Source organism: Apodemus sylvaticus, chromosome 21 (genome assembly GCF_947179515.1).
Source record: "Apodemus sylvaticus chromosome 21, mApoSyl1.1, whole genome shotgun sequence".
Taxonomy (NCBI): Eukaryota; Metazoa; Chordata; class Mammalia; order Rodentia; family Muridae; genus Apodemus; species Apodemus sylvaticus.
The window spans coordinates 4,734,698-4,798,033 of record NC_067492.1 but is presented as its reverse complement, the minus strand read 5'-3'; the positions used below and the strand labels follow the sequence as shown (position 1 = coordinate 4,798,033).

Below are 63,336 nucleotides of genomic sequence, written 5' to 3'. Positions count from 1 at the left end.
TCCCCGAAACAGCTCCCTTCTTACTTTTCCTTGGTTTTCCTGTGAGTCATTTTTATTCAGACAGGTTTAAAGTTGAAGTTACACATTTCCTTCCCCAGCTTCAACATGCACACTAAAAACCCATCTCCCATGCGGCTTCCTGCTTTCTGGTATGAGACCCTTAAGGAGGAGGCCAGGCCGTCACTCTGGGACCTGCACCCGCCATCCCCTCCGGCACACGGCCACTTTTCAAGCCGATTTCAGTGACCACACACACGGCAGCTGATTGTGAAGAAATAATTCTGCTGTGGAGGCAGTTGTTCAAAATCAGTGCGTGTTGCTGCCTCCCCCACCCCCACCCCGGGGCCTGCAGGTCCTCACTACTGCCCGTGGCTCAAGCTGTTCTCTGTTGGGAGGACCATGGAGTCGGCTAAGCCTGGGAGGAGGGGGTGTGGGGGGGGGGGCAGGGGAGCCGCCCATGCCGAGAACCGCAGGTCTGTGTGAGCAGGACTTGGGTTGGCTTCTAGCCCAGTCACAAGGCAGAGCTCAGCTTGTGCTGTGTCCCACCAGGGCACCAACACCAGGTAGATCAGCAGGACAGCGCAGGCCGGGCTCAAGCCCTCTAACAGGAGTGGGGAGCAGCCAGCTCTACCAGATCTACTCATGACGGAGCCTAGCTGCTAGACTCCAGGGGCGGTGGCCTCCAGTACGGACTCGCCCTACTGTTTGCTCTGTACAGGACCAGTCCCTTACAGAGTCTGGATATCCGGTCACTACTGTGATCTCCTACTGACTCCTGGGATGTCAGCCTGATGGAATTTAGAGTCATCCAAGAAACATGGCCCTGGGCATGCCTGGGGGGGTGGGGGGGGCAGTGTTTCTAGGTGGGGCTAAGTGATGTGGGGGGCCCATCTTCAGGGTTGACAGCAGCAGCCCATGGGCTAAGAAAATGAGCTGAGCACCAGCCTCAGCTCCCCTCCCCCAGTGTGTGTGTGAGTGTGTGTGTGTGTGTGTGTGTGTGTGTGTGTGTTCACTGGAAATGACCAGCTGTCTTGTGCCCCACCCCCACACTCCCCGCACCACTCAGACACTACCTGGACCCTTGCCTTGCTTTGTCTGCAGTTTTGAAACAGCAAAGGGAAGTTCACTCCCCCTCCTCCTGGACCGCTCGTAGCATCCCTGTAAGCCCATAGGCTAAGGAGAGTGAGGAGTTGGCTTCTAGTTAACCACAGTACATAGGTCACCCACTATGCTGCCTGGCACAAGCAGGGCATGGATGGACTAGCTGGATTGCCACACCCACAGGGTAAAGTGCCATTGTGGTGTTGAAAGCCAGAGAGGGCTGGGCAGTCATGGCGCACGCCTGTAATCCCAGCACTCTGGGAGGCAGAGGCAGGCAGATTTCTGAGTTCGAGGCCAGGTTGGTCTACAGAGTGAGTTCCAGAACAGCCAGGGCTATACAGAGAAACCCTGTCTTGGAAAAAACCAAATCCAAAAAAAAAAAAGAAGGAGGAGGAGGAAGAGGAAGAAGAAGGAGGAGGAGGAGGAAGAAGAGGAAGAAAAAAGAAAGAAAGAAGAGAAAAGAAACAGAAAGCCAGAGAGGAGTGTTCAGGAGGGAGCAGGACTAGGGTGGGAGAGCCGAGCCTCGGGGTGGACCTCGGTCACAGGAGCGCACTCTGCGCTCCACCTGTCCTTACAGGACCCGGTGCTCTCAACTCCAAGCTTCAGAACAACCCCTACTATGAGGTTAGGCTGTGCTCATGCAGAGTCAAAACTCCAGCTTATGCCAGAGAGGTGACCCCATGTTTTAGCACAGGATTTCCCACTGTCTATAGGTCCTACTGGTACTCTCTGGCCTTGTCCCGTGGCTAACACTACACCGCTCACCTGCTTCCCAGTTTGTACACGGAGGAGGCAGACGCTCGCGCACGCGTGTACATACACACACACACACACACAGGCACACACACTCACACATGCACACGCCACTACCTCAGCCTGTCTTGCTCCTTCCAACTTAGTCCCAGATCTGGAAAGTGCGAGTTTAATCTCAAGGGGGGACAGGTAGAGGAGCGAAGGAAGCCCCCTCCGTCCAGGTCCTCTCTCAGTGCTACTTGGTGACGGCCTCTCCTCCACCATGTAGCTGGCACACACTGGCCTCCCTGTCAAGAGCTTCGGGAACATTGCTCCAGCCTGTCATCTAAACTAAGCATGTCTGGCATGTCTGTCCTGCCCTTAATGCCGTGGTTTTATCACTGAAAGACAATTCTCAGCAAAGTAAGGAATGTGTTTTCAAACCACGGTGCCAGGGATAAGGAATCGTAAGGCACTGCAGGACTCTGGAGGCCGTGGTCCCACGCTCAGTAAGCTAATTTCAAAGCCAAGCTAAGGGGACAACGTGCATTTTAATGTTAAAACCCAATTTCTGTTCTCAGATAAAAAGGGGAAGCTTTTTGGTTTCACAGTCATTTGGTCCAAATTTTTTCCAGAATGGCAGCCTGTGCAGAGTGCCAGCCCCTGGCTCTCACCCCAGTGGCCAAACAAACCCACAGCCTAGGAGGCCAGCTCTGCTACTCATCATTTATTCTGTCAGCACAGTCCCCAAGGAGACGGCCTCTGCCTTGCTAGGAGTGTTGGGAAACCAGGGGCGACAGCGCTGATCTTAGCCCAGGGTGGCTCTTCCGTGCTGGCCTTGTTTCCAAGGCTAGACCCAAGGCCTCACACCACACTCTGGGGGTTATCCACTCTGCCCAGAAAGTGCAGTGCGCCTGAGTCCCGCTCATAGATGGCGAACAGGAAGGGGCTGTTCAGGGTCACATCCAGGGCTTCGGGTGAGCCAGGCTGCTGGGCAGACCCGGTTGGCTGCTCTTCCTCTCCCGCTTTGAGTTCAAGGAGGATGCCATTGAGAACCTGCAAAGCAGAGACATCTCTCCTTCAGGAGGGATTACAGGCCAGGGACTGGGCTCGACTGCCCTGAGTGGGGACACTGTCCAGCCTGCCGGAAGGAGGTGTGGACACACCTGTCCTCTAAGTGGGGACTGGGCACCCAACACCCAGATCCCACAGAGGCCCCTGCTCAGCATACCCTCATCTCCACCCGCCATCTTGGTACTCTCTGATATTTGGCTAAATGTCACAGTGGGATCATGTCCTCTACAGTGACTCCCCTCCGTTTCCCAGAATCCTTGGCAATGCCAACAGCATCCAGGCACATCCTCCGTTTTACATAGTTCTCTGTCTACTGTTTGAGATGCTCCCCACAGAAACTGCAGATCAGGTCACCGGGCCATTCCCCCATCCTAAGATACACTACAGCATCATGGAGGATGCAAGGCTGAACTGAGCAGGAACACAGATGGTTCTGGAACTAGAGACACCGAGAGAGCTGAGGGAGACCGCCGTTCCCCACCTCACTGGGAGCTGGACAGCACTGGCATTGCCTACTGGGCCTGTCCTTCCCTCCTGCCCTGCCGGCCATGGGCACAGCTTCCTCCACACGGCCACCCTCCCTCCCCTGCGACACCTCCAGAGCAGCGCTCACCTCTCCCACTCGGGGGTTGGTGTCACCAATCTTGCCCAGATTTGCCTCAGCACCCAAAAGGGTAGACAGCTTGGCCTGGGCCAGCAGGTCCTGCAGGTTGTAGGATCCTCGGATTTCCAGCTGGGGCAGGGTCAGGCGGATGGCCCTGTGGAGATAATGTCTTTAGTGGGGCCCCGGAACTCCCAGCCACTGACAGAAGAGACCGAGAAAGCACTCCGCCAACCAGGGTGGTGTAGCTACATCCTGGGTTGAAGCAGTCCCTGTGGGAAGGAGGTGCACAGCTGGAGAAAGATGTGGCAAGACTCTCAGGCTCCTCCCAGCGTTTGTATAAACCGGAAATAATTGCTGGGGGAAGGAGACTGGTAGGGCTGCCTCCAGGTTGTGCAGGGACTCTGCTTCCGTGGGTGGTCACCCACGCTGCCCAGTGAAGTAACCGCAGTGAATGGTCCGAATGAGTGAATTCTACTCGGAGGGGATTGATTCTCCGGTCTGAAGTCGGTTCAGGGTGAATACATATTTGCTTGCGTCTCCCCGGGAAGGTTCATGCAATCCAGGATATTGTCACACCCAAGAACTTCTCAGAAATAAACACAACAAAACCTCCTGAAACAGGAGGAGGGTCTGGAGCACCCACTGTGGAGGGCGTGGCGGCTCTCTGCCCTCTGCCCTCAGCCTGGTGCATGAGCACCTTCCCTGGAGGAGCCAAAGGTGCTTTTGAATATCAGGCTATTAGCCAGACAGAGCGCCTCATCCCTATCATCCTGGCACAGAGGCAGGGGAATTACCACAAACTCTAGGCCCTCTCCAAAAACCAAAATGCTGGACTGAGAGATGGCTCAGCAGTTAAGAGCACTGACTGTTCTTCCAGAGGTCCCGAGTTCAATTCCCAGCAACCACATGGTGGCTCACAACCATCTGTAATGGGATCCGATGCCCTCTTCTGGTGCGTCTGAGGATATCAACAGTGTACCTATATACCCACCACATACATGAAATGAATAAATAAATCTTATAAAAGGAAAAAACAAAAATGCTTATAAGAAAATGGCCCCTGTGCTGGATAGTTTTATGTAACTTGACACACACTAGAGTCTCAACTAAAAAAAATGCTTCCATAAGACCAGGCAAGCCTGTAGGGCATCTTCTAAATTAGTGATTGATGGAGGCAGGCCCTGCCCGTTGTGGGTGGTACCACCCTGGGGTGGTTGCCCTGGTTCTATAATAAAGCAGGCTGGGCAAGCCAGGAGGAGCAAGCCAGTGAGCAGCACCCCTCCCTGACCTCTGCATCAGCTCCTGCCCCTAGGTCCCTGCCCTGTTGAGTTCCTGTCCTGTCTTCCTTCAGTGATGGACAGTGATCTGGAAGTATAAACCAAATAAACCCTTTCCTTCCCAACTTGCTTTTTGGTCACAGTGTTTCGTTACAGCAATAGTAACCCTAAAACAGCCCCAGCTGGCTCACTGCCTCCCTGTGGAGGAAGGGAGTATCGTAGCCTCACAGATAACAAGCCATACCCACAAGCACACTGCCCGCAATGGCAGGGTGGGGGAAGGGAGCGGTAACGGGACGTGCTGTTTACGTGGACAGACCTTGACAGGCTGATGTGTGAGCGTGCAGCAGATGACACTCATGCAACTCTACGCCCTAAGGGTCCCCGCACACTTCCTACCGAGGAGGCGGGTTCTTTATCCGGGTCAGGAGATCGTGCTGGAAGACGAGTGCCTCCACCCGGTCGAGATCTGAGATGCAGTGGGGCTGGATCAGCAGCAGGGCGGCGCTCTCACCCAGGGGCACGCGCGTCATGGAGAAGTTGTTCTGGGCGTCACTCCAGTGCTGGAAGTCGCCAGTGCCCGAGAGCATGGGCACAGACACGGAGCTGCTATTGTCCACCCAGAATTCATGGAGTCCAGCAAGCTGGGAGAAGCCTCTCATCTTTCCTGAAAGCAGGAAAGCCAAAGGAGAGCTCAACGGGGGTGGGGAGGCGGAGAGGCGGGAGGTGGGGAGGTGGGGAGGCGGGGCCGGGACTCCACCCTGGCTCCTCCTTCAGCTTCCTCATCAGCACTGTCCTGGAGACTGCACCCTCCGGAGCTCTCTGCCACTTTTTGCAAACTGCAGCCTCTCGAGTTCCCCACAGAGACCCCAAGAGCAGCAGAAGACACAGCCCGTGACAGTGTGGAGCCCGAGGTCTCACATCTGACACCTGAGGGACCTGGTCTGCTCCTCCCTGACAGGGCAAGCTCAACCCAGACCGGTTCTGGTTTGCAAACTCACTTTTTAAAAGTAGACATTACGATCTGGAGACATTACGATCTGGAGAGAAGGCTCCATGGATGACTCCTTGCTCCATGGCCCTGATGACCTGAACCTAGGGCCCCAGTCCCTTGTAACAGCCAGACATGGCTGTGCAGGTCCATACTGCCAGCACTGGGGATGGGGAGATAGAAGGGCCACTGGCCAGTCTAGTAGAAATGGCAAGCCCCAGGTTTGGTAAGAAATGCTGTCTCAAATAAATAAATAAATAAATAAATAAATAAATAAATAAATAAATAAATAAATAAATAAGAAACGCTGTCTCAAAGAAACAAACAAACAAGGAGAAAAATAATAGAAGACAACCAAGCTGTTCCTCTATGCATAGGTGTATAGGGCATGCACACGCACACACCACACATGTACACCCCACCCGCCAAAAAAAGTAGATGTTTTTAGAGCAGCACTCAATTCCCAGCAACCCTGGGCAGCCTGGCCTTCTCCACCTGCTCCAACCCACTCCCTTCTACCTCCCTGCAGTGCCGCTCCCTGCAGTGCTGCCCTTGGGGTGGGGGTCCTCCGCACTTGCTGGTGTTTAATCAGAAACCTGGAGGGTCAGGATCTCCTGCCCCTCAGAGAGCCCTGCCCAGTCTTACAAGGAGGAGTTCATCGAATGCATGAGCAGCTTCCTGGGCGGGGCCATGTGGGCGGCTCCCATGTGAGCAGGTAAGCTGGGGGTTCCTGTGTCTCAGGGGCATGACCCAGCCCAGAAGGGCAGTTGGGTAAGGAGGCAGAGCCATCTTGGGCCAGGTTTGCTTTTTTAGCCTCCAGAGCTTCACCAGTAAGAGAGGCAGAAGCCTGTCACCTCTGTCCATCTCACCCATGAACCATGGGAATGCCATGGAAACCCGGTGCCACCTCTGGTCCAAGCCAGAGCCGGCGAGTCAAGCGCTTGCCTCACCTTGGAAGTGAATGTAGGTGTTGAAAAGGAGGGTGCTGTGTGCGCTGACCCCCTCCAGGGGCAAGTTCATCTTCCACCCGGTCACGGCCTGCACGAACCTGTTGATTTTCCCAGTGGCAAGAGCTGGGTCGGTGGATAAGTCCAGAGAGCGTGGGAAGACGGCAGGGGCAAAGGGAGCCAGGCTCTGGACGAATGGTTGCTTGAGGCGCAGGCCTGGGGCAGTGAACAGGCCCACCACGGTGGACAGTAGCAGGGGTGTCTGGCTGCTGCCCGCACCCTGGGTGACCAGCAAGCCCTGAACGGCCTGCAGGGCAGCAAGGACCTTGTGTCCATCCAGTCGGGAGGTGCAGTCTCCCTCCTTCACAGGGACTCCCAGCAGCGCCTGCAGCTGGCTGGCTGTGGGATCCAAAGATCCAAGGTAGAAAGAGACCAGTGTGCCAAAGAGAGCCGGTGGGGAGAGGATGGCGCCCCTGGCCCCGCCTCCTGCCTCACTCAGCACCTTGTACATGCGGAAGCCCATGAAGTTGGCGATCATCGCGACCTGGGCAGCCCGCTGCCGCTCCTCAGGCTCTAGCTTCTCAGTGGCCAGCACGAGCTGGTCGCGCAGGGTCTTCTCATCCACAGGGGAGGTCTTGGCCTGAATGGGCACAGGCTCAAAGGTTGGCTCTGGGACTGTCTCCACGTCGGGGTTCTCCAGCTGGGCGCAGGTGCTCTTGCTGTAGTAGAGGAGATAGAAGGGGTGGATGTACACGCGGTCTCCAGCCGTCAGGCTGACCCAGGTCAGGATGCAGAAGAGGGTGGCCTTCAGGCCTGCCCCGGTGGGGAGTCATCTCTGATCGGTGTGCTTGCCTCTGTGTGCCCTGGAATAACATTTTGTGAGAGTGACAAGTGGTTATTTGGAGCCCTGAAACCAAACCTTTAGTTGCCCTAGTATTCCCAGTGGCTATAATGGACATCCTATGACTAGACAGCCATGTGCTATTCCCACTCTCTGAGCTACTGACTTTGGAAGTAGGGCTGACTCGCCCCAACCACCCCTACCCCCCCCCCCCCACTATTCCAGAGTGTGCAAGCATGCTCGTACAATTGTCTCTGCTGGGGATCTTGAGAGCCTGACAAGATGTTTGCTGCTGCCTCCATCCACCCTTGCTTCTGCTTTTGTTTGCTATGTACCTAATAACACACTCAAGGCCAAAAGCTCGGCTGCTGTAGAGGGCTCAGGAGAAGGAGGCACCTACGGTGGGGGCCGGTCAGGAGGAGCGCAGTCGGAGAGTCATGGGAACCCAGGATGATCCGTGTGGAAAGCACACCACTGAGTTGCTCCAGCTCTACATGCTCACGTTCCCACCCACAGGACCCTGGCGTGTCACCGTTTGGGGGTGGGATACAGGGCTTCTGGAGTCGCTAGGTATGTGTTGTACCATTACAGCCCACCCAGACAAGGTTTCATGCAGCCCCAGCTGCTTTTGAACTCACTATGTATAGGTTAGGATGGCTTGGAAGTTCTGAGCCTCCTGCCTCCGCCTCCGCATCACAGGCACACCCCACCACTTGTAGTTTCTAAGGGGGCTAGGGTCAACCCAGGCTCCCACAACATGCTCAGAAAGCATTCTGCCAATGAGCTACGCCTCTAGCCCTCTTTTGACTTTTTATGTTAAGACGAGGGCCAATAAGTCGCCCTGGCTGCAGGTCACTTGGTGACGTGCTGCTATTGCAAGCTTGAGATCCCCAGAACACATGTAAAAACACTAGGTGCAGTAACATACACATGTAACCTCCGTGCTCAGGCACTGGACACAGGCAGATTCCTGGGGTTTGACTCCCTTGGGTTCTCTGTCAAATTAATCTAGCCTAACAGGTGAGCTCTAAGCCAATCAGAGACCCTGTCTCAAAGGAGATGAACGCCATTTTGACATGACACAGAACATTGTCATCCAATCTCTATATACATGTGAATATGCTTGTGCATGCATACACAGATACACACCTACACATGCACACACGATCACATGCACATGCACACACATATATACACATCTACACACATACATATACATATATATGTATGCACACATATACACACATGTATACATGCACACATATACACACATGTACACATGCACACATGTGCATGTACACATGTACACACACATGAGGCTATCAGGACATAGGAACAGAGAAATCTATTAGTGTAACAGGGAGAGGAGGGCATCTGCAAGCCAAAGGCAGAAAGCAGCCTCAGGAGAACTTGGCTCTGATCATGGCTTGCTTTGGGTTTCTGGAGGTCTTGTTGTTATCGCACCAGGCTGTGGCACAGTCCTGGTAGAACCAGGCATGCAAGTGACAAACCCTATGAGTTCATCCCCAGGGAAGGACATAAGGACCTCCCACTGGCCTTTGTGGAGCCCTTGTGCCCACATGGGTGTGGGGGTGCCCTAGGAGTGATTTTAGTGTCCATGAAATTCTAGCCTGCAGCCAGAATTGGGAGCCAAAAGACTTGCCCACACCCAGGTCCTTCATTCCTGTCATATGCTCCAGGCAGGCTGGATCCCACACAGTGGCTAAAGAAGACTCCATAACTGGCCTGCCTGCCCAGCCTGCTCACCCAAGGTTGGCTTCACTGGTCTATGGTAGGCCAGGAATTGAAGGGCTTGGGACTCTGGCCAGTCATGGACCAGGGGATGAGGGGCCCACTGAGCTGGATAGCCTTTCCCCTTGAACCTCAGCTCCAGCCTCAGCTACCGTACACAGTACATAGAATTAGCCTGGGCTCTCAGAGGAAGGCTCCTGAGCTGACTCTGTAAAACCTACCTCTTACTCCCCTGAGGAGTAAGAGTCCTGTGCGGAGGTGAGTTCTAGCTCCCTTCAGTTCTGACTCTGTGGACCATGTGTGTTTGCTCCTATAGAAGAACCAGCCTGACATGGGTTTTCCTACCACTCACCCCACCGTGGCCACCACTGCTGGGCCTTGGCACCTCAACCCCGACTGGAGGTCACCTTGACCCTTCCTTCCCACTGCATCACCTTCTCAGGTACAGCTTGCGCCTTACATTGTGCTCAACAAACCACCCACAAGGTCCATATGTGGAAATCTTAACACCCAACATTACTCCGTTGAAGGTGCTGTGGATATTCAGGGTGTAGGTCCTTGTGGGGGGCCCCGAGGCCACTGGGGGTAGGCCATTAAGAGGGAATGCAGGACCCATGTCTTTCCTTCTTCGTTGGCTTTGTTTCCTAGCTGCATGGAAGCGGCTTGTTTGGCCAAACACCGTTGCCACTGATGGCCGACACCCCAGCAGGTCCCCAGCAACAGCTGACACCCCAGCAGGTCCCCAGGAACAAGTCTGTCTGAATTTGAGCTGCGACTCCAGCACCACGAGCCAAGACAAACCTTTCTCTTTCTAAGTTAATGATCTCAGAATGTCACTGTGGTGTTGCAAAGCTCTGAGGTCACCCTGGCCCCTCACACCCCAGGTCATGGTGATTGCCTGGGCTACACATAGGAGATCTTCCCCAGACAGGCAGGGCACTCTGCTCTGCCCTGGTCGTCCCACTGGTCAGAGGACCTTTGGCTTCTGACCGTCTAGTACTTCATCCTGGCTCCACCCATCATTCCCAAAGAAAGTTCAGTGGTTTGGAAAGGCAGAGTAGAGAACTCTGCTGTACCCACTGGACCTTCCTATGCAGAGGAGCGATGGTATCCTGCCCACTTGTGCTTTATAAACCAAGGCACGGCAGGGTCAGCACCTGCCTCAGGGGCCCATGCGGCAGGGAGTGTGAGCCGTGGAGGTGGATGCAATGCTTCCCATATCGCTGTTCCTGTGAGTGGCCTCTGTCCCAGGAAGCGCGTCACCACCGTCCTTAGGCACTAGTGACGATTTACTCTCAGCTGTAAACTGCTGCCAGTCAGGTTCCCCCTAAGTGAGACTGCAGCAGGAAAACAGAGATCTCTTGCCCTTCCTTTCCCTCACAACCAGCCGCTTCTCTGTGTCCCTATCTTGTGGCTCCTCAGGGCCATGTTGCCTGTCCTGTCATCCCTCCCTCACCTTCCCCGTCCGTACCTAGCAGCCCCCAGAAGCACCCCGTACCCTGTAGCAGTGTATTTACTATGTGCCCCACTGGTCTGCGTCCCACAGGGACCTGAGTGCCACAGGTTAGCCCACTTTCCTGAGCTCATCCTGGGGCAGCCGTGGGGTAGAGTCATCAGTGCCGTTTGTAGAGGAACAGACAAGTCTTGTGACCTACACCAGGTCACACAGCTGGGGCTCAGACCTGACACTTGATTCCATGAGTGGCATCTAGACACACGCACACTGCCTCTTGAAAGAAATAAGGAACTGAGGAGCCTGAGGCACGTAAGAGTGCTTTGTTGCACAAATATGAAAATCTGGATTCTTGTCCCATGGCTCCCTGTGAAAAACCAGTCACACCCACATAGTCCTGTAACTCCAGAGATGTGGAGGAGGAAGACAGGATCATCTCCAGGGCTTCATGGCTGCCAGGCTAGCCTAGCCCTGGCATCAGTAAGGGGCCCTGCCTCAAGGGACTGAGGGGTCCTCCTCTGGTATCCACCTGTGTTCATGGCTCCTGTGTCTCCATGCTCCCACACACACACTTCACATATACACACATACATACAAACACATACACACATAGGCCACATTCATATAAATACACATATATCTTGGGCTGGGCATAGTGATATAATCAAGAGGCAGAGGCAGACAGAATTTTGTGAGTTCCAGGATAACCAGAGCTGCACAGTAAGACCCTATCTCCAAAAAAAAAAAGAAGCCTTTAATCCCAACACTCAGGAGGCAGATCTCTGAGGTCAGCATGCTCTACAGAGTGAGTTCTAGGACAGCAAAGGCTACAAGAGAAAAACTATGTCTTGAAAAACAAAAATAAATAAATAAATAAATAAATAAATAAATAATATGCACACACAGAGATACCACATATACACACATAAACACACACATGCACACACACACACACACACACTCTACCTTTTTGCTTAACTTGCTGTTATCAAAGTACTTCCATGTTACTGGGTGCTCCTAACTTATCCCCAGCCCTAGAGAACCTTAGGACCGTGAGGAAGCCTGTCGCATTGAGTGCGGATACAGATATTACTTGAGATGACCGCGGGACTTGTCCCTCCTTGCTGCTTGCAGTCTGAACAATGAAGCCTTGTTCTCCCTTCAAGCTGGAATAGATCCAGTGGACTTGGCCACCCTAGCGCTGATTCTATGAAAGCCCCTCTGCCTTTGAGGACTCATCCGGACTCACACGAAGCAGAAGTCCTGGCTATCCCCTAACGAAAGACAAGCAATTCCCAGTGCTCCCAGAGTGGTTACCAGTAGGGGACAGCATACCTGGACATCTAGTCTTTCGGGAGAGGAGAAGCAGTCAGTGGTCAGGTCTCCTGAAGCACCTGCTACCACAGACTTCTGGTTCCTCACTCCAGAACAAATGCCATTTCGTCCTTTCCAGTATCTCTGCCCAGCCCCTGCCTCCTCTTCCCACCCACAGCTCAACTCCTGCCCAGCCAGATCCTGTGAAGGACCAGAAAGGAACCAAGAGGTCTCCGCTTACCTTCAGCTCCAGCCTCGACAACCACAGCTATGCCCCAGCGAGCCAAGCAGGCTTCTTTATACTCGAGGGGTGGAGATGGATCTACTCCCAGGCTACTCAGTACAGAGGCTGGGGGAGGACCCAGGTCGGAGGACCATGGGAATCCAGGCTTGGCCAAAATGGAGCAAAGCCAGGGTGATGTTCCTCTGGGCCCCTTCCCGGAAGCCCGAGTGGCAGATGAGCTTCATGCAAAATGGGCTGGAGTTGAGTTACACATTTACCCCAGTGTGGAGCCGGGACCACAGTCACAGGACCGGCTTGGTTGTGACAGCCTGAAGCCAGCCATTGCAGGGCTTGGGACATAAGCCCCTCGTGATGCATTCGTAAGCCTCTTGGGACATGCCAGGAAGGGGCCCACCTGCAGGAGATGAACCTCACGTCATCGGCTGCTCTCAGGTTGGGCAACCTTGAACGATTGTAATTACGTCGGTTGCCTGTTCTGCACAGGGGCTTCCAGTGGGCTGTGGTTACACATCACCAGTAGGAAGCACCTTCTGGAAACTTCTAGCACATCTGATTAAATTCCAACTGTGGTGCAGCCATCTTGAAACAAAGCGTTCTGGGTTTTCAGGGTGGAAAGCGGCTGTTTTGGAAGCTGGAGGTTTTGTAGCGCTGCCCTTGAGAGTGGAGACTGGTCATGAAGGTGGAGGGGATGAGACAGGTGGACACCAAGGAAGGGTGGGAGCTGAGAAGACAGCAGGAGCAGGCCTGGCAGGCAGTCTCCCCACCCCATGCAGTGCACCATGGGTGGCCACTAGCTTGCATCCAGAACTTCAAGCAATCTCTTGGCCATGGAGTAGACACAGGCACAACCCACCTTCACCCTAAAGGGGCACGGGAAAGTGAAGGCGGAAAGGGAGAATGGGCAGAGCAATCCCTGGCTTAGAAGACAGATGCACCATGCAGGAGTTAGTGTCTGAGCTGGGCTCTGGAAAGCGACCTTCTCTGGGCACTGATATAAAACAATATGAACCAACCAATACCCCCAGAGCCCCCAGGGCTAAACCACCAACCAAAGAGTACACATGGAGGGACCCTGGGCTCCAGCTGCATATGTAGCAGAGGATGGCCTTTTCAGACATCAGTGAGAGGAGAGGCCATTGGTCCTGTGAAGGATCGATGTCTCAGTGTAGGGGAATGCCAGGTCAGGGAAGTGGGAGGGGGTGTTTGTAAGCAGGAGGAGGGGAGATGAGGTAGGGGGTTTTCGGAGGGGTAATGAGGAAAGGGGATGTATTGGCTGGTTTTATGTGTCAACTTGACACAGGCTGGAGTTAACACACAAAAAGGAGTTTCAGTTGGGGAAGTGCCTCCATGAGATCCAACTATGGGGCATTTTCTCAATTAGTGATCAAGGGGGGAGGGCCCCTTGTGGGTGGTGCCATCTCTGGGCTGGTGGTCTTGGGTTCTATCAGAAAGCAAGCTGAGCAAGCCAGGGGAAGCAAGCCAGTAAGAAACATCCCTCCATGGCCTCTGCATCAGCTCCTGCTTCCTGACCTGCTGGAGTTCCAGTCCTGACTTCCTTTGGTGATGAACAGCAGTGTGGAAGTGTGAGCTGAATAAACCGTTTCCTCCCCAACTTGCTTCTTGGTCATGATGTTTGTGCAGGAATAGAAACCCTGACTAAGACAGGGGATAACATTTGAAATGTAAATACAGCGAATATCTAATAAAAACAAAACTACCAGAAGATCTCAGTGGGAGGCCAGTTGTAGGAGGCGAGGCTGCTGCAGCCATGATGCTCTGCACTCAGGACTCAAAGGAGAGGATGCCAGCAGCTCCAGGGGTGTGCAGGGAGGAGGGGCTCAGGAAAGCCAGTGGTGCACACATTTCCCTGAGGAGCTTCGGGGTTCATCAGGGCTAAGGACACAAGAGTAGAGTTCCTAAGTCTAGCGATAGAAAGATCTTTCCTCTCAGTTTCTGACCCGAGAAGACCGGATTCTTCAATTCACTGAACATCTCTTTGTCCTCTGTGAGATGCCCCATAGATGAAAGTCTCAAGGTCAGCTCAGGATAGGACCAGTGACCAGAGAGTCTGCCCATGCGATCCAAAGGGACTTTCAGCCTCAGCCCTCTGCAAAGAGAGAAGGATGGAGACGGAGCTGGCCGGTGATGGTAAGGAGGTCTCCAGTGCCGTGCGCGGGGGAGCCTCCGTAAAGACCCTTTGCCCTGGGTTCTGTAGAACTCCCAAGCTGATGAACACAGCCTGAGTGAAGATGTGCTTTCCATCTGATAGGTCCTGAACCGTCAGCCATTCTGCCTCTCTCCCCGTATACCTCAGTAGCTGGCTGCTCCTGTGGGTCTCATAAGAAACCAGCCAGCACAGGCAAAGTGAGTGCTGGAGCAGCTCCAGCCGATTGTCCAGTGCGAGGAAGCCAGGGACAAGCCTGATGGGTAACCACGCTCGACTGAGCATGGAGAGCCCTTGAAACTAAGGCTGTCTGAGCACGAGCCTCCTCTGTGGCCGCCTTTACCGGCTGGTCATCACCCCAGCCCAGTTATCGCAGATAATAGGTTCATTTACTCCCCCTGGAGCACGTACCCCTGTACTGGCAAGTCAGAGAGGTGGGCTCTTGGGCCAGGCTGTCTGTGTAGACTCCGTCTGCTCTGAGGGGTTAGCTGACCAGCCTGAAGTCCCCACGGTTCCCTGTCCCTTCACTTTCTGGGAAAGAGTATGAGAGAGATGCAGAGCTTCTGCTGTCTGAATCCTAGGATCTCCGTGGCTGGCTTCCTTTGCCACACAAGCCTGTGCCAGCTCACACCAGGTCTCTCCTATTTCTCCATGCTGTCTTCCAGACCTCTCATGACCAGGAGTTTCTCTAAGCCTGTGTCCACGGTAGGATTATCCCTTGGCTTGTGTTCCCCAGTACCCCCCTCATAGCTGCCAGCCACCTGCCCCACACCATGCCTGCCAGGTACTGAAGCTCTCCTAACTCCAGAGTCTCCATATGGTTTACTACATACATGAAACCACAAGCCCATGCTCAGAACACACAGGCTCACACGCATCCCTGCGCTCAACTGTCGGAGCGTCCTGAATCCCAACGTCAGTGCATGTACAGTTGAGAGACTTGCAACAGAAGGGAGCTAAATGGGCATGGGGTTTGTCTGTAAGAAAAGCTGTGTGGGCTGGAGAGATGGCTCAGCAGTTAAGAACGCTGGCTGCTCTTCCAGAGGTCCTGAGTTCAATTCCCAGCAGCCATACGGTGACTCACAACCATCTGTGATGGGATTTGATGCCCTCTTCTGGTGTGTCTGAAGAGAGCAACAGTGTACTTATATACATAAATAAAAAACCAACTTAACAAAAAAGAATGAGGAAAAAAAGAAAAGCTGTGCATGTATGTGTGTGCTGTTTGTGTGCTTGTGTGTGCATGTATGTGGCTTGTACCCACAGCATTTATGTATGATTGCTGCATGCATGCACTTCCGATATTTCCTGTCTGTGTGGCTTGTGCACGCTTGCATGCCTTGCTCAGTGTGTGCGTGTGTGCATATCTGTGTGGCTTGAATGTGTGTGTTGTTTATGTATGCCTGTCTGTTTGCGTATGAAGGGTTTGGAAGTCAGGGCTGTGCTGTCCTTTGCTTCTGTTGCCTGTTCGGGATTTCTCTTTATGGTGTCGGGATGGATTTGGGGCAGCACCATAGGACTATGCCAGCCTCACAGCTCCCACCATAGACCTGACATCCAGATAGAAATAAAAACAAAGGATGCAGGCTGGAGAGATGGCTCAGTGGTTAAGAACACTGACTGCTCTTCCAAAGGTCCTGAGTTCAAATCCCATCAGCCACATGGTGGCTCACAACCATCTGTAATGAGATCTGACTCCCTCTTCTGGAGTGTCTGAAGACAGCTACAGTGTACTTACATATAATAATAAATAAATAAATCTTTGGGCCGGAGTGAGCAGGGCTGACTGGAGTGAGCAGAGGTCCAAACTTCAATTTCCAGCAACCCACGAAGGCTCACAACCATCTGTACAGCTACAGTGTACTCATATACACAAAATAAATAAATCTTGAAAAAAACAAAGGATGCTCTGTCAACTTAGAAAAATATATATTTTTAAAATATATAAACTGGTTAAGGAAAAACAATTTAGCGGTTTTCTTATTTTTAAGGCAGCATCTCATGTAGCCCAGGCTGGCCCCAGACTCACAACGTAGCCAAGGATGACTCGAACTTGTGCTCTCTACTCCATTTCCCAAGTGCTGGAGTTACAGACATGTGTGTCCATGCCTGATTTATGGAGAGTGAACACAGGGCTTCAGTCATGCCAGGAAGGGCTCTAGCCACTGAGCGGCTCTCGGGCAGCTTAATGCAGTCTATTCCAGAAGCTATTTGTCAATATAAAAGTCCCCCAGCAACCACATATCATTGAAACTAAGATTCATATTTAAAGTGGCAGATTCTGGGGGTGTCCTCAGGGTGCCTTGTGGGTCCTCTGGCACACAGAGTACTATTTCTGTCACAGCCGAATGAGGCCACAGAGCAGACAGAAATTTGGTTTCCTAACCCTTTCTCCACTCTAGCTCATTAGCACTCACGCACCCACAGACAGACACAGACACACACTGCCGGTCCAAAGTCCATGTTTGCCTTGGCACGGGTACTAGGAAAGTCTGCGGAAGGGTGTGCTTGCCCCGGCTGTGAGTTTAGACAAGTCATGGCCCTTCTTATGGAAAAATGTCATCACCCTCTCGCCACCAGAGCTCCAAGCAGCGGCCAAAGAGCTGAGCGTCCGGCAGTCTGTCACTTGCGAAAGCTGAGTTCTAGAAATAATATTTACTCAATGGTCAATCCTACAGAAAACATAGCAAGGAAATTTGGAAACACAAATAGTAGTGTCTTTCCGCTGGGGACAAGGAAGAGAGGGGCGAGGCAGAGTGGATGCAGGACACGGTGGAGCAAGTTGCAGTTTCAGTCCTAGGGAGAGAGAGCCGAGGGGCTATCTCAAGTTCAAGGCCAGCCTGGGCTACAGAGTAAGACAAGGAGGAGGAGGAGGAGGAGGAGGAGGAGGAGGAGGAGGAGGAGGAGGAGGAGGAGGAGAAGGAGAAGAAGAAGAAGAAGAAGAAGAAGAAGAAGAAGAAGAAGAAGAAGAAGAAGAAGAAGAAGAAGAAGAAGAAGAAGAAGAAAGGAAAGAAGAGGGGGAAGAAGAGAGGGAAGGGAGGGGAGGGGAAGGGGAGTGGAAGGAGAGAGGGAGTGGGAAGGGGAAGGGAGTTGGGGAGGGAAAGGAAGAGGGGGTAGCAAAGGCCATCACTGGAGGGCTGCCAGGAAACACTGTTTTCTGGGGCTCCTTAACTGCAATGGTTTATTTCTGAACTTCTGACCTCTAGCGTGCACGTGCAGCCTCCAAAATCCACCCCTCCAACACTCGTGTACTTCCTCATACACATGCAGCTACACACACACATGCCATCCCAGCACATATGCATCGCCACACAAACATACACACACACACACACATACACATGCACCTCCAGACACACATGCCACCCACACACACATGCACTCCCCTCCACACCTACACACACATGCACACACACACACACACACACACACACACGCACCTCCACACACATGCACCCCTCCCACACACAAAGAATTGGAAATAGAGAGTTTGGAGCATGGTGGCTGTGAGCGGTGGGTCAGCAAGAAAAGCTCAGCACTCCAAGTAAATGCTTGGGTTTTTGTTTTGTTTTGTTCTGAAGAGCAAAGGTCCCTGTGCCTGAGGTCACTTCCCTCCCACTGTGCCCTTTGACACCTCCACTTTCATCCAAACACACCCAAGCCAGAGTCTGGGGACCAGCGCCTCCTGTCACCCTCTCCCAGCTCCAGGAAGTCACATTAACCCCTAGTGAACACTGTCAGGTCAAGACAAGTACAAGATAAGAGTTGTGACCATTCCTATTGAAGATGGGAGACTTTCTTTTTCATGCCAGGGTGACTGTGTGCAGCCTGTCATGATGGGACCTTTCTCCTGTGGGATCCTGGGCCACACCAATAGAAGGGGCAGAGGCTACACTTCTGTGGGAGGCATCTGCCCCAAGGCACCAAGCCCTCCAGCAGGAGGACCAGAAGCTTGCCCTGGTTCTGGATGAAGCCACTGAGCTATGGGCTCCTTTCTGTCTGAGATCTTAGTAGCTAAGCCCCTGCATCTTCTGGTCCCTTGGTGAGCAGAGACTCACCTGCTGCTATGGAAGTCTCCAGCCTGGGAGCAGGGCTTGATTTCAGGTCCAGTTCCAACAGTGCCCCCTGGTGGGCAGGTGCTCTCATGACTCCGGAGTTCAGCCCCCTCTCTACCTGTCTGGGCTGCACCACCGGAAGTGAGTTCTTCCGTGCAAACTTCTGTCAAAGCCCCTCCCAGAGAGCTGCTTTCCTGAGGCTGCCTTCCCAGTTAGTGTGCAGCCCAATTCGGGCCACCCTCCTCCTCTCTGTATCTCAACACCTGTCTTCTGACCCATGGTCCAACACAATGAGCTCACATACATCTGGGCTCCCGTGGAGAGTTCTGTGACCACCTCCTTGCCCCACTCCAGCATTGTCTTGAACAGCCCGGTTTGGAGGTTTGTATTCCCACGGAAGGAAATCCCACTGGCAACCAACCCTCAGCTATGAGGCAGGTTACCATACTCAGTGATACATTTTCATCTCCCTGCACCCTAAGCGCCTTCTCATTGGCTGAAGCTCAGTAAGACATACCAAAACTTGGTGTGTGGAAACAGAAGGCTCCTGAGGGACTCTGTTCTGGAGAACTTGACCATGGAGTTCAGATGGGGAGGAGTTACACAATTTCTTTTTTCGATTTCTCTCTTTTCTTCTATCCTTCACGCCTTCCTTCCTGATCTCACTTTCTACAGAGTTTCTAGCCCAGGCTATGTAGCCAAGGATGACTTTAAACGTCTGCTTCTGCTGCCTCCACCACACGAGTGCTGACATCACAGACATGCACTGCCTGTTTCTGTGATGTTGAGAGTCAAATGCAGAGTGTCCTGCATGCTACACATGTGCTCTGTCAATGGAGCTATAGTCTCCACTCTGTTTCTTACAAATCTGTCTGACAGGGTCCCTGAGGACACTTGAAGTTAGAGGTGATCTCCATCTCGACCAGCTACCCAGCTGGCATTTCCCACTGGCTACCTTGGACCTGGGAGCCCTGCCGCAGACCCTCTGCCAGCTGCTCAGGTGCCGTTGTCCTGGCTCCAGGAAGACGGGCTGGGCCAGGCAATTCCTAAGTCTGCTTCACTCAAGCCACTGAGAGCCTGCAAGATCCTGATGGGGAGTTTTATGGGAGAGGGATGTTGTGAGGGCTGGAGCGGGACTTAACGCTGTCCTTTGAGCTCACCTGACTCAGAGCCAAACCACCAGGACCTCATGCTTTTGTAGGGAAGGTGTGTGTGTGTGTGTGTGTGTGTGTGTGTGTGTGTGAGTGTGTGTGTGGTGCCGTATCATATACCCTGTTGCTGTTGTTGCTTTATCTGTATGGGGTTTTTGTCTGAATATATACATGTGTGTGTGTGTGTGTGTGTGTGTGCCACATGCCTGCAGTGCTTACAGAAGCTAGAAGAATTGAGAATCAAATGCAGTGTCCCACGTGCTAGGCATGTGCTCTGTCAATGGAGTTACAGTCTCAGCGATATTTCTTACAAATTGGTTTGGCAGGGTCCCTTGAAGCATTGGATTCCCTAGAACTGAAGTTAAATATCTTTGTGAGCTGCCAACTGGTGCTGGGAATTGAACTAGGGTCCTCTGAAAGAACAGTCAGTGCTCTTAGCTGCTAAGCCCTCTCTCCGGCCCTCATACATTGCTCGTTTTGTTTTTATTTCTTGCTTTTGTTTTGTTTTTGCTTTTTTTGTTTTTGTTTGTTGGGTTTTTTGTTGTTGTTGTTGTTATTGTTTTGAGATAGGGTTTATCTGTGTAATAGCCTTGACTGTCCTGGAACTCATCTTGTAGACCAGGCTGGCCTGGAACTCCTAGAGATCTGCCTGTTTCTGCCTGGGCACTGGGATTAGAGGCATGTGCCACCACAGCCTGGCTTCCTCGTTGTTTTAAGGCAGCACCTCTCATTGGCCTAGAGCTAACTCAGAGACCCCCTCTCTCCCCTTTCTCAGCGCTGGGGTTATGAGTGGATACCACTATGCCCAGCCTTTTATGCAGATCCTGGAGGCTCAAACTCGGGTCCTTGTAAGTGTTCAGTAAGCGCTTTCCCACCTGAGCCAGTCCCCTGTCTGCGGGGAAGGCTTGGTGGGGACATAACCTCATCGTTGGGTCCACACTGTGACTTTGGCAACTGTGACAGTCAAATGAGTGGTTAGAACATAGTGTGTCACAGGAGGAGTGCTGAGCCCTGATGTGAGTCGGGATGGGCGCAGTGTCACACTGTGACAGCCCAGCTAACTCCAGCTGCAAAGCCCTGCTGACTCCAGACCCCGCAACCACCTCTGGCTTGCAATTGGGTCGCTTGTGATCCTTCCCTACGAAGCCACCCTGGCTGTCCTTCTGGGATTCCACCGTGCATCAACAGAGGTACCTCCTCCCTCTGATCAGACTCAGCCATGTCCAGAGGCGCCTCTGGTTCCTCGGAGCCCTGAGTGGGCAGAGGTCTCACTCAGTATTTGCCATCCGGGAGGGCCCTGTCTCATTTCACAGGGAGGTGCCCAGCGAGCGGGTGGAGGCCGGGGCCGGGCCTCTCTGCTGCCTACTCTCACCTTACCTCTCACATCTTTTTCCTCTACTAGGCTGTGGAGAAGCAGTCATGCCTTACCTGCATCGGTCCCTGAGGCCACAGCCACAGCCAGTCCCCAGGGATGCCAGGACTATCCACTCCTCAGGGCAGAGCTTCGAGCAACTGAGGCAGGGCTGCCTGCAGTCCGGCACCTTGTTTGAGGACGCTGACTTCCCTGCCAGCAATGGCTCCCTGTTCTACAGCGAGAGGCCCCAGGTGCCCTTCGTGTGGAAACGACCAGGGGTGAGTAGGGTGCTGAGGAGGAAGAGAAACAGGGAGGGGGTATAGAGATAGGGATGCGGGGGGGGGGGGGGGGGAGGGGGAGAGGGATCCGCTTGGTCTGAAGAGAGTGGAAGGGAAGAGCCAATCACACATAAGCCCATGTTTTACAGGAGGCTTTCTGGTAATGTGCTGGCTAGAGACACCTTCACATGGTCCCCAGTGCATCTGGCCACAGCCTTCTGGCATTTCAGAAGCTCTGAGTTCCACTGAGTTTAGAGACATAGGGAGAGAAGGTCTCTCACCTATGACTTGCGAGCAGGATCAGAGCTCTCGCCCAAGCATAAATCTCTGGCCACTTGCTCCATCAGAACACAAAGACAAACTAGCCAGGGTGGGCAGCGATGGGTTAATGAGATGCGTGTGATGTACTCGGAGGCCAGCCAGCCTTGCCCTGGGACTTTTGGCCTGCCAGAGCTGAGGGGGGCAGGCACTAAGAGGCTAGCTGGATGCTAGCACAAGTTCCCAGGCAGTGTGTGACGTCTGGGTCCTAGGTAGAGCAGGGCTACTTATCCAAAGCAGCACAAACTTCTGATGTCCCTACGAGGCACTGGCCGGTGCTCAAGATGCAAGGTCAATATTTGCAGCACCTGGTTAGTCAGAGCCCTCGCTCCCTGTGAACCACGGAGCTGCACCCTCTGGGTGGGAGCAGCTGGTGTGTATGCAGGGAGGGGCCGTGTGCCAGCTGCTGGATCTAAGAGGTGACCCTTCACCTCCTCATCTAGAGAGACTGAGGCAGGTTGGGGCAGCACACGGGTGTCCTTAATACACAACGTTTTCTCACTGTTGGTCACTCTGGGCTTCTGTCATTGGTAGCTCAGAATCTCTTCTGTTTGTGTTTTGGGACAAGGTTTTTCTGTGTAACAGATCCATTGCTCCCCTGGATTCAGTCTGTAGACCAGGCTGGCCTTGAACTCACAGAGATCCACCCGCTTCTGTCTCCCAAGTGCTGGGATTAAAGGAATGTATCATCACATCCTGCCAGAATCTCATCTCTAAAATTCATTGCTTGGTGGCTAGAGAGATGGCTCAGCGGTTAAGAGCACTGACTGCTCTTCCAAAGGTCCTGAGTTCAAATCCCAGAAACCACATGGTGGCTCACAACCATCTGTAGTGGAATCTGACACCCTCTTCTGGTGTGTCTGAAGACAGCTACAGTGTACTTACATACATAAAATAAATAAATAACTCTTTAGAAAATAAAATAAATAAAATACAAATCATTTGTTTATTTACTTTTTAAAAAAGATTTTATTTATTTATTGTATGTAAGTACACTGTCATTGTCTTCAAACACACCAGAAGAGGGCATCGGATCCAATTGCAGATGGTTGTGAGCCACCATGTACTTTCTGGGAATTCAACTCAAAACCTCTGGAAGAGCAGTCAGTGCTCTTAACCGCTGAGCCATCTCTCCAGCCCTCTTTATTTACTTTTATTACATTTATTTGTGTATTGTGTGAACACATGAGTCCCACAAGGGTCATGCAAAGGTCAGAAAACAACTTGCAGGAGCAGGTTTTCTCTGTCTATTATTTGGGTCCCAGGGATCAAACTCAGGCCATCAGCCTTGGCTGTAAGCTCCTGCCCCTACTGAGCCTTCTCGTCAACGCTTATTTTCTTTATTTTTGTAGGTGGGCTCGCACACACCATAGCTCATGTCTGGAAGCCAGAGGACAGCTCTTTGACATCTTTTTTCTCTCGATACCTTGTGGTGTCTCGAGGGATCAAACTCAGGTCCTTAGGCCCATATGCAAATGTCTCTATTTTCCGTGCCACCCTGTCAGCCTTCAGATCTCATCTCTCTATAACTACCTCCTCCTGTTGCACATCATTGATGTGAAGGTGCTAAATAAACAGCACATCTGACTTATAGAAAACACCTCTGCAGACATCAGGGATCCTGGGGCGTTAGTTATGAAGCAGGAGGTTGTCACCATTTGCTTCCTACTGTGGCTACAAACACCATGACCAGAAACAACTCAGGGAGGAAGGGTTCTTTCACCTGACCAATTATAGTCCATCAAAGGTTGTCAGAGCAGGGACTCACGGCAGGAACCTGGAGACAGGAACTGAAGAAGAGACCATGGGGGAACGCTGATTACTGGCTTGCCTGCCCTGGCTTGCTCTGCTAGCTTTCTTACACAACCCAAGACCACTTGCCCAATGGCGTGCGTTGTGGTCAGTGACACTTACCACAGTGGGATAGGCCCTCCCACATCAGTCATTAGTCAATCAAATGCCCCACAGACCTGCCCACGGACGATTCAATGGAGGCAATTCATCAACTGATGTTCCCTCTCCTGCAATGACTCTAGCTTGTATCAAGTTGACAAAAACTAACTGGTGCTTACTGCTCTTTCCCATCCTGGACAACGAGCAGTTGATAAGTATGCATATACACGTATGTGTTTGTTTTAGATTGTGTAAATGTGTTGTGTGCTCACATTGGTGCACATCTGTGTATACGTATGTATTCACGTGTATACATATGTGTCTGTGTACACAGGTGGTACTAGCCTCCATCATCCTCATGGGAGGGTGTAGTATTGACTACTATTTTGTTGTCTTAATTTTGGGGGACAGCAAGGAGTGTTCAGTGATCCTGGCAGAACCTTGCAATGGTTCTCAGGGTCTCTCTGGGCAGCTGGAAGTCACTGTAAATTAGCTGGGTCTCCGCATGTGGCCCATGGCAGCAAAAGTGGGGCATGTGGGTGAATAAGGAGAGCTCTCTCTGCTCTGTAGGAAAACGGTCATGTTTATTGTGAAAAGCACAAGCCTTAAGGCACATAAAGGTGACCTCTGATAGCACTGCACTAGCCCTGGAGTCTTCTTAGGCCTGTTTCCAGCCCTCAGGGTTAGGACAGATGGATCCACGGCTGCTGCCCAGGCTGTGTGTGTGTGTGTGTGTGTGTGTGTGCCCAGCGGCAAGCAGCTGCCCAGGCTGTGGGTGCATTCCATCCAGTGAGGAGCAGCCGCCTGGGTCACGGACTGCAGGTACAGTTCATCCAGTCCTGGGAATTGCTGAAAATCAAGATCTTGAGAAATCGTTCTCAAGGCGCGAATTCCTCCTCCCACGAGAGTCACAGCGTGACCTGGTCACTTCTGGCCCTGGGCAGCTTCCATCTCAGGCTGCCACACACACACTCATGTTTGCTGTGCTTCCTGATTAGGAAAGGTTGGAAGAAGTTTCTCTAGAAGCTTCTGGGAGCAGACTTACTGGGGCCATGGATCTCAATAGATATACTCTCAATGCATGCATGTATATATGTATGTATTTTGTGCTCACACGTGCATATTTATAAGTGTGCTATGCATGCCTATGTGCATGTGATACACATGTATATTTACAAGTTCTGTGTATGTGTGTGGCTCTGTGTTCATGTGGTCTGTGTGTCTGTGTCTGTGTGCACACATGTCTGTTTGCATGTATTCTGTGCATGTGAGTTGTTGTATGTGCACTTACATGCAAAAATATGCTATAGACCCGGGCCCTCACATCTCTGCTATATGTGAGAGTCTGGCCTAGGGACCTCTTGGTATAGCAGAAGGCCTGGTGTGTAGGTTCAGCGAGCACCAGGACCCTGGGTGTTCCCAGATGCTGGCCCCCTCTGCTCCCCACTCTCAGCTTGCCTGGCTCTTGTCCTCTTCACAGTCTGTGCTCTCTCCGTCCTGCTGAGGCCGTCCTGCTCCTCTAGGACTTGCTCATGATTTCAGGCCAGCTGGCAGAGCCCTCTGCACCGCACTGTGGCCATGCCCTACCCAGTGGTCCTCAACCCGTGGGTCGTCACTCCCTCCGGGGGTGTCAAACAACCCCTTCACAGGGGTTGCCTAAGACCACTAGGAACGCAGACGTTTACAGTGTGATTCATAACAGTAGCAAAAACAGCTATGGGGTAACAACAAAATAATTGTATGATTGGGGGTGGGGCACCAGAGCCTGAGGAAATGCATTAAAGGGTCACAGCATTAGAAAGTCTGAGCCCCAGCCTCATACCTACACTAACACTGAGGTTGTGGGAAATTCCAGCCTTGAACCAACACTCGGCTGTTCCTTTAGAGCCTCGAAGCCTTTGTCTCTCTCCCAGAGTGGAGAAGCCCCTGAGTCTCAGCCTGCAGCCATAGAGGCTGTCATCCATCCCACTGATGCCCATCCGGAGCTGACCAATGCCAGGAGCTTCTGTCTACAGGCCAGGGCCCTGAAGCACAGCCCTCCATAGTGCCTGCCACGTCCCCCTTGCAAAGGTGCCCAAAATTCGGGTGCCCCTGCCCTTCCCTGGCTGAGACTGGGGCTGAATCACGCCCTATATCACCACACTCAGTCTTCAGTCTCCTATGCACAGCCTCCCTTTGTGGACTCTCTCAGAACTGGATCTGCCCTCTCCTGTGTGTGTGGTCCCTGAAAACACTCATCTGTTTCCTAGTCAGGGAGCCTGTTCTCTGCATTTGGCCCTACAGTCCGTGGTGAACCCTGAGTTTCCTCTTGTCCTGCTAATGTGGAAGTGTAAGGCCTGATGCAGGGCAGAGGGGGACAGAGAGGTCCGAGCTTCCTCATCCTCCAGGAAGGCTGTGGCTGAGTGCATATCTCAAACACGACAGGCCTCAGTAGCAAAGGCCAGGCTACTTTATGGGCTGCGGGCAGAGTGACCCTCCTTCTTGTCAAACACAGCTGTGTTTTGGAGACAGGGAACACAAAGCCAGTGTGGCATCAGAGGGGGTGGGCAGTTAGACTCACCCTCAGGTGGCCCAGGGCTAGAACCACGGAGTGGAGGGGGTGGGGCCGGGTGGCAGGGGACATAGCAGACTTCTGCTCAGGAGAGGACAGCAGATAAAGGCGACATTGTGCCTTGCTGAATAGAGAGGACCACACAGCCACCCTGTTCTGCTGCCTCATGGTCTGCCCTGGGCATGGTGGGTGGGTCAGTTAATGGTTAGACTCCAAGGCTGCTGGGGCTGAGCAAAGTACCAGAAGTTGTGCTCCTCTCTCTCTCTCTCTCTCTCTCTCTCTCTCTCTCTCTCTCTCTCTCTCTCTGTGTGTGTGTGTGTGTGTGAGTGTGTGTCTCTCTCTGTGTGTCTGTGTGTCTATCTGTGTGTGTATGTCTGTGTGTCTATGTCTGTCTGTCTGTCTATCTCTCTGTGTGTGTGTGTGTGTATGTTTGTGTGTGTGTGTCTCTGTGTGTCTATCTATCTGTGTGTGTGTGTATGTATGTTTGTGTTTGTGTGTATGTCTATGTGTCTATGTCTGTCTGTCTATCTGTGTATGTGTGTGTGTGTGTATTTGTGTTTGTGTGTGTGTGTGTGTGTGTGTGTGTCAAAGGTTTTTCAGGGGGGCGGGTGTCTCTGGGAGAAGCTGGCCTGGCCTCCCGAGTTCTCCTTCTGCCAGGCCTGGGCTTCTGGCAGAGCCAACAGCACAGCCTGTCCCTGAACCCTCCCCCTAAGGTCACATGAACACTTTAGAAACAAATAAAGACACACAGCCCTGACCTGGGAGGCTGCATTCCCCCCTCACCACCACCACTGCCACATCCCAGGGGCCTCATAGGAAGCTTTTCAGTCCAGCCCTGTCTAAGATGCCCTTGGCCTGATAGACTCCCCACTCCCATCATGCCCCTGGCTCCAAGCTCGGGGAGGGAGCAGGCACCTCAGGAGGAGGCAGGTACCTCAGGCTGTCAGAGGGATTGCAGCTGGAGCTACCCCAAGTATCAAGTTAGAGATTCCTGGGACTTTCTGTCCCCAGCCTGGCCGTTCCTCAGCCCAGCTTTCCCAACTCTGCTTCCTCTCTGATGTCACCATGATCTGTCTGCCCAGTGTCCTTCTAGGCCTCTGACTAGGCTCTCCCCCATCCTGGACCTCCACGGGGATCTCTCCTGCACAGGCTTAGGGTTCTGTTGACTTTAGCTTCCCCTAGGCCCAAGGTGAGGCTTCTGGTCCCGCATCTCACACAGCGCACTCCAGCCCTGCCCTGACAGTTGCCTGATGGTCTCTCTCAGAGATCACATGGACTTCCTCTCTCTCACTTGTGCTGGCCTGAAGTGCCAGGGACAGAGCCTGACACCCAGAAAGGCAGAAGAGAACAGAAGTAGGGGAATCACAAGTTTGAGGCCAGGCTAGGCTACATAGTGAAGCTCTGTCTCAAAAATCTTACAGAGAGAGACAAAGACAGAGGGGGGGGAGGGAGGGAGGAAAAAGAAGGAGGAGGAGGAGGAAGAAGAGGAGGAGGAGGAAGAAGAAGAGGAAAAGGAGGGAGGGAGAGAGGGGGAGGGAAGGAGGAAGGAAGGAAGAAAGAAAGAAACAAACGAAGGAAGGAAGGAAGGAAGGAAGGAAGGAAGGAAGGAAGGAAGGAAGGAAGGAAGGACGGAAGGAAGGAGATTTGGGAAAGGAGAAGGAAGAGAAAGAAATCAAGACTTCAACCTGTAGGACAAGCAGAGCTACACTGAATGTGGCAGTAGATTTATTCCAAGGTTAGACCAAATCCTCCAGTTATCACTACCCAGAAACAGTGTTCCTAAATTGCAGGGCCTGGGTCTCACAGTGGGGAAAGAACAAGCAAGATAGGCAGCAAGCCCCGGTGATGTGGCCCCAGCCGAAGACAGCAGCCTATGGGGTAATTGACGGAAATGAGATGACCACAGCTACCAGCAGGCTCAGACAGGAGGGTCCTAAGTTCAAAGCCAGCCTGGGTGACTCAGGAGTGCAAGGCCGGCTTGGACGACTTAGCGAGACCTATCTCAAAATGAGAAGTGAAATAAAGCTGGGGGTGTAGATCAGTGGTGAGGCTCTTGCTTAGCATGTATGAAACCCTGGATGCCAACCTCAACACAGGTGGACAGGCACACATGGCTGATCAGAGAAGGCTCACATTGGAACTATGTATTACCTCTGCCAAATCAGGGGTCCTCAGAACCCCACTGCACTGGTGTGGAGTAACAGGTGACTGCACTCTCCTGTTTCATGTCATGTGGCCTCATTCTTACGGAATGCAAAATCCTTTCTCATATACACGTATTGTGGAAAGTATTTACTCCCAGCCCGAGGTTTCTACCCCGCCTTTGCTATTTAAGTTCCCAGATGAAAGACACTCACAACCTTTATATTTACAATAAGCCTAACCCAACTCAAGACCTGGGTAGAGATCTACTCTCTATGCTATTAGGATCTACTTTCCTGTCAATAACCCCAGTTTATTGCGTACAATCTTTCATCTGGGCTGCTCTTAGCTCCACTGGCCATGTTCTCATGACTCCTAACCCACGGCATTATCTTCCTCCTCGCGGTTCCTCTCTGACCCCAAGCCCTTGAAGCCTAACCCCCACCCCTGTCTCTTCTGCCCAGCCATGGCTGTTGGCATCTTGATTTACCAATCAGAATGACTTGGGGACAGGATCACTTGGCATCCATACAGACTCTCTCCTTGTCTTTGAGGCAGCCAGCCTTGGGGCCGAATATTAGCGTTAGAAAACAATCAGCATTAGGCCAACCCACTACATATATGCATTTTAGAGAGGTGGTGGTGCACGCCTTTAATTCTGGCACTTGGGTGGCAGAGGTAGGAAGATCCTATGAGTCTGAGGCCAGCCTGATCCACATAGCAAGTTCTAGGACAGGTAAAGCTACATAGCGAGACCCTGTCTCAAAAAAAAAAAAAAACCCACTTGTTTTATATAATTTCTTTTGCTTTATAATATTTTATATGCAACTTTCCATGGTAAATTTCTACATGTTTGTAGTTATACACACAAAATATACACAATTACATAAAATACCTAATAAATGGGGTAATATGTAATAAACTGTACATACTACATGTGGATAAAATTCTGAGCGATATGAAGACACCCTTCTAGATGTGATGAAGATATAGAAAATCTACTGGGAAAAGAGGGCAGCTGGGCAGGGTGTGGAGATCCTGCCCGAGGTGCCAGACCACATGTTCATTACCTGGTGAAGAGTTTGCAGGCCCAAAGCTGGCAGTTCTCATGGTCAAGGACTGATGGGGACCTGCCTGTGCCTGGCCAAGGACTGAGGCAGGAGGCTTGGTACTTGACTGACATCCCACTTCCTCATTAGATATGGCGTGATTTCTATAGAGGAAAGTGATGGGGTCAGGCTCTCCCCTGGGCTAAGCTACGGACAGACTAAGCTGAACCTTGGAAGGTCAGAGCATAAACCCCTGGCAGCTTTGCCTCCTCCTAGCCTTCTGCAGGGAAAATCAAGTCCTTGAGACTCTGTCTCCCTGGGGGTGGGGCTGCCTGTCTCCCTTGGAGCAGGGCTATGGCTGTTTTAGGCCTTCCCTAAGATGTTCTCATTCCCCCAGGAAATTGTGGAAAACCCAGAGTTCATTCTTGGAGGGGCCACCAGGACAGACATCTGCCAAGGCGAGCTGGGTAAGTGGAGAGGAGAGGGGATGCTCAGGGATCAGAACTGAGAGCCACCAGAGCCAGAGCCACACAGGCCTCTGCGGATCAGGGCACAGGGCTGGGCAGAACAAGGCCACCACCACCTGGTGGTCTCCCTCCCTAGTGTGCAGGTGCCTTCCCCACATGGAGTCCAGAGGCTTCCCTACCCTGGCATTCCTGCTTTCCTGGTAACATTGTAGTTGTGCTCTGGACCTACCTAGAAGTCCTCCCTAAAAGCAGCACCTGATTCAGAGGCTCCCTGACCCTTTGGATCCCCAATGGTGGATCACGGTTTTATAGCTCAGTGACACCTACACTGTGAGCCTGTTCCCTGCCACGTCCTCTCCCTAAGATCACAGACTTCTGCTCCTTTTCCAGCGCCTTCCCAATGTTGCATATGAGGAACTGAGGCCAGGGAGCCAAGCAGTGTGTCCAAGGTCCCGAGTGACAGATGGGTAGTCAGATCGCAAAGCCATGTTGACTACAGAGACCGTTCTTCATGCCAGCACACCCAGGGGCTTTCATGTTCACAGTTCCTCCTACAAGGGACCCTGGCTGACCTCACAGCAGCATCAGGAAATAGGGTAAAACTAGGCAAAGTTTGGGGTTGGAGAGATGGCTCAGTGGCTAAGAGCACTGACTGCTCTTCCAGAGGTCCTGAGTTCAATTCCAAGCAACCACATGGTGGCTCACAACCATCTGTGATGGGATCTGATGCCCTCTTCTGGTGTGTCTGAAGACAGCAACAGTGTACTCACATAGAAAAAAATGAACAAATCTTTAAAACAAAACAAAATCTGGGCAAAACTTACTCTTACTGAATCTGCAAAAAAACAAATACATTATGAAATGTGCTAAAGAAGGAAGTGTATTGTGGAGACTGAGCTAACTGTGGTTAGAACAGACCATCTGGAATCTCAATGAGAACCTGAGCTGTCTTCACATAGAATGCCAAAGCCAGATTCACAAACTGGTGACAGTTAACTAGATTTAGAAAGAAAGAAAGAAAGAAAGAAAGAAAGAAAGAAAGAAAGAAAGAAAGAAAGAAAGAAAGAAAGAAAGAAAGAAAGAAAGAGAGAGAGAGAAAGAAAGAAAGAAGAAAGAAAAAAGGAGAAAGAAAAGAAGACATGCAAATGATATATTGAAGACAAATAATAGTCAATAGATAATATATAGATGATAGAAGACAGATAAATTGAAGACATAATTTACAGATTATAAAAAACAGATCATGTATAATAGATAATTAAATGATTAATGATGATAGATGATAGATATATATGATTGATAATACAGATAAATGATAGAAAGATAGATTGATAGGTAGACCATAAAAATTCAGGTCATACTAAATAGATATGATATATGGTTGGCAGGTGGTAGATAGTACAATTGATACACAAATTGTACATGGATGTCGATGAATGGATAGAAGAATGTGGATGGGTGGATGATACATTAGTGATGGCTATCTTTGTCAGGGTTCCTATTTCTGCACAAACATCATGACCAAGAAGCAAGTTGGGGAGGAAAGGGTTTATTCAGCTTACACTTCCACATTGCTGTTGATCACCAAAGGAAGTCAGGACTGGAACTCAAGCAGGTCAGGAAGCAGGAGCTGATGCAGAGGCCATGGAGGGATGTTTCTTACTGGCTTGCTTCCCCTGGCTTGCTCAGCCTGCTCTCTTACAGAACCCAAGACCACCAGCCCAGGGATGGCACCACCCACAATGGGCTATGCCCTTTCCCCCTGATCACTAATTGAGAAAATGCCTTACAGCTGGATCTCAGAGAGGCATTTCCTCAAGGGAGGCGCCTTTCTCTGTGACAACTCTATCTGTGTCAAGTTGACACACAGAACCAGGCAGAACAGGTGGATAGGCAGATGAATGAGTGATAGATGGACAGAAGATATACAAAGATACAGGGATAGATGGATTGATGGATGATGGATAGATGATGGGCAGATCGAGGATGGCTACCAGTCCAAGGCCAGTCTAGGCTACAGAGTGAGGTCCAGGCCAGCCGGTCTATTGAATAAGACCCTGTCACAAAAAAGGTGGGGGCGGGGGAAGAAGGAAGGAGGAGGAAAGCAAAGCAGGGGCAGGAAAGCAGAGGAACCTCCTTGGAGCTGTCGCTGCTCATAGCTGGACCAAGGCTGTCTGGAGAGGCGGTAGCCCAGGACTGCACGAGGCACCACTGGGTTGTTTCCCAGGCCCTTCCCCCACCCACTGCCACAGAGCTACCGTGACACATCGCATCTCCCTAGTCCTCTGAGACCTTATGAAGATGAGATGCAGTGGATCCCTGTGTCTGAAGCCAGTCAGCAAATACTGCCACAGTATCCAGGAGGCAACCTCAGAGCAGGCAGAAGAGCAGGCTGGGCAGGCAGAGGGGACAGAGGTATTTGCTATCACTTTATCACAGAGGTCCCCACCCCCCCCCCCTGGTATTGCTTTTTCTTGACTTCTGGGAATCAGTGGCCAAGAAAGTGTGATATTTATGTGACCTTCACTCTGCAGGCGACTGCTGGCTCCTGGCGGCCATTGCCTCCCTAACCCTCAATCAGAAAGCACTGGCCAGGGTGGTTCCCCAGGACCAAGGATTTGGTTCTGGCTATGCCGGGATATTTCATTTCCAGGTAAGGGAAACCTGAGTCCTGGGTTTGTTTGCAGTGGGAGGTGGCCAGGAGGTACTGTGTATAGTTTTGTGCTGTTGATAACCCTGAAAGCTTTGTGGCAGAGTGTATGAGCCGTGGTGCTGTGGAAATCATCCTGGAGGACTTCCAGAGGCAGCACGAGGTAGGGGAGGAAAGCATATGGTATCCTCAGGGAGCCATGGCTGCTCCCCTGGGGAGGCAGCACTCTCCTCATAAGTGGAATGGCTCCCTGACTGAGGAAGTGCAGGATGGAGCAATCAAACAAAACATTGAGAGACACAGCCACAGAAAAACAGCCAAGAGCTTGTATGACTGAGCGGCACAGTGACACTTGTGCTGCTGTGCTCTTGCTCCCTTTGCTTATCTCACGCCACCTACATAAGTACACACCTAATACACAGATCAGCACAATGTCAAACACATGCTCATATGTGTATATATTCACACATGTGTGCACACATACCTGTACTCATAAACACACATGTATTCTCATCCCTATGCAAATGCACACATGCTTCTGTGCATGTACACCATGCACATTCTTACTTTATCACACCAAGGGCTCACACACAGCATACACACATAAATGTACTAGGTCACATATATACACACACATATATATGCATATGTATGTCTATGTGTATGCATATGTATAGTATATGTGTATGTATGTGTGTAGTATGTGTATGTATAGTATGTATATGTGTGTGTCTAGCATGTGCATGTGTATATGTATACAAAGTGTGTGCTTGTATAGTATGCATATAGTATATGTATAATATGTGTACATGTATGTGTAGTATGTGTATAGTATATGTATATATTATATATGCATGTATAGTATATGTAGATATGTATGTATAGTATTTGTATATGTGTATGTATATACATGTGTATATAGTATGTGTATATGTAATATATGTATGTGTATATAGTATGTGTATGCATGTATGTATACAGTATGTGTAATATATGTATAGTATATGTATGTGTGTATATGTGTATATGGGTATGTGTGTATAGTATGTGCATGTGTAATATATGTACATGTATGTGTATGTGTATACTAAGTGTATGTGTGTATATAGTATATGTAGAATATGTATAGTATATGTATATTTAGGTATATGTGTATAGTATATGTATATGTGTAGTATATATATAGTATATGTAGGTTTATGTATGTATAGTATGTTTATATGTGTAGTATATATAGTATATGTAGGTGTATGTCATAGTATGCATATATGTGTAATATATATAGTATATATAGGTATATGTGTATAGTATATGTATATGTGTAGTATATATATAGTATATGTAGGTGTATGTGTATAGTATGAGTATGTGTGTGTATATGTGTGTATTGTAGTGTATATATAGTATATATAGGTGTATTATATAGTATGTGTATGCATAGTATATGTATAGTATATGTATGTATGTATAGTATATATAGTATATGTATGTGTCTATGTATATGTGTATAGTATGTATAGTATATATATGTATATGTGTAATATCTGTATAATATATATGTGTATGTGTAGTATATGTATAGTATATATATGTGTGTGTGTGTATATATGTATATGTACTCACCCACATATTCACATACACACATTCTGTTCCACATCCACACATTCACAGATGAATTCACCCACTGTTCTAGTTTCAGTCTCTGTGACAAAACAGTGGGATGGAAAAGTAACTTAGGGAAGGAAAAGGTTTATTTGGCTGACAGTTTCATAAGGCAGTCTTTAATTCATAAGGAAACTCATATTCCTTATGAACAATTCATAATTCGTCACTGAGAGGAAATCGGGGCAGGAACCACGGAGGAACGCTGCTTACCGTTTGCTCAGCGGTTCATACTAGCTTTCTTATGTAGCCCAGGACTCGCTGCTGAAGCTGGTGCCATCCACAGTGAACAGACTCTCCCACATCCATCACAGTCAAGACACCCCTCAGACATGGCCACAGGGCAACCCGATCTGAGCAGTTCCTCTATGGAGATGCCCTTAAATGACAGCCAAGCTTTGTCAGGCTGACAGCTGATGCTAACTAGGATACCCACATGATGCTTGTTTAAATGTATACACTCACATGTACATGTACATACACATACATACACATGAACACATACTTCATACACACACATGAACATACACATTCAGCTTCATAACTACATGCATGCATATAGGTGCTCACACCCACACACACACACATGTGCTTACACATGCAAACACTCAAAAGGATTCTCAGGTGCATTACCCATATGCCCCTCACTTCTATGAGCATGGCACACAGGAAAACCAAATCCAAACACATGCGTGTTGGGGCTCCACCTCTGTGGGCTGGAAAATGTGGGCTAGTGAAAGACCAAAGCTTTGGAAGGGTGAAAGTGTGAATAGAGACCAATCTGGGTGTGAACAGAGCTGAGCCTATATCCACCCTCCCACATCTGCCCACCTAACCTGGTGTCCTGTGGAGAAATGAATTAGCTCAGAGCACAGGGGTGTCTGCTGTGACTTCTCCTTTACCCACCTCTATAGTGACACAATCCTGGAATTGATTTTCATGCTGGGTGAAGGCCTAGTATATGGCCGAGTGGACAAAGCCCAGGTGACCTTGCTGTGACACCTGGATTACTCTACTATGACACCCAGATGGCCTTGTTGTGACATGCATGCAGCCCTGACATGGTACCAGATGAGCAAGGGCAGTTTACTCTGGGAAAAGAACCATGGAGTAAGCATTTGCTGCTGGACCCGCATCTCCATGTGACTCACCCTTGTCACCGTGTCTTGCCCTGGCCACTAGTTCTGGCAGCACAGTGAGTGGCTGGACGTTGTGATCGATGACCGCCTGCCCACCTTCAGGGACCGTCTGGTCTTCCTCCACTCTGCTGACCACAATGAGTTCTGGAGTGCACTTCTGGAGAAAGCCTATGCCAAGTGAGTGGGGCTCCCCCCTCCTCTTGCTCCTAGAAGCCTGGACTCCTCACAGGATGTTTGCTGGAAAGAAGTGGGATGCACTCAGTAGAGAAGAATGGTTGCTGCCTGTCAGGGACTTGGACCACTGGGCCATTCTCCTGAGATGACCTAGACATTTCCAGCTTCAAACATGGTGGCCATGTTTCCTGTCTCCTGGAGACACTGATATGACCTTGGCAATGCTGGCAGGAGAGATGCTAGGAGGAAGGGGGCCCCTGGCGGTGCCCACATGGCACAATGGTCCTTCAGGTCTTAACCAGGATTTGCCACAGCTTAGGTGCGTGGCTTTAAGCCATGTGAATAGAAAGACATCAGCTGCCCCCGTGTGCTCATTTTCTTCCTTTTAAAAAATGTTATGAAACATTCATGACATAAAATCCACCATTGTAACATTTTGAGGGCATAGCTCAATGGCATTATCTGTCATGTGACCCCAATAGACACCGACATCCCATCCCTCTCCTTCCTGCCCCGTCTTGGCACCATCCACTTCCTGTCTCTGTGGTTGAACCAGTCCAGGAACTTCACATAACAAGAGTTAGTGCATTTCTTTTTTCTTTTAAGATTTTTTTTACTTATTTTATTTTTGTGGGCATGCTGCAGCTGTCTTCAGACACACCAGGAGAGGGCATCGGATCCCCATTACAAATAGTTGTGAGCCACCATGTGGTTGCTGGGAATTGAACTCAAGACCTCGGGAAGAGCAGTCAGCACTCAACCACTGAGCCATCTCTCCAGCCACAGCACATTCATTTCTAATCCCTAGTCAAATGGTCCCTATTCCCTCAGACCTCCAGTTCCAGCCTGCTAGTAATACTAGGGTCCAATGGCATCACAAATGTATAAAATGAAACTTGATTGAGTTGGGAAGACAGCGGGTGCCTTGGTCACCTTAGAAACACGTGAACTCTGGTGGATAAGGGCACATCTCATAGGGTTCATGCAGGGCATCCTGATGATCCACACAGTGATCCACACAGTGATCCACACAGTGATCCACACAGTGATCCACACAGTGATCCACGCAGTGATCCACGCAGTGATCCACGCAGTGATCCACGCAGTGATCCACACAGTGATCCACGCAGTGATCCACGCAGTGATCCACGCAGTGTCCACACAGCGATCCACGCAGTGATCCACACAGTGATCCACACAGTGATCCACACAGCGATCCACACAGTGATCCACACAGTGACTAAGCAATCGCTGTGATGGACAGCAGGCAGGGAAGCCAGCTGCTGACTGTTGGAGAACAATGTTACCCATCAGGTAATAGACTGGCTCAGACTACGATCCCCTCGAGGTGTCAGCCTCGGCTGCTCATCTTGCTAGTGCCAGGGCTGCCTCACTGCCTCTCCTCAGTGAGTGTAGCTGCTGCTCTGTGAACTGAACATATCCTGCACCCCATCCTGTCCCTCCACTCCCTCAACCAATCTACACTTCCATCTTTGCAGACTTAACGGGAGTTACGAGGCACTGAAGGGGGGCAGTGCCATTGAAGCCATGGAAGACTTCACTGGGGGTGTGGCTGAGAACTTCCCAATCCGAGAGGCACCAGAGGACTTCTATGAGATTCTGGAGAAGGCCTTGAAGCGTGGCTCTTTGCTGGGCTGCTCCATAGATGTAAGTGGCTGGCCGGCCCACGTAAACACCAACGGGCAGAAACAGCAACCCAGAAGGGACGTGAGGGACAGGGAGGTGGTCGCCTTTAATTAAAACGAAAGTTGTTAGAACACTCACCTAGCACACAGGCAGTCCTAGGGTCTAGCCCCAGCACTGTATAATCCAGGCTAGTAAAAATATACCTGTTACTCCTGGCACTCAGGAGATAGCGGCAGGAGAGCCTTAAGCTCAGCATCATCTTCCATTGCGTGACAGGGCAGGCTGGATACATGAGACTGTCTCAGACAAACAAGTTCTTATTCGTGCTTGTTGGATTGCAATAGGCAAATACACCTGCTGACAAGTGGAACACCCCATGGCATATAGAGGTAGAGCCGTCTGTCTCTCCCATCATGCCCTGGGCTGCTTCCCCAGTACCACACCAACCAGGGCCCTGGCTACCCTCAACGCCAGTGCTGCTGGGCAGGATTCACCCCACTGGACACACTCTGTAGACCAGGCTGGCCTCTAACTCAGAAATCTGCCTGCCTCTGCCTCCCAAGTGCTAGGATTAAAGGTGTGTGTCACCACCGCCCAGCTTCCTCTGTTTTTGAAATCTATTCGTTTCCCCTTTCTTCTTGCATTAACTACACAGATCTAGTTTTTGGGAATGAATTGTTCACTTCTCCTGCATGTTCATGTTCATGACCAAATCACATGTCACCAGGATAGGCCACTCCCCTGTGCGACTGTGGGTGTCATTCACTAAACATCCTGGGGTGGTTGGTTTCTGTTTGGGGGGTCAGAAAGGTAGACTCACTGCAGTTGTGGGGGTCCACTCCGGAAAGAGATTAGCTTTGCTGTGAGTCATTGATGAACCTATTAGAGAGTCCTGCATACCCAACTTGTAAGGCCTACACACATGGCTGCCCTTGAGGAACTGAGGACTGGGGGCGTGCTGAGGTAGGCATGGGACTGAAGCTGGGCCCGACACAGGGGCAGGCTGACACAGATGATGGACCTGACTCTGATCTTCCTCTGTTCTAGACCCTGAATGCCTCGGAATCTGAAGCCCGCACACCTTTTGGTCTCATTAAGGGCCATGCCTACACCGTGACTGGGCTCAACCAGGTAGGGGCGGGGCCTACTGCAGCGGACAGAGGTGGGGGAACAGGACAACCTAGTCTTTAGATACACTGTGCAGCAGAAGACATCCTACCTAACACTGTGGACTGTGACAAGGAGCCAGAGAGGAGGCCCATGCATGTAGCAAACTCACCTTAGGGGGATTTCAGATTTTGTGTTTATAAATTAATTGTTTCTCAATTCTGTAGCAGTTATATACCACCAGGGTTTTACAGAGAAACACAGCCATTACAAGACAAAATTATATATATATAGCCAGATCCTCCAGCTATCGCCAGCCCAGCAACTTCTCATCACCCTGGTCTACTTGCTTCTGCAATATGTCCATGTGAGGTGCTTGCTCATTTCTGCATGTGAGATTTCATACAAGAGTTGGCTTGTATGATGACAGAGCTGTGAACTTCTAACCTCTGAGACTTGATTTGTTTTGTTTTGTTTTGGAGATAGAATCTCATGTACCCTAGGCTGGCCTCAAACTTGTTATATAGTCAAGGCTGGCTTTGAACTTATTACATAGTCTAGGCTGGCCTTGACTGTATAATATAGTCAAGGCTGGCCTTGAACTTGTTACATAGTCTAGGCTGGCCTTGACTGTATAATATAGTCAAGGCTGGCCTTGAACTTGTTATATAGTCTAGACTGGCCTTGAACTTTGATCCCCTGATATCCCAAGTGATAAAAGAGTGAAACAGCGGATGTGTGCCAACACACCTGGCTTATGCAGTTCTGGGGATCAAACTCGGGGCTTCTTGCATACTAAGCAAGCAGCCGATTGACTGAGCCACACCTTCAGCCCATCTGACATATTCTCTCATGTCACAGTTCAACTCTCAGCATGTGACAGTGGACTGAGAGCTAAAATTTCTGGCTAGTTGACACCTTGTAACCTCTGAAACCTTTGTCAGGGCCTCCCTTCCCTACCCAGTCCTCAGGTGCCACGGACAGACCCAGTCGGGTCTCCTCCCATGGGAGAAGCAGGGTCCCGGTACTCAGGTAGGTAAGGAGTCGGCTGAGTGACAGACAGACACAACATACCAAAAAGTGGTTTGAATCTGCTGCAATTTTACTTCTGTAAACATCTCAGATATATACACATGATTTTAGGAACTATTTTTTTGATTTCATGCCATGTTACATCAGGTGATGATCAGATGGAGAGTTGCATATTACAACTTAACTTGAAACTAAAAAGCACAGAGCAGGAAATATTTTGGGGGAACCTTTTGGTACCCAGACAGTGGTTAATCAACCCAGACTTGAGGTCACCTATTCTTAGAATTCTACCAAGCTATAGTCTGAGCAAATTTGCTATAGCCAGTAAATTTTATTAATATTTTATGGCCAGTCAGGCCAATTTGGAATTGTTATACTGAGCCTTTGTGGGATTTCCCTATTTACTAAAGAAGCCCACCAACACCCTCTAAATAATGCTTCCTACAATATATTATAATTATTTGATTTCCAGACTACTCTCCTTAATAGACACCATCCTGGTCTTTCCCTACCAGCTGTTGAACTTTTATCCTTTCACTATCCACTATATCTGGATTTCACTATCCACTATATCCACAAACAACTCTTCCTATTATAACTAATTTATCACATCTACAAATATCTCTCTTTCCTTCTACTTAACTCTAGATAAAGCTTGGAAAAATGGGGGATCTTGTGTTGAACAGATCATAAATCTTCTTTGACCCAAGTCTGGTATTACCTGGTGCTGGTCATCAGGTTCATTGGCATCAGTCTTTGTAGGCCCTGGAGTGATCACGCTATCAGGAATGTTTTCTGGAACATCCCTTGGGCCCTTGATCTATCAAGATCTTTCCAGGTTGCATGCATTATGTTAACTACTATCATAAAAATCAAGAAAGACAAGGCACAGAACCCAAATCCACAGAATTTGATCAATTCACTGGAACAGCTTGCAGAAGCAGGATGCCAGGGACCTCCAGGAGGCTAAGTTCCGAGGAACACACCTCAGGTCTGAAAGCACAACTTTCGCCATGTCACATAGACTCCACCAGAGTTGGTGTGGCACTCAGGAATGCCTGACTTGTCTTCTACTGGCTCAGGCTTACCCACACCAACATCAATCTTCTCTTGACCAGTGCTGGCAAAGGTTTATATCGTATATAATGAGCCCTGTCTCAGAAAAGCAAGAAGTGGGCATGAAGGAGGACATGGGTGTGCATGGCACAACTTCACGGCGGTTTCCTCAAGAGCTTGGATAACGACAGCTGTACATAGAGATGGGCCTCCGGGTCTCATGGATGGCTAAAGGCCTCATGCTCCTCATACCATGTTTATTTGATGCTTTTTCCTTTGAGGTAAACGTCCATGGCCAAAGAATCAAGCTAATCAGAGTCCGTAACCCTTGGGGCCAGGTGGAGTGGAATGGGCCGTGGAGCGACAGGTCAGTGGCTCTGTGCTGTTCCTGCTCTGTGGTCAGCTGCCAGGTGTGCATAGTCAGGCTGACCTGTGAGGGACTGTCCTGTCCCAGAACTCCCTGTGCTACTTCTGTGTCCTACTTGTCCCTTTCAGTCCCTATTTAGACATCTATGCCAAACTCGATCCTGGATAAACAATTCTCAGGATGGCTCTTTCCCTGTCATGTGATCACATTGCTGATAATGTGTTATTGCCACTGGAGTAACAAGAAGGAATATGACTCCAGTTATAATCAACTGTGTGTGCAAGTGTGTGGGGGGCATGTGTGCATGTGCATGTGTGGGTATGGGTGTGTGCATATGTGTATGCATGCATGTGTGTGCCCCTGTGCGCATGCATGTGTGTGTGCCCCTGTGTGCAGATGTATTTATATGTGTTGGTATGTGTGTATGTACATATGCATACACGTATGTGTATGTGTGTGTGTATATATATATATAAGAGTGTGTCTTAGTCAGGGTTTCTATTCCTGCACAAACATTATGACCAAGAAGCAAGTTGGGGAGGAAAGGGTTTATTCAACTTACACTTCTGCATTGCTGTTCATCACAAAAGGAAGTCAGGACTGGAACTCAAGCAGGTCAGGAAGCAGGAGCTGATGCAGAGGCCATGGAGGGATGTTCCTTACTGGCTTGCTTCCCCTGGCTTGCTCAGCTTGCTCTCTTATAGAACCCAGGACTACCAGCCCAGGGATGGCACCACCCACCTTGATCGATTCCTAATTGAGAAAATGCCCGACAACTGGATCTCATGGAGGAACTTCCCAGATTGAAGCTCCTTTCTCTGTAATAACTCCAGCCTATGTCAAGTTCACACACAAAACCAGCCAGCACAGGGTGTGAATGTGTATTTTGAGGTTGGGAATCCCCGAAACACTGCCTAACAGGTCACTCTTCCATTCTCTGTTGGCCATTGATCACTGGCTAAAGCCCACAGTCCAGCAGAGAAAGAGTTAGACCAGGAAGTTGGCCTTTCACTAGGCTATGGGAATATGGAAAGGCCAGATTCCCAGGCTGTGTCCACCTGTCCCTTGGACAGTGATCCAGGCGACTGGAAATTGAGAGGCTGTGGCCTCTCCACAGGCCTGCAACATTCTTGTCCTGCTGGCTTGCACTGCTCTGCTCAGATCTCAAGGGGAATGGTTGGGAAGGACTCTGACCAGGGCAGTAAGGGCAGGGCAAGGTTGGCTTCCCTCTGCCAGTGGAAATGGGAGGAACTAAGGGAGAGAAAACCTGAAGTAAAAAGACTGACATCGAGGCCAGAACTGGTGTCCAGTGCTACCCATCAAAGACATGACTTAGCCGCTCCATCCAATCACCAGGTGTGACCTACCTAGAATGAAATGGCTCACTGAGCCAACCGAGCCCTCAATTCCCTCTTCTGTCCTGCTGGTCCTCCCTGGATTCCATGAGCACTGCCCGGGTGAGCCCAAAGCAGACCTGCCACACCCTCACAACACCACAACGCCACAACACAAGTGAGATGATTTAAATGACGGCAACCCCCTTAGCCTGAAATTTCACCATCCATAGTTCCTGTTGAATATGGTCAACTGAGGCCTGAAAATATAGCATCATGTGGAAATTTCTAGAAATAAATATTAACTGTCGCATCATTCTTTGTGGTGTGGTGAATTCTACACTGTATATACCACTGCATTATGGACTATTGCAGTGTGTGTATGTTCAAGTAACCTTATTACACTAAATGACAACCCCAAGTGTAGGAAGAGTGACACTGGCAGAGAAACCAGGTCAGAGAAACCAGGAAATGCACCCCTTGGGTGAAACAAAAGTGTCCAGCTTACTTAGGAAAGAAAAACATTGTATGTTGGATTTTCTAAGATCTGCAGGATGATTAGAGCAACAGATGATAGATGTAGATTGATAAATGATAGGTACATACATATGTGCATACATAGATACATTCACAGCTACATACATATGTACACATAGATAGATACATATATAAATAGATACATACATAGATATATACATAGATACATAGATAAACACATAGATATGTACACAGATACATACATAGATACATAAATATAGACATATATAGATACATACACAGATTCATAGATAGATAAATACATATACACACACATACATACATAGATAAATGGTAGATAATAAAGGGATCAATATATGTCAAATGAATCCATGGATGGGTGATGGATGAATGGGTGATGGCTAAATTGATAGACAGTGGATGGATAACAGATGGGTAAATACACAGATGATGGAAAGATGGATGCATAGATGATGGATAATAAAAGGATGGGTGGATACATTCATGTATAGATGCCTAGACAATGGATACGTTGAGGATGATGAATTGAAATGAGTGTTTAGATGATGAATGAATGGTGAGCTTGTGAATGCATAGCTAGATAATGGATGGATTGATAGATGGAAAATGATAGGCTGATGAATGGGGTAGATAGGCAACAGGTGGATAAGTGGATGAATCAAGGGATGAACAGAATGGGTGAACAGATAGATGATAATTGAAGGATGGGTGTGTAGATGAGGGATGGGTAGATGGATGCTGGATTAATGGATGGGTAGATGGATGCTGGATTAATGGATGGGTAGATGGATGCTGGATTAATGGACAGGTACTTGATGGATGCGTGAGTAGATGGATGGGTGGGTGGATGAATGGATATATATATATGTATATATATATATATATAATAAAATGATATAGATGGATGATATGGATGATAGGTAATAGTTGGAGAGTAAATAGATAGATAATAGATATCACATTCTTATAACTTTTGTCACACTGTTGTTAAATGTCCCACTTTAATAGGCATCACTGCTAAACTCTCTCTGTGTATCTATAAACCAAAGCTCACTATCTGTGAATATGTAAGAAAATGTGAATAGGATTTGCCCTCATGGATTTAGCATCCTCTAGGGCTCCTAGAACCTACCTGGAAGACTGCTGGGTCAGAAGGCAGAGAGGAGATCACAACACACAGCACTGAGACTGGAATGCCAAGATTGAGTCCGCAAGGGTGTCAGCATTTCTCCTTGATAACTCTTCCTGAGAGTTCTAAGCCTACCTGAACCTTCAGGTTGGGACCTGAGTTCGGACTCACCTGTGGCAGACCCTTTCTGAGCTTCTGGCCACATAAACAGGGCACTCAGTGTCTCAAACGGCTACCACAAACATTAGAAGCACTACTTAAGTGTCAATTTAAAACTCATAAGGACCTTGGCCTGCTCCAGGCCACAGGCAGGCTGTGAGTTAGGGACATACATGAACCGTGACATCCAGCTGAGCTACTGTGTTCAGTTCCTTGTAACTGTCCCATAATGGCCTATGAAGGGTCTGCTTACCAAGAGCACTTGGAAGTACACTTCCTAGCCACCGTCTTGCTGGAGCCAATGGTGAGTTGGCCTCGTGTCCTTGGGCCTGGGAACCTTGCCAAAGAGGGTATGAGCCCCACACTATGTGTATCTAGTTGGGCTGGTTCTGGGGAGGTGGAGTCCCCAGGCTGAACTGTGGCTCTGTTCTCTCAGCTCTCCTGAGTGGCGCTCTGTGAACCCGGAGGAGCAGAAGCGCCTGGGTCACACCGCCCTTGACGACGGGGAGTTCTGGTAGTGTTATCCTTTCCGTTTTTGTTTGAAATTGGGGTGCATGGGGCAACACCCACCATCCCTTTCCCCCTTTCCTTCCTCATCCCCCTCCCTCCTCCTTCTTTCTCTTTCTCCCTGTCTCCCTCCTCCTGGGAGGGAACCCTGGGTCTCCTCCTCCCCAAGAAGGGGTTTACATGATCGATTAGTGCCATCACCATGACACTGCAGCACACCCATCCTCCCCTCTGTCCCAGGATGGCATTCGAGGACTTCAAGACCCATTTTGACAAAGTGGAGATCTGCAACCTCACGCCCGATGCCCTGGAGGACCACGCCCTCCACAGGTGGGAGGTGACGACCCACCAAGGAAGCTGGGTCCACGGCTCCACCGCGGGTGGCTGCCGCAACTTCCTGGGTAGGTGGCCCCTCTCCTTCTCTCTCCTGTTCCCATGTCCAGTCTGACTGGGGACATGGAAGGGGCAGTGTGTGTGGAGTTGGACCTCAGAGTCGGGATAAGCAAGGAGTCAACAGCTGAGTCCCAGGCAGGAAGCCAGTGGGAGACGCTCAGGAACGGCTCTGTCGTGAGGTTCAGGTGGCATACATAAGGCGAATGACAAATCACGCCAGATGAGTGGGAAAGAGGGTCTGCTGTCCAGCAGCACCTCAGAGAGGTGAGGCAGGCACCAGAGACTTTGAAGGCTGCTCTGGTGTTGAGCGAAAAGCTGGAGGGAGTGCGAGGCAGGAGCTTGGAGGCTTGTTGAGGATGAAGGAAGTAGAGAGGACTGATGGGAAAAGGGAGGGGAAGGACCAGCTTTTCGGGATTAGAAGCGATCCAAGGTGCCAGGGACAGTGTGTGCGTCCTGAGAAGTTCGGATCTGGTAACTTTTCTTTGTGTTGGTGTTAGGTAGATGTGCTCATACATTTTATTTTGATTTTGCCTTTTCCCCCCCTGTGTTCATACAAGTGTAGCCACAAAAGAAAACCTCGGCCACTGTTCCTCAATGTCTCCGACCTTGGTTTTGAGACAGGGTCTCTCACTGGCCTGGAGCCTGCCAAGGAGGCTAGTCTGGCCAGTGAGCTGCCTGACTCCACATTCCCCAGCACTAAATGCATGATGCGACACCTCATGTCTCCCTGCAGTGTGTGTGTGTGTGTGTGTGTGTGTGTGTGTGTACGCACGCACGCGGGCACATTCGACCATGCACCAGTGGAGGTGTGTGTGCATGGGCACATTCGACCATGCACCAGTGGAGGTTGGGGCAGCTGCTGGAGTTGGCTTTCTGCTTCTACCTTATAGGTCCCAGGTCATCAGTCTTGACAGAAAATGCCTTTCTCTCCTGAGCCATCCTGCTGAGCTGTTTGTTTGTTTGTTTGTTGTTCTGCTGTGGACTTTGGAGGCAGATTCTGAGGGATCAAACTCAGGTGCCAGCACAGCAAGCGCCTTGCCATCTGAGCTCTGATTTAGTCTTTTTTAAGGAAGTGATAGTAATCCGCCCCCTCTCAAATGGCAGACACCTTCTGGACCAACCCGCAGATAAAGCTGTCCCTGACGGAGACAGACGAGGGCCAGGAGGGCTGCACTTTCCTAGCAGCCTTGATGCAGAAAGACCGCAGGAAGCTCAAGAGGTTTGGCGCCAACATGCTGACCATTGGCTATGCCATTTACCAGGTGGGAGACCTGCTGTCTCGGCATCCTTGTATTGGCTTTGAGTTCCCTGTGGCTTCTGGGCCCTGTGTCTCGATCAACAGTCAATTGTCCAGCTGAGCATGAAGAGTTGTGTCTCCTGATGACCCTGCTTTCCCTTGCAGTGCCCGGACAAGGACGGACACCTGAGCAAGGACTTTTTCAGGTACCATGCCTCCCTGGCCCGAAGCAAGACATTCATCAACTTGAGAGAAGTGTCAGGCCGCTTCCAGCTGCCCCCGGGGGACTATATCCTCATCCCCAGCACCTTTGAGCCGCACCAGGAGGCTGACTTCTGCCTGAGAATCTTCTCTGAGAAGAGAGCTGTTACTCGGTGAGGTGTGGGGTGCAGAGCCCCTTTTCTTCAGTGTGCACTGTGCCCCAGTAAGGCCACTGGGGAGTCTAGCAGACTAGAACCCCACCCTGTCCTCCCATCACCTGCTCGGGAAGTGATATGGGAGAGAGACTTGCATCCCCGAGCTCCTGGAGTCGTGCTCGCTGGACCTCTCGGGGGGAAGGCCTTCATTTCTCAGACATTACTCTTAAGAAGCTTTTAGAGTCAGGGGCTCATATAGGGATGCTGGCCATGTTTACTCACGCAATGATGCGGTGACGATTAGAAGTTTCCTGAGTCACACCATCATTCAGCTCCCTGATGAGTGTGAACTATTTTACACTGCCACCTCACGCTGTGGAGTGTTAAATAAGATCTTTTAAAATGACCTAAACTTTTAAAATGTTGCTAACATTTTCCACTGCTGTCAATGACCTTGGATATGGCACAGGAGAAATGGTTCACAATATAAGGACTCACTTTTTAATCTAGGAGAAAAAAAAAAACAGTCAGAGTAGGGGATCTCAACCTGTGGGTCATGACTCCTGCAGGGCTTGAATGTTTCTTTTGCAGGGGTCACATAAGATCTTCAAAAAATGTAGATCATAACAGTAGCAAAATTATAGTTACAAAGTTATAGGGGTTGGGGGTCACCGCAACATGAGGAACTGCATTAAGAGGTTGCAGCATTTGGAAGGTTGAGAACCACTGAGCTGGAGAATTCCAGATTCTGCCCAAGAAGAGACCCTGCCCCGATCTGCCAAGAGGCCGCCCACTCTTCCTTTACCTTCCATGCAGTGAGGCAGAACGGGACTGGTGGTGGGTAATGAGGGGACCCCTGTTGTGAAGCGTACTTGGGGTCTCAGTGTAGGCACCACTGACAGAAGCAATGAAGTCTTCACATTTCTTCTGCCTTCTCCTGGATGCTGACACAAGTCGAGCACGATTGACTCAGATTCCATTCTCACAGAACACCTAGATAATTCCAGGATGACCACATCCTGTGAGTGGTCAGTACAAAACAGAGTCAGGTGACACCACTGTTGTTCTCAACAAAATCTTAAATGTTTGATTTTGCCAATAAAGACTTGGGAGGCCGATGCTGGCTCAGACAGGCAGAGAAAGCATCCAGCTGACCTTCCTCCTTAGCTGATGTCCCACAAGGAAAAGCAAGGCTCTCCCCCATGCTGTCTCAAAAACCCTTCAAACCGAATGTCCCCCCTTCTACCTCCTGTGCTTCTCTCCGTTCGTCCTCCTGACTTCCTCTTACTCTCGTGCTTTCTTTTTCTATGTCTCTCCCTGTCAACTGGTTACTTGCTTCACCTCTTGCCCTATGGTTAACTTTATTTAATCCTGTTTACAAAAATCAGAAAGCTCTTGCATTAAAGGTGTACACTAGGGCTGAGCCATCCCACAACTAAAACCAGATTTTTCCTGATAAATAACACAGTCTTGGGGTTCGCAGTGTAGTCAAATATCTTGCAACAATCAACCCTGGGCCTCTTGCTCTCTGTGCCATAGAGGACTGAAGCTGAGCCCTGACGGTCCTGCTATGAAGCAGGGCCCAAGTCAGCACTGTGTTCACTTCAGAGGGGACGTACCAAGCTGTGTCGGTCCGTGTGGCTCTCAGCAGGCCCCTAACCACCAGCATTTCTAGAGGGATAATGTCATGTGTGTTCAGGGAAGGATGAGGAAGAGGATGGTGTCTTGGTTACTTTCCCTGTTGCTGTGATACAATGCCCTGGCTAGAGAAATTTGAAGTTTTATTTTTAGCGAATAACTCTGGCATATGCCATGTTGGTGGGAGAATCAAGGCAGCAGAAGCTTGAAGGGTCTGATCACAGTGCGTGTGTAGCCAAGAAGCAGAGAGAGAGAGAAAGACACAACGGGATGAATGAATGACACTGAACAGGTTCTGACAGGCAAGAAAGACCCTTTCTGTAGCTCTAGTCCAGCGAGGTGCACATCTACAACTGAGACTGTGTGTTTTCTGCCATCGCAGGGACCTGGACGAGAACATAGACATTGACCTTCCTGAGGTGAGTCCTCTGCTGTCATTATAAAGGATGCGGTTCAGCTGAAGGTTCCTAGAACTCTTCTTCAAACCAATTCAAAATTGAATTCAGGGTTAGAGAGTAGTGTCTCATACCTTTAATCCCAACACTTGGGAGGCAGAGGCAGATGGATCTCTATAAATTCAAGGCTAGCCTGGTCTACAGAGTAAGTGCCAAGACAGCTAGAGTTATAGAGAGAAACCATCCATGCTCGAAAAAAACAAAAAGGGGAAGATTAAATTCAGGAGATGACTGCTTGTAGCTGGGTAAGCACACTGGCCGATTCTGGGTTTTTGTTTTGTTTTGTTTGTTGTTGTGTTTTGGATTTGGTTTTTTTGAGACAGGGTTTCTCTGTATAGCCCCGGATGTCCTGGAACTCACTCTGTAGACCAGGCTGGCCTCAAACTCAGAAATCTGCCTGCCTCTGCCTCCCTAGAGTGCTGGGATTACAGGCGTGCGCCACCACGCCTGGCACACTGGCTGATTCTAACCTGGACCCCATAGCTGCTGTTTCTCAGCCCACACAAGCCACGGGCGGTGGCCAGGTGGGTGCTTGGAATAAAGTTCTGTTGGGTGTCATCTTTCTTTTCCCTCCCCCCAAGAGACCCTTGCTAATTGTGAAAGCAGTGAAATATCTTCAAATGTACTTTATTTAAGAAGATAACCAAGGTGGAACACATTTGTAATTCCAGTATGTTGGAGGTAGGGGTGTGAGGATCAGCTAGGCCAGTCTTGGCTACTGGGTGAACTTAAGACCTACTTGGATGCCGGTCACTAGTGGCTCAGGCCTTTAATCCCTGCACTTGGGAGGCAGAGGCAGGCAAATTTCTGAGTTCGAGGCCAGCCTGGTCTACAGAGAGAGTTCCAGGACAGCCAGGGCTACACAGAGGAAACCCTGTCTTGAAAAACAAACAAACAAACAAAAAACAAAAAAAGGAAGGAAGGAAAAAGGAGGGGGTGGAGGGAAAGAGGAAGAAGAAAAATAAATGAGGCAGATTGATTTGGGGATCACAGGACTCATTGCAGGGTGGGGGCTGTGAGATCTTTAGGATGTGCTTAAAGTCCATCTATATAGATAAAGATATGTTATGAAGTTGGAAGTGGGGCAGCAGAAACCTGCTTGGGAAGCGCCTGTTGCTCTGTGCTGCCCCCTAGGGCCGCAGTTTATAAATGGCCAAAGTCTAAAGACTAAAGCCTAAAGTCTAAAGCAGAACTGTTGTGTTGTACCCAGAGCCCTCTGCCTGCTGTGGGTGCTGGAGGCAGACTCTTGGAGGCAATTCTCTATCAAGAGAGATAATGGATCAGGGAGTGAGGCTGGAGCGTGCCAGTCCTGTGCCGAGGTGCCTATCAGGCCCCGGTACCCCTAGCCTGCTCCTCCAGGTCATGTGAGACAGTTCCCACTCTGGCCAACTGACATGTGGTCACTCAAGCTGAACTTCACGTCCCCAAGATGAAACCAAGTTGTTCATCTAGCTCTGAGAAATCAGGAGATGCCGAATGGGCCTGGCAGGCCAGCTCTGTCCGCGTAACTGGGAAGGCCCCTCCCGAGCGTGTTCTCTGCGGGGCGTTTCCCCTTCTTTTCTTCTGTTGTGTGGGAATTGAACCAGGCAGGGCCTCCCATGAGCTAGGGAAGGCCTCTGCTGACTTATCCTTCAGGGACAGCGTGGTGTCCAGTGTGGGCTCTTCTTTTCTGTTATTTATGTGAGAAAGCATGTGTCAGATTTCTCTCTGTGAACCCTTCTCTGCCCTTTTACACAACCTCGTTTGTCTCTTTCAGCTTCCAAAGTCGACTCCACAGGAGGAGGAAACGGAAGAGGAGCAGCAGTTCCGGGCCCTGTTCCGTCGAATTGCTGGTGAGGTAGGATGCAGCGGCCTCGGTCTCCTCCGACCTCCACCCCTGCCCTGGCTGAGGGCCTGCTCAGGCTTCCCAGCAGAGGACAGTGATCGTGAAAAACAGCGCCTCCCCAATCCCTGGTGGGCTTGTTGTAAAGCTAGCTCTGGTCCCTGCTTGCTGCACCAGCTTGCGGACAAGTGTCAATTCACCTCTGTTTTGAGCGGGACTAAGGTTAGGGGTGGGACTAAGATTAGGGGTGGGACTAAAGTTAGGGGTGGGACTAAGGTTAGGGGTGGGACTAAGGTTAGGGGTGGGACTAAGGTTAGGGGTGGGACTAAGGTTAGGGGTGGGACTAAGGTTAGGGGTGGGACTAAGGTTAGGGGTGGGACTAAGGTTAGAGTTAGCGTTACTCTGATGAGCTCGGAACTGACCCAAAGATTCTTATTGTAGATCAGAAAGCCTTAAACGGGGCAGTGACTGCCGACTCTGCCCCAAATCACAGCCAGTAAAATGCTCTACTGTGTTAAAATGCTACTCGGGGAGGCACTGTGAGAACCACCCCCCCACAGGGAGTCGCAGGGAACAGCGCACTTAGCATCAGCCATTAGTGTTTGGTTGGCCGACCAGGGCCCCTGGGAAAAGGCGGAGCACCTGTCCACTTCCCACCCTTGGTCTTCCACCCCACTTCCAGCTCTGCTCAGCATCGTTTCTAGGCACCCGGGCAGTGGTGGGAAATGGGGTGAAACGACACCTGGCTCCAGGCTCACTTCCTCAGTGGAGCCCTTAGTAGAAGGAGCCTGGTGGGTTAACTTCCGTCAGACTCTAGTGACTATTGCATTGCTCCCTTCTCCTGCCTGGGGCTGTGGATGGGAAGGGGCACAGGTGAGCGCACACACAGAGGCAGATACTGTGGTAAACGCGTGGGGCAGGGCACCCTGGTGGAGAGACGGAGCCGTGTGCCATCTGGGCAGAGGATGATGGAGAATGGGGGGGACCCCAGAGTCACATGATCTCCCCGAGGATTCCAGAGGTGATGGGCTGGCCCCACATCATGGTAGCCGTGAGCCCTTGAGCAGAGGCATGAGGCAGAGACAGGAGTCACGGGGGAGAGGTGGGGCATTGATCATTAGCAACAACAAATAAAAGTGCCCCTCCCCCACCGAGTGAAGCTCTCCCCACTGGGTCCTGTCCTGCCCTCTAGCCAACCGGGTGGCTGACTCTGTAGCTCCATGCCTGTTTCCTGTCGTCAGGGTGGCCATTTATTATACAATTGTCTTGCTTACCAGAGCTGAGCATCCCAAAGACCCACTCCCCAGGCTGGGAGCTTCAGCAGTAGAGCCGACTGGCATATGTTACAATAATGACATCTGTGGCCATGTCTGCATGGTTAGTTCAACCCCCAGGTGTACGGAGGAGCTAACCAGACCTCCTTGTGCATAAAAACCGCTTAAGTAGCTGGGTGTGGTGGCTCGTGCCTCTCACCAGGGAAGCTGAGACAGGAAGATTTGCAGTGAATTTCAGGCTAGCCTGGGCTACAGAGTGAGGCCTGGTCTTAAAAAAACTAAACAAGGCAAGATGGCTCAGTGAGTGTAAGTGCTTGCCATGCAAGCCTGGTGACATCACTTGGTCCTCAGAAGCCAGGCAAAGGTGAAGGAGAGAGCCAACTCCACAAAGCTGTCCTCCGACCAACATATACACAGGCACACACACACCACACACACACACACACCATACACACACAAACCACACACACACCATATACTCACAACATCCACACCCACATCATACACACACAAACCACACCCACACCATATACACACCACACCCACACCCATCATACACACACAAACCACACCCACACCATACACACACACAAATCACACCCATTACACACACACAAACCACACACACCACACACATACTCCACACACACAAACTACACACACCATAAACACACACACCACATACACATAAACCACTTATACACACACACACACCACACAAACCATACAACACAGACACATATACTCCACACACCACACACACACACACAAACCACACACACCATAAACACACACACCACACACACACACCACACAAACCATACAACACAGACACATATACTCCACACACCACACACAAACCACACACACCATAAACACACACACCACACACACACACCACACAAACCACACAGCACAGACACATATACCCCACACAACACACAAACCACACAACACAGACACATATACCCCCCCACACACACACACACTCATTGAACATCTTAGGCATCCCGCAACTGTGGGCTCCCTTCCATGGTCCTGGTAAGGCCCAAGTGCATCTCTCACCAGCTTTTGCTTTGTAGATAGACACTGGGGTTGGTGAGTATCTGAACCTGATGATTCCAAGACTCACCCCTAGAGGTTTTAAATTAACCTTGTCATGGTTAGGTCATGGCTAACCATGTCTTGGGTCTTCTGTCTTGAATAGCAGGCGAGACCTCAATGTATGAAATCTTTTCTGTTCTCTGGGTGTTCCTGTGGAGAGGTGCAAGGACCTCTTGCTCTCCGAAGGTTTTCTGACTCGTTAACACCTCTGGCCGCTTTTTGAGGCATTGTCAGAGACTGCTGCATCCTTACAGGAATGGGCAGCTTGCCTTACCCTATCCTGAGTCTTTCCAGGTTGCTATCTCTCCTGAGTGGTCCACCCTTCCCTGAGGGACCAATGGGTTGCAGCTACCATGGAGGTGACCTCAGCCCCCAGCACAGCGTCCCCAGAGCCATTTCCCCCAGGAGCCTAGTGAAGTTTAGAGTTGTCAAAGACCATGAAGAACAACTCTCTCCACTCCACAGGACATGGAGGTGTCGGCAGAGGAGCTTGAATATCTTCTAAACGCTGTTCTGCAAAAGAGTAAGTGCCATCACCACTGGGGACAGGGCTCCCTGGAGAGAACGAGCCACCACCCAGTCAGGGCTCTCCCGGGCTCTGCTCCTCAGAGCTCAGACCTGCTCGCTGTGGCTGACGTCCACGTGTATGCAGACTGTGAAATGAGGTCTCATTGCTTATTTCCTAACTGCAGCACGGATGCAGCTGCCCGGAGAGTGTTCCATAGACTTCTCTATGAAAAAGCTAGCGGCAAAGAAAAAACATTAGCATCTCTCATCATCCCCAAGAAACCACTGTCATTGTGTGTGTGTGTGTGTGTGTGTGTGGTCTGTGCTCTGCAGTCATGAATGTGTGTACATATGTGTATGTGTGTGTTGCCTTGCTGTGCATGTGTGTATATATGTCTGTGTTATGCACGTTTATAACATATATACATGTCCATGTTCTTGCATGTGTGTATGTATCTGTGTTTGCACATGTGTGTACAAGGTTGATTTTTACCACAGCAGTCATTTCCTATTCCACTCTCCCTCAGCTTCTGGTAGCCTCTCACCCACTTTTTGTCTCAAACTTACTATACTGAACATTTTATATCAAAGAATCATGCATTGTGTGGTTGTTGCTGGATTCTTACACTTAGCATACTGTTTAGTGTGTGTAAGTGTGTGTGTGTAACTGTGAGTGTGTGTGAGTGTATGAATGTGTGAGTGTATGTGTGTGAGTGGGTGAATGTGAGTTTGAGTATGTGTGTGCATGTGAATGTGTGATAGTGTTTAAGTGTATGTGTGTGAGTGTGAGTGTGTGAGTTTGCACGAGTGTTTGTATATGAGTGTGTGTATATGTGAGTGTATAAGTATGTATATGTGTGTGTGTTAGTGTGTGCATGTTTATGTTGTCCACATGCACAGGTATGCACTGACATATAGAACGAGAGGACAACCTCAGATGGTCCCCTTGGGACCATTGGCCTTGTTTTGTATGTTTGGACAGAGTCTTTCATTGACCTGGGACTCACTGAGTAAACTAGCCTGGCCAGCCAGTGCTGCCCCAGATCCCAGATCCCCAGTGCTGAGATCATAGTCCAAGCCAGTGCTCCAGCTTTTTCATGTGTCCTGGAGAACTGAACACAGGTCTTCATGCTTACGAGACAGGCACTCCATTGGAGCACACCCAAGCCCTTGTTTCATTTGTTGAGACAGGGTCTGGCTAAATGCCTAGACTGGCCTCAAATATATATTCTTCCAGTCCCAAACTCTTGAGTGCTAGGATTACAGGCATGCAATTACATTACAGCTATCGTGGCGTTTTTGAGGTTCCACCAGCTGTGTATGAATATCAAATTTCTTCAGCAATTTAGGGGGAGGGATATATTTTGTCTGTTTTGTTTGAAGCCAGGTCTTCTCACTTGGGCCTTGGCTAGCCTGGAGCTTGCTATGTTGCAGACCAGGCTGGCCTCAAAGTTACTCCCTGCCTCTTCCTCCTTAGTGTTAGGATTACACGCATACACCACCACATTTATCTCTTTAGCAATTTAAAATCCTGCCCATTAAACTTTATGAGCTGGTCATTGAAGTGCACTTAGAAAATGGCGGAGTAATATTGTGTGGTTGTTAATCTATCATGCTAATACTCTTGACTAGCCATTTATATCATTTCTTTTTTCTTTTTTTCTTTTCTCTCTCTCTCTCTCTCTCTCTCTCTCTCTCTCTCTCTCTCTCTCTCGATAGGGCTTCTTTGTGTAGCCCTGGCTATCCTAAAACTTGTTCTGTAGTCCATGCTGGCCTCAAACTCAGAGATCCTCCTGATTCTGCCTCCCAAGTGCCAGGGTAATGGGTATTGCAACCATTGCCTGGCATAATTTCTAAATAATATTTGCAATTTTAACCAGGATGATGATTGGGCTGGAAAGATGGTTCAGTGGCTAAGGGCACTTGCTGCTCTTGCAGAGACCAGACTTGGGTTTCCAGCAGACCCGAGTTGGACTGCGCCTGTAACTCCAGCTCTGGGGGGATCTGATGCCCCTTTCTGGCCTCCATAGGCACCTTCAGGCACCTGAGCATACACTTACACAGACAAACCACATACACACAAATTAAAAGAAAATGCATCTTTAATAAGCAGACATATGGTAAAATCTTGGGATCCTTAACTGGAAAGTAAATGCACGGAAACAGCCCATCCTGAGGCTTTCTGTACAGATGCAAACTTTCCTTCTGGAAGTCCTAAGACAGTGTCCACATCACCATCCATCTGCCTACACTACTGGGCTCCCAGAAGAAGGGAAGATAGGTTTGTCTTATCAGGGTCACTGATCACACGGCTGCCTATGTGATTGCAGAAACAGCCCTCAAGTTCAAGAGGCTAAGCCTGCTGTCCTGCAGAAACATCATCTCTCTGATGGATGTATCCTTCCCAGCAGGTGCACGGGTCCCTCTGTGCAGAGGAGTCCTGTTGGGCTCACTCTCCTGGGACAGGCACTGCAGCTCTAAGAAGAGGGAGGCTTTGTCAACCTAACTAGGGTTGGGTCAGGATCAGCAGAGCCAGAACAATGCAGCAGAGAGGTGGTTTCCTAATGAATCCGGGCTTCCCCCAAGGGGACGATGGGCCTGCTTTCCTGCATTGCAAATATCCAGGTGCCTGCTGCCCCATCTCACCTTCCATTTGCCCTCCTCAGAGGTTTCTGTCTCCAAGTGACTCTCCCAGGGTCCCTAATATTTCCTCATGCCACACAGCCCTGGTCTCCTCTGTGATCCCAGAGCTGGATCCCCTTGTGATCACACAAGGATTCTGAGTTGAAAGACCCTTAGCTCATGTGGTCAGACCAGTGGCAACGGGAAGCTGGAGTTTGAAGAGTTCCGGGTATTCTGGGATAAGCTGAAGCACTGGATGGTATGTGATCTGGCTCAGACGCCCAGCAGAGCCGGGTAAAGACCTAGGCTCCAGGCTAAGATGCTGTTGGGAGAGAGTCAAGGAACCACAGTGCATCCTAGTGCAGGCGAGGTACCACAATGCTTCCAGCCAGAAGGGAAGGAGACAAGAGGACCCAGAGCTGGAAGTAGAGCTATAGTGCAAGACCCAAAGTCCTCAGCACTACACAGAAGAAAAGAGGGCTGGTCTATGGGCTGGGAAAGTGGCTAAGTTGGTAGTGTGCTTGCATGGCATGCATGAAGTCCTGGGCCAGCATGAAGCTAGGCATGGTGGAGCACACCTATAATCCCCACATTCAAAGACCAAGGACTCTGATCTTTGTGGGGCAAAAGGATCAGAAGTTTAAGGTCACCTTCTGCTTCATAGAGAACTGGAGGCTAGACATGGCTACATGAGGCCCTGTCAGAGAAGGAAGGAAGGAAGGAAGGAAGGAAGGAAGGAAGGAAGGAAGGAAGGAAGGAAGGAAGAGAAGAAGGGAAAGAGGGAAGGAGGGAAGGAAGAGAAGGAGGGAAGGAAGGAAGAGAAGGAGGGAAGGAGGGAAGGAAAAGAAGGAGGGAAGGAGGGAGGAAGGAAGGAGGGAGCAAAGGAGGGAGGGAAGAAGGAAGGAAGGAAAATGGAGAGGAAAGGAAAGGAAGGAAAGAGAAAGGGCGGGTCCACCCTTGTCTGTCTAGAAGGCAGCTGTCGCCCCTAGGCAGCTGCCAACTGTCACTGGTTCCTCAGCTCTGACTTCTCATGCTCTTCTTCCTGGCCCCAGGACCTGTTTCTCCAGTTCGATGTGGACAAGTCTGGCACCATGTCTTCCTATGAACTACGGACAGCACTGAAAGCTGCAGGTAAAGAAGTTGGATGTGTGTCCTGCTGACGTGTTCGTGTTTGTATGAAGAAGGCACAACATTGAGTGAAACCTCAGGTCCTTTGTGAATAACAAACTGTGTCATAAACAGGAGACAGTGTCTGGTTCTCTTAGGGGCTTGTGACTCCATTTCCAGGGCAGGATAGATTGAACAGGGAACTTCCGAGTCTTTGCAGTCTTAAGCTGCTTTGGGAAGAGCTGCTCACGCTCCTTTGGTTGCATGGATGCAGCTGTCAGGGTTTAGGAATGGTGAGGCCAGGCATGATGTGTGTGCTCCAGAGACAGTGCCCTGAGCCAGACCAGCCTCCACCTCTGGCAGAAGTGGAAGAAGGAGTGGGAAGATCCCTGCTGGACTTCCAAATGCTCCTGTTAACATGCAGATAGATATGCACCCAGAGTTAATGTGGGGACAGGATAGCACCCCCAAAAACATGGATTGGGAAGCAGAGCGATGAAACTCCAACCCAGATGAAATTCCCACTCATCCAAACTATCTGACTATCTTAGTTAGAGTTCCCATTTCTGTGAAGACACACCATGACCAAGGCAACGCTTATAAGAACATCTAATTGGGGCTGGCTTACAGGTTCTGAGGTTCTTCCATTATCATCAAGGCAGGATCGTGGCAGCATCCAGGCAGGCCTGGTGCAGGAGGGGCTGAGAGTTCTACATCTTGTTCCGAAGGCAGACAGGAGAAGACTGGCTTCCAGGCAGCTAGGATGAAAATCTTCAAGCCTGTGCCCACAGTGACACACTTCCTCCAACAAGGCCACACCTCCAACTAGTGCCACTCCCAGAACCACGCATATTCAAACCACCACACTGACGAATCAGGAAAATGAAGGCTGGAGAAGTGGAGCCATGCCCTATGGTGGCCAGGCCATCTCCAGAGCCACACTGGTCCCCAGTGTGCACAGTTCCACCATGATGAGCCCTACACAGCACCCCTCAGAGAGAGCAGCAGTCCCTTAGGAGAGATCTCCAATACCTTGGATCTTTCCTACAGATTTTTTTATTTTATGTATATGAGTACACTGTCGCTGTCTTCAGATACACCAGAAGAGGGCATCAGATACCATTACAGATGGTTGTGAGTCACCACGTGGTGGCTGGGAACTGAATTCAGGACCTCTGAAAGAGCAGTCAGTGCTCTTACCCTCTGAACTATCTCTCCATCCCTTCTATGGATTTTTAAAACCGTATACCTTGGATCTTAAGGGTCTTTTTTAAAAATTACTTTTAAGTTTTTACAGTCCAGTTGTCACTCCCCTTCCTAGTCCACCCTCCCACAGTTCCTCATCCCATTCCTCCTCCCTCCTGTCTCTAAGAGGATGCCCCACCCCTGATCTTAAAGACCTTAAGAAATAACAAGCCAGGCCGTGGTAGTGCACGCCTTTAATCCCAGCATTTGGGAGGCAGAGGTAGGCGGATTTCTGAGTTCGAGGCCAGCCTGGTCTACAGAGTGAGTTCCAGGACAGCTGGAGCTACACAGAGAAACCCTGTCTCGAAGCAAAGCAGAGCAGAGCAGAGAAGAGAAGAGAAGAGAAGAGAAGAGAAGAGAAGAGAAGAGAAGAGAAGAGAAGAGAAGAGAAAAGACAGACAGATAGACTAATGGTCTGGGGAGATGACCACACCAGCCTAAGGACCTGGATGCAATCCCAGAACCCATGTAAGATAAGTAAGATGTGGTAGCCTGTACTTGTAATCCCAGCACTGGAGAGGCAGAGGCAGGGGGATCCCTGAAGATTGCTAGCCAGCTAGCCTAGCCTACTTAGCAAGTTCCCAGACCAGGAAGCGGGGTGATGCTGAGGAGCAGTAGCTGCCTCGACCTCTGACCTCCACCCACACCCTTACACATGGCCATCCACATGAACACATGCACACAGGCTTTGTACACTGAATAATTCACTTCTGTGCCTCTGGAGGTCCCAAGGATGTCGTCTCGCCATGGGGTCAGCCATGGCAGGTCCTGAGTCCCCTGTCTGTCCTCAGGCTTTCAGCTGAGTGGCCATCTCCTGCAGCTGATCGTCCTCAGGTATGCAGACGAGGCCCTCCAGCTGGATTTTGATGACTACCTCAACTGTCTGGTGCGGCTAGAGACGGCAAGCCGTGAGTGTGCAGGGGAGCCCTGAGTGTGTGCAGGGGAGTTCTGAGAGTGTGCAGGGGAGCCCTGAGTGTGCATGGGGCCAGAGTATGCATAGGAGCCCTGAGTGTGCATGTCAGCCCTGAGTGTGTGCAGGGGAGTTCTGGGTGTGCAAGGGAGCCCTGAGTATACAGGGAGCTAAGAGTGTGCACGGGAGCCCTGAGTGTGTGCATGGGAGCCTTGAGTGTGCAGGGGAGCCCTGAGTGTGCAGGTGAGCTGAGAGTGTGCATAGGAACCCTGAGTGTGTGCAGGGGAGCCCTGAGTGTGCAGGTGAGCTGAGAGTGTGCATGGGAGCCCTGAGTGTGTGCATGGGAACCTTGAATGTGCAGGGGAACCTTGAGTGTGTGCAGGGGAGCCCTGAGTGTGAAGGCAAGCTGAGAGTGTGCATGGGAGCCCTGAGTGTGTGCATGGGAACCTTGAGTGTGCAGGGGAGCCCTGAGTGTGTGCAGGGGAGCCTTGAATGTACAGGGACCCTGAGTGTGCAGGCAAGCTGAGTGTACGGGGGAGCCAAGAGCCTCCTTGGACCCCTCCCCAGTTCAGGAGTGCCCAGCTCAGGATCTCCAGTCACCACCCATGAGTACATAAGACCCTGAGGAAAAGAATGCAGATTTAGGACACGGAGGGCCCCATGGATGTCTGTGCAGACACATGTGCCCTGTGGTCAGCTGAGAGATGCAATATAGTGTGTACAAATGACGTCCTGTGGTTACCATTGTCACACAGCTACAGGCTGTGAAGGGTTGTGAGTGGGCAGGTTTCGCGCCTCCTATTGAGGAAAGGCCAAATCCCCTCACCAAACCCAGAATGAGAAGTCTCTGTCCCTCTTCTGCCCCCACCCCCCTGAAGGCCCCAGACACAGACCCAGTCATTCCAGCAGCGTCTGCTATACAGGAAAGGTGGAAGGCTTGTGTGCAGGTACTCTACAGAGAAGGCTCACTGTCACACTCTCCCCTAAAATAGCCCTGAAGGGTGGCCGAATGCATCCAGGGCAGCTCGGTCACCCACTGTCCCTTCGGCTGCAAACGGGCACGTCCCAGTGTGTTGTAGTTTTATAATTGCCACACATTTTACACACCTTTACACACCTGCACAGCCACGGGATGTCCAGGTCATAGTGAAGTGTCCCGGTGTGGTGACAGGATGTTGTCACCATTGCTTAGGGAACTCAGCATCCAAGTAGGTCCGTGCTGCATTCTCTCTCTCTCTCTCTCTCTCTCTCTCTCTCTCTCCCTCTCTCCATCTCCCTGTCTCTCTCTCTCTGTCTCTCTCTCTCTCCGTCTCTCCGTCTCTCTCTCTCTCTCTCTCTCTCTCTCTCTCTCTCACACACACACACACACTCACACAACACACACACACACAACACACACACACACACTGGGACAGCCTCTCCTCCACCTTGCTAATCAAGGTTTGGCTGTATCTCTTCTGGAGGTGGGAACCTGAGGTCCCCTCTCTGGTCTCCCAGGTCAGGAATGGAAGCCTTTCAGTGTCCACCCTACCAGGCAGGGAATCTGATCTCCACTAGAGGGAGCAGCTACCCACAGATTTGTTGGTGGTCCAGGAAAACCTGCCCAGAGGTCTGACTCTGCTGTGACGCTTCCTCCCTCCCACCAGGGGTGTTCCAGTCTCTCAGTGTGGAGAACAAGGACTTCATCCATCTCAACATAAACGAGGTATGGCCGAGCAGACCCCAGCCAGGGCCCAGCAGAGTATGGACACGCTAAGTGGAGACCCAGGCAGGGCAAGCGCTCACAGTGGGCAATTGCAGTGTAGCTGTAATCCTGTGAGCTGTGGGTGTCTCCATTGCCCCGGTGTCTGCTCACACTACTCCCAAGAAAGAGGGTGTGGGGGAAACAGAATATTCTACCTCAGCCTGAGCTGGTGAGAGGAAGGGAGCTGCTTCCCACTGCTTCGGGGCTTGCTTGCACACGAGGAGCCTGAGCCACCAGCCTGCTTCCCTTCCCTTCAGCCCCACCATGGTAGAGGGTCGGCTTTCTCTGAAAAGGTGGGTCGCCAAAACCACCAAGCCCAACTCAGCACTGCCATGCCCAAGATGTCTCTGTGAGGCTGTCCCCTTCAACAGGGACAAAACACATCTTATCCCTCTGTGCTCTCCACCCTCCACTGAAAGTTCACTTAGACTTTTTTATCTGACTTGGGAGATGCACCTGCTTCACAAACGGCGTGCAGAGCCAAGGTGGCGGCATGTATCTCTAACTCCAGCGCTGTGTGTGGGGGCTGAGGCAGGTGGATCTCTGAAGCGCACTGGCCAGCCAGTGTGGTCGGTTAGTAGCTGCAGGTTCAGTGACAGACTTTGTCTCAAAATACAAAATGGGGAGAAAAATGCCCAATATCAAGCTCCAGTCTGCACCCCCACACACATAAGTATGCATACATAAAATAATTATACACGCGGCACACCCAGCCATCTGTTTTAATTTAAATTTTAAATAAATGGTTTCACGTTGAGTCAGAAGCCCAGATCTGTGCAAGATGAGCAGCAGAGTTCTTGCGACACACACAAACCGAGGCCGCCCCTCGCTTGCTGGGCTGGGTTTCCTAAGATCTCATCTCTCTCTTTATTTCCAGTTCATCAGCTTGACCATGAACATCTGAGGTTGCCCTGACCTGATGCCAGCTACCCCTCTGATACTCAGCATCTGCACCGAGAACCTCAGAACATTTATTGGAGAGCCGTCCAGCCCTCTGCTCTCCCCCTGCCTCACACCACCCTCCTCCCGTCTCCATTGTGATTTCGAAGAATCTAAAGGGACTGGCTGTGTATCTCTGATTCTGTGATACTTCTTGTAAGATGGATGCTCCACAAGAACCCATGGTACCGCCCGTGTCTGTGCTCAGGCAGGAGGTTGCCTTATGCTCTCCCCCCCGCCCCTCCCCCACCAATCGGTCATTCCATGTTCCAGTGCCCGGTCCTGGCTTCCGAGGGCTCCAATCATGCTATTAAGACACACACACACACACACACACACACACGTGGTGTTTTCCTTTGTTTTCTTTATTCAAGGGGAGGTTAGGGAAAGTGTTTGTCTCAGATGGAGGGAGCAGAGCCTGGTGACCGGGAGAGCCTAAAGTGCTGTGGGTGACCATGGAAATGATTCTGATGTGCTCCCGTGGGAGACTGATGGCAGCTCTGTGTGTGTGTGTGTGTGTGTGTTGGAGGACAACCTCGGGTGTCCACTCCTCAGGCACTATCCACCTTGCTTTTTAAATATATTTCGATTATCATCTCTTGAATCTCATGCATACGTGCTTGTCTGTGTGCAGGTGCACGTGAACGCAGTTTCCCTGAGTGTCAGAAGAGAGTGTCAGATCCCTGTAGCTGAAGTCACTGGCTCTTGTGAGCTGTGTGACATGTGCTGAAAACTGAACTTAGACTCTCTGCAAGAACAGTGTGGGCTCTTAGCTCAGTGGTTAAGAACACTGATTGCTCTTCCAGACAGAGGTCCTAAGTTCAAATCCCAGCAACCACATGGTGGCTCACAACCATCACACAATGAGATCTGATGAGGTTCTGGTGTGTCTGAAGACAGCTTCAGTGTACTTATATATAATAAATAAATCTTTTAAAAAAAGAAATTATTAAAAAAATCAAATAAACAGTCTGGGCTCTTACCTGCTGAGCCATCTCCCAGCCACTCCACCTTGGAGTTTTGTTTGTTTTTGTTTTTTGGTGTGTGTGTGTGTGTGTGTGTGTGTGTATGGTTTTTTTTTTGAAGATTTATGTTTTTTATTTATTTTATTTATTTCATGTACATGAGTACACTGAGCCATCTTTCTAGCCCCACCCCCTTTTAAAAGAATTATTTATTTATTTTATGCTTATGAGGACACTAATGCTCTCTTCAGACACCCCAGAAGAGGGCATCAGATCCTTCCTTGTGGTTGCTGAGAATTGAACTCAGGACTTCTGGAAGGGCAGTCAGTGCTCTTAACCGCTGAGCCGTCTCTCCAGCTCCAGTGTGTTTGATTTTTGAGCAGGGTCTCCTGGAACTCACCAGGTGGGCCAGGCTGTCGAGGTCAGTGAGTCCCGGGGTCTCCTTGCTCTGCTTCCCCAGGACTGGGCTTACATGCTCTGGTATGTGAGGCAAGCACTTTACTTAGTAAGCCATCAACCAGCCTTTTCATTTTAATTTTAAAAATACTTAATTGTTTAATGATGTGTCTGTGTGTAAGGATGTGGACATGAATACAGAAGCCCGAGGAGTCCGGAAGAAGGCATGGATTCCCTGGAGCAGGAATGAATTCTAGGTAGTTGTGAACCACCTGAGGGGCCTTCTGGGAACTGCTGGAAACCGCAAGAGCAGTGTGTACTTTTTTTTTTAATTTGGACAAAGTCTTACTTATGTAGTTCTCTGACTGGGCTCAGACTAACAAAGATC

At 50.2% G+C, this 63,336-nt stretch overlaps 2 protein-coding genes across 4 annotated transcripts; one reads left to right on the top strand and one right to left on the bottom strand.

Moving 5' to 3' along the window:
* Positions 1 to 2,545: 2,545 nt before the first annotated feature.
* On the bottom strand, positions 2,546 to 7,552 carry Agt (angiotensinogen; the record flags this gene model as incomplete). Its single annotated transcript, XM_052167290.1, has 4 exons — positions 2,546 to 2,889; positions 3,521 to 3,665; positions 5,188 to 5,455; positions 6,730 to 7,552. Coding segments are annotated over 4 exons (1,428 nt in total), but the record flags the coding sequence as incomplete, so codon positions are not given.
* Positions 7,553 to 21,119: 13,567 nt separating this feature from the next.
* On the top strand, positions 21,120 to 62,474 carry Capn9 (calpain 9). Of its 3 annotated transcripts, XM_052166488.1 has the most exons (20): positions 21,120 to 21,332; positions 29,683 to 29,752; positions 32,287 to 32,405; positions 35,247 to 35,380; positions 36,877 to 37,045; positions 38,072 to 38,155; positions 40,501 to 40,586; positions 44,164 to 44,241; positions 44,475 to 44,635; positions 45,732 to 45,889; positions 46,030 to 46,238; positions 48,241 to 48,277; positions 50,070 to 50,150; positions 52,979 to 53,036; positions 55,351 to 55,415; positions 55,833 to 55,901; positions 56,695 to 56,773; positions 58,786 to 58,902; positions 60,551 to 60,609; positions 61,526 to 62,474. In XM_052166488.1, exons 1-20 carry the CDS (start codon positions 21,120 to 21,122, stop codon positions 61,550 to 61,552), a joined length of 2,073 nt encoding a protein of 690 aa, XP_052022448.1. In that variant the 3' UTR covers positions 61,553 to 62,474. The 3 variants fall into 3 exon arrangements, with proteins under 3 accessions (XP_052022448.1, XP_052022449.1, XP_052022450.1); XM_052166489.1 differs by lacking the exon at positions 44,164 to 44,241; XM_052166490.1 differs by lacking the exons at positions 29,683 to 29,752; positions 32,287 to 32,405.
* Positions 62,475 to 63,336: the final 862 nt, after the last annotated feature.

Coding starts and splice junctions, on each gene's coding strand:
- Capn9 (XM_052166488.1), top strand. CDS start 21,120: ATGCCTTACCTGCATCGGTCCCTGAGGCCACAGCCACAGCCAGTCCCC. Junction 21,333..29,682: donor TCGTGTGGAAACGACCAGGG/GTGAGTAGGGTG, acceptor TCATTCCCCCAG/GAAATTGTGGAAAACCCAGA. Junction 46,239..48,240: donor GAGAAGAGAGCTGTTACTCG/GTGAGGTGTGGG, acceptor CTGCCATCGCAG/GGACCTGGACGAGAACATAG.